General features: G+C 41.9%; 3 protein-coding genes across 5 annotated transcripts in view; 2 read left to right on the top strand and 1 right to left on the bottom strand.

The window, feature by feature from the left end:
* The window catches only part of LOC113036003 (beta,beta-carotene 9',10'-oxygenase-like), an 11,541-nt gene extending 11,345 nt beyond the window's left edge, over window positions 1–196 (bottom strand). For both annotated transcript variants that reach the window (XM_026191974.1, XM_026191973.1), the window contains exon 1: window positions 1–196. This exon is cut by the window's left edge and continues 135 nt beyond it. The gene's annotated coding sequence lies outside the window, so the exon portion shown is untranslated.
* Window positions 197–27,211: 27,015 nt separating this feature from the next.
* LOC113036004 (beta,beta-carotene 9',10'-oxygenase-like) lies at window positions 27,212–46,172 on the top strand. The gene is made up of 12 exons (XM_026191975.1): window positions 27,212–27,578; window positions 27,669–27,867; window positions 27,955–28,166; window positions 28,245–28,357; window positions 28,483–28,585; window positions 28,661–28,789; window positions 28,996–29,156; window positions 43,284–43,451; window positions 44,521–44,658; window positions 44,893–45,075; window positions 45,580–45,690; window positions 45,855–46,172. Exons 1-12 carry the CDS (start codon window positions 27,542–27,544, stop codon window positions 45,969–45,971), a joined length of 1,671 nt encoding a protein of 556 aa, XP_026047760.1. The 5' UTR covers window positions 27,212–27,541; the 3' UTR covers window positions 45,972–46,172.
* A 23,456-nt stretch (window positions 46,173–69,628) lies between these two features.
* sorl1 (sortilin-related receptor, L(DLR class) A repeats containing) overlaps window positions 69,629–72,089 on the top strand; it is a 90,242-nt gene continuing 87,781 nt past the window's right edge. For both annotated transcript variants that reach the window (XM_026193589.1, XM_026193590.1), the window contains exon 1: window positions 69,629–70,407. In XM_026193589.1, coding sequence (XP_026049374.1) covers window positions 70,087–70,407 — 321 coding nt within the window. In that variant the 5' untranslated portion in view covers window positions 69,629–70,086. The remainder of the gene's footprint in view (window positions 70,408–72,089) is intronic.

Below are 72,089 nucleotides of genomic sequence, written 5' to 3' on the forward strand. Positions count from 1 at the left end.
GAGAGAGTCGGCTTACCAGGGGTGTGCGCTGAGCGAGACCCTATATGAGGGCGGAGAGCTCTTTATTAATGTGGTGGAGCATCTTCTTGTGCTGCTCCAGCAGGGCTTCCTGAGTGAGGAGAGCCCGTTGAACAGGGTCAGAATCCGCTGAGTCCATAGTGGCTGGATCGTTCTGTCACAGATTATTAGGCAGAGGGCTCACTCGGAGGACTCTGAAGTTTAGAGAGAAGGTGAGGGTTTATTTACAATGTGGCACCAAGTGAGGATTTATACATATATACAGTGAGACAGATAACACGGGGCTCCAGGGAGTGGAGGGGGGTCAAAAGGGGAGGGAAGGTCCAAGGCAGGTGCACACACGCTCCTCTTCAACTCAATCCACTCCAAAATGCTCATGCTCACTCGCACACAATCACAGGAATCCAGACGGCAGGGAAGATGGGCAGAGAATCTAGGCCTGTACACAGAGGAAAATAATGTTAGGAGGATGCTCTATTTCAAAAGGCTCTAGCCTCAAAAGGCTAGGCTACACTGACGGTAGGTAGTGTGACGATCCAGCGAGGAAGCAGCCTCTCTTGCCATCTTAAGTAGTCTGCCAGCATTAGTGTAAATGAGCCACAGGTGTGTGTTCAGGGCGGGTTCATAGGCGGGGAATCAAGGTCCAGTTCTGCCCTGTTGGGAGAGGCGAAGACAAAAAACACACACCACGACCTCTCCAGATCTTGAGAACCATGACATCAGGGGCTTGTTGTTGGGGGACTTTTGCCCCCTGGTAGGGTCTCCGATGGGAACTTGGTCCTAGGTGAGGGACCAGACAAAGAGTGATTCAAAAGACCCCTATATGAGTATACAATCAAGGGAACAGTTCACTCTGTCACCCAGGATAGGGTTACTGAGGCCCCGTTCTGGACCCAGGCATGGGAAGGGTGTCTGAGGGCGAGAGTCTGGGAGGAAGAAGTTTATATTCATATACTGAATATAAACTTCAGTATATGAATATAAACTCATATACTGAATATAAACTTCTTCCTGGGGCCAGGCCCCATGGACTATATTTACTCTGCGGTGGTTGGATGCATCAGCAGGGATGATGAGACAGAGTACCGGGCTGTGGTCGACTCCTTTGTCACGTGGTGTGAGCAGAATCATCTGCAGCTCAACGTGGCAAAGACCAAGGAACTGATCGTGGACTTCAGGAAGACCAGGAAACACTTGACCCCTGTTTCAATCCAGGGGGTCAGTGTTGACATTGTGGAGGACTATAAATACCTTGGAGTACACATTGACAATAAACTGGACTGGGCTAAAAACACCACAGCACTTTACAGGAAGGGCCAGAGTCGTCTCTATTTTTTGAGGCGACTGAGGTCCTTCAACATCTGCCAGAAAATGCTGAGGATTTTCTATGAGTCTGTTGTGGCCAGTGCGATCCTCTATGCTGTTGCATGCTGGGGGAGCAGGCTGAGGGTCGCAGATGCCAACAGACTTAATAAACTGATCCGTAAGGCCAGCAATGTTGTGGGGATGGAGCTGGACTCCCTCAAGGTGGTGTCGGAGAGGCGGATGCTGTCCAAGATAAAGACAATGTTGGATAACACCTCCCACCCACTCCATGACATGTTGGTCAGCCACAGGAGCTCGTTCAGTGAGAGACTGAGATTACCGAAAAGCACCACTGAACGACACAGGCCTGTGGCCATCTCCCTGTACAACGCATCCAGTTAACACACTGTTTGCTGCTACAGCTACACGTTTCTTTTCCAAATATTTATTTATAAGTGACGTATGTATGTATGTATGTATGTATATATATATGTATATATTGTACTATTCTTAGTTAGCGTATTGTCTGTCTTGTCTTAATGTTGGTTTAAAATGGAGCACTGTAACAAAAAATAATTTCCCCCAGGGATCAATAAAGTATTCTGATTCTGATTTATGTTGGTTTAAAATGGAGCACTGTAACAAAAAATAATTTCCCCCAGGGATCAATAAAGTATTCTGATTCTGATTCTGATTCTGATTAGTCCATGAGGCCTGGCTGGGCCCACCCTAGATTGCAGGTTGATGATCGATTTTGTAATCGTATCACCAGACCTGCGGCCATATGTTCTGGACACTAGCGTAAAGAGAGGGGCCGAGCTGTCAACGTATCACCACTTGGCGGTGAGTTGGATCAGGTGGCGGGGGGAGGATTCAGGACAGCACCTAAATGTATAGTGTGGGTGCGCTGGGAACGCCTGGCAGAGGCCCCGGTCTCTAAGATCTTGAATGCACACCACCGGCAAAGCTTCAATAGCATTCCAAGGGAGACTGGGGACATTGAGTCTGAATGGACCATGTTCGGCACCTCCATTGCCGAAGCTGCAGCATTGAGCTGCCGCCGCAAGGTGGTTTGTGCGTGTGGTGACTTCTGAACTAAATAGTGGACGCCAGAAGTAAAGGGAGCCACCAGGCTGAAGAAGGAGTCCTATCAAGCTTGGTTAGCCTGTGGAACTTCGGAGGCAGCTGATAGCTACCGACAGCCCAAGCGGAATGGGGGTTGGGGAGTGGCTGAAGCAAAAACATGAAAAAAGACTATCGGACTGCCTCAAAGAAATTCATGCAAACCATCAGGCGATTTGAAGACTGGTTTCTGCGGAGGGTGTCTTCCAACTACAGGAGGATCACACTCCTCAGCCCTCCTGGGAAAGTTTATACCAGGGTGCTGGAAAGGACAGCCCATCCATTAGTCAAACCTCGGATAAAGGAGGAACAATGCAGTTTTTGATCTGGTCATTGAACACTGGACAAGCTCTTTACCCTCTCGAAGATACTTGAGGGTGCATGGGAGTTTGCCTAACCAGTCTACACATGTTTTGTGGACCTGGAGAAGCCATTCAACTGTGTTGGAGGTGCTTCGGCAGCGAAGCTCTCAAATGACCGATCGATGTATGTCTCTGCCCTCACCTATGGTCAAAAGCTGTGGGTAGTGACAGAAGGAACAAGATATCGGATACAAGCGGCAGAAATGAGCTTCCTCCAAATGGTGGCTGGTCTCTCCCTTACAGATACAGGGAGTGCAGAATTATTAGGCAAGTTGTATTTTTGAGGAATAATTTTATTATTGAACAACAACCATGTTCTCAATGAACCCAAAAAACTCATTAATATCAAAGCTGAATGTTTTTGGAAGTAGTTTTTAGTTTGTTTTTAGTTTTAGCTATTTTAGGGGGATATCTGTGTGTGCAGGTGACTATTATTGTGCATAATTATTAGGCAACTTAACAAAAAACAAATATATACCCATTTCAATTATTTATTTTTACCAGTGAAACCAATATAACATCTCCACATTCACAAATATACATTTCTGACATTCAAAAACAAAACAAAAACAAATCAGCGACCAATATAGCCACCTTTCTTTGCAAGGACACTCAAAAGCCTGCCATCCATGGATTCTGTCAGTGTTTTGATCTGTTCACCATCAACATTGCGTGCAGCAGCAACCACAGCCTCCCAGACACTGTTCAGAGAGGTGTACTGTTTTCCCTCCTTGTAAATCTCACATTTGATGATGGACCACAGGTTCTCAATGGGGTTCAGATCAGGTGAACAAGGTGGCCATATCATTAGTTTTTCTTCTTTTATACCCTTTCTTGCCAGCCACGCTGTGGAGTACTTGGACGCGTGTGATGGAGCATTGTCCTGCATGAAAATCATGTTTGTCTTGAAGGATGCAGACTTCTTCCTGTACCACTGCTTGAAGAAGGTGTCTTCCAGAAACTGGCAGTAGGACTGGGAGTTGAGCTTGACTCCATCCTCAACCCACAAAGGCCCCACAAACTCATCTTTGATGATACCAGCCCAAACCAGTACTCCACCTCCACCTTGCTGGCGTCTGAGTCGGACTGGAGCTCTCTGCCCTTTACCAATCCAGCCACGGGCCCATCCATCTGGCCCATCAAGACTCACTCTCATTTCATCAGTCCATAAAACCTTAGAAAAACCAGTCTTGAGATATTTCTTGGCCCAGTCTTGACGTTTCAGCTTGTGTGTCTTGTTCAGTGGTGGTCGTCTTTCAGCCTTTCTTACCTTGGCCAAGTCTCTGAGTATTGCACACCTTGTGCTTTTGGGCACTCCAGTGATGTTGCAGCTCTGAAATATGGCCAAACTGGTGGCAAGTGGCATCTTGGCAGCTGCACGCTTGACTTTTCTCAGTTCATGGGCAGTTATTTTGCGCCTTGGTTTTTCCACACGCTTCTTGCAACCCTGTTGACTATTTTGAATGAAACGCTTGATTGTTTGATGATCACGCTTCAGAAGCTTTGCAATTTTGAGACTGCTGCATCCCTCTGCAAGATATCTCACTATTTTTGACTTTTCTGAGCCCGTCAAGTCCTTCTTTTGACCCATTTTGCCAAAGGAAAGGAAGTTGCCTAATAATTATGCACACCTGATATAGGGTGTTGATGTCATTAGACCACACCCCTTCTTATTACAGGGATGCACATCACCTAATATGCTTAATTGGTAGTAGGCTTTCGAGCCTATACAGCTTGGAGTAAGACAACATGCATGAAGAGGATGATGTGGACAAAATACTCATTTGCCTAATAATTCTGCACTCCCTGTAGGGTGAGAGATACGGCCATCCGGGAGATACCTCAGCTGGCCTAGGAACCCCTTGTTGTTTCCTGGAGGGGAGCTGGAGGAGGTGCCCAGGAGAGAGAAGTCTGGGCTTCTCTGTTTAGGTTGCTGCCCCCATGAACTGGCCCTAGATAAGCAGAAGAAGATGGATGGAGGATCTTAAATTGTATCTTGTAACTGTATCTAGCCTGTTGCAAAAAATAATTTCAAGAGGAAAGTACAACAGCAGGTTTCTACAATGATCTGCAAACTTTCCTGTAGGCTTTTTCATGTTTTGGGGCTGCATTTAAGCCAGTGATATTGCCAAGAGTCCCACCTCAACATTTCCTTTAAAAAAAATAAAATAAAAAATAAAAAATTGTCTGCTGCCCCTCACGCAAAACTGAGTCTGCTGGGTCCATGTTGTTGGGACGATTAAGAATTCAGGGCTGTGCAGGTTCCACTGGATTCTCATACTGAACATTGCTCACAACCTGCTCAAGTTGCTCCGGCTGTGGTTGTGCAGGGCTTGCTGACTGCTCTGGTGACTGGGGCTGAGGACTTTCTCTCATTCTGGGGACAGGAACGGGAGCAGAAATTGCCTAGACCTCAGCCACCTTCACCCTGGGAAGTTGAATAAGTGCAGGAACTGGTTGGGTCCTGGTGACACTGCACTCTTAGAACTGGGTTGGATGCAAAAATAGGCTGGACCTCAGCCACACTCACTCTGCGGATTGGCACAGGTGAAGAACCAGCCTCAGACTCTTAGGGGGAACACCAATCTCTAGGGGAGCAGCCTGTGGAACATTACCAACAGTCTTATTTATCTTATATATTTCTCAATTTACAGGCTGAGAAAAAAAGACTGTAAATTAGCTAGCTGAGAAATATAAATAGTCACCTAGTTCAGTTCTTCAGTTTAGTGGCTCAAAACCTCAACAAGAAACTTTATTATTCTCTGTCCCAGAAACAAAACAAAAGAAAAAAATAATGCCTCTAACAGGCCCAGACACAGAACCTCAGATGAGCTAGACAGTAAGCCCTCCAGTGAGCAGCAGGGAAGTGCTGGGCACCATCGAGGTGGAAGTGCTGGACACTGCAGCGTTGGAAAGTCACAAAACTGGAAAAAAGATTGTTTGAGGCTGCAGCACACGGCTTCGTAATTATTCCTCTGCTTCTGAGAATCCTTTTTCCTCAAGCAGGATGTGAGGGATGGAGGTGAGCTGGAAATTTTTTGTGGAATCGCCCCTCAACTCGGATACTGCCATTGTTGTTTTTGACTCACTACATTAGCCATATACAGAGCACTGATCAGGCTCTGTCCATCAATGTGTTTGCTAAGCACATAAAAATAATTATTATGCTGCATTGCTTGAAATCAAAATAAAACGATCTCTCACTTGTCATCTCAGTCAACAATGTCATAAAGTTTCTCACCAGGTGGATTACTCTCCTCGCTCCACACACACACACACACACACACACACACACACACACACACACACACACACACATATAAAAACAAAACCCAGCATTCCCCTGTGGGCAGTTTATCCTTCAAGCTCGGGTCCTCTACCAGAGGCCTGGGAGCTTGAGGGTCCTGCGCAGTATCTTAGCTGTTCCCAGGACTGCGCTCTTCTGGACAGAGATCTCCGATGTTGTTCCCGGGATCTGCTGGAGCCACTCACCAAATTGACCATGGTGGAGAATGACCGAGCTAAGATCCTGTGGGACTTACAGACGGACAAAATGGTGGTGGCTAACCAAGTGGACATAGTGGTGGTAGACAAACAGAAGAAGACGGCCGTAGTGATCGATGTAGCGGTTCCGAATGACAGCAATATCAGAAAGAAGGAACACGAGAAGCTGGAGAAATACCAAGGGCTCAGAGAAGAGCTCGAGAGGATGTGGAGGGTGAAGGTAACGGTGGTCCCCGTGGTAATCGGAGCACTAGGTGCGGTGACTCCCAAGCTAGGCGAGTGGCTCCAGCAGATCCCGGGAACAACATCGGAGATCTCTGTCCAGAAGAGCGCAGTCCTGGGAACAGCTAAGATACTGCGCAGGACCCTCAAGCTCCCAGGCCTCTGGTAGAGAACCCGAGCTTGAAGGATAAACCGCCCGCAGGGGCGTGCTGGGTGTTTATTAGGGGTGCAACGATACACAAAATTCACGGTTCGGTTCGATACTTTGGTGTCACGGTTCGATATTTTTTCGATACAAAAAAAATGTTCATGCCTTTTTAATTTGTCATTTATTAAAATTATAAATATATATTTTAACTCAAAAGTACAGTTTTTAAATTTAACCCTAACCCTTGTGCGTGTTTTTTATTTTGACAGCGAATGCGCACCTGCGGACCACTTATGTGCACACTGCAAAAACTCAAAATCTTACCAAGTATATTTGTCTTATTTCTAGTCAAAATTATCTCATTACACTTAAAATAAGACACAATCAGCTACAGGGCAACATTTCAGTAAGCTAAAGGAACTTGTTTCAAGACAGTGAATCTTGAAACTAGAGAAAAACTAGAGATTTTTCACTTGTTCCATTGGCAGATTTTTTCACTTATTTTAAGCTAAAATATCTTGTATTAAGTGAAAAAATCTGCCAATGGAACAAGTGAAAAATCTCTAGTTTTTCTCTAGTTTCAAGATTCACTGTCTTGAAACAAGTTCCTTTAGCTTACTGAAATGTTGCCCTGTAGCTGATTGTGTCTTATTTTAAGTGTAATGAGATAATTTTGACTAGAAATAAGACAAATATACTTGGTAAGATTTTGAGTTTTTGCAGTGCAGCCCTGGTTATTTAGCTCATCATATTGCAGCCACAGAAATTATTTTGTCCATGAAACCATAAAGCTGCACTTTCTTTTTGCCTTATAGTCTGATTTGTCATAACTTCTCCGTTTTGTGGTAAGCTTTTCTTTGGCTGTCACTTCTTCACCCTGACCTGTCTTATTTGGCTCAGCAGAACTAAAATATATATCCTGCTGCTTTTACACACGCACTCACATAAGCTCAGCGATTCTCTGCGCGATCAACCTCTCACATGTTTAAGTTTGCTGCGGGAGATTTCACTTGTCATGTTTGCATAGTAAGCTAACGATTAATAAGACGATGTCAGAGGAATTGGTGCACAAATTATCATCACTCACAGATCAGTGCTGTCGCTCTCTATACACAGTTCGCACGATTGCAAAGTGAAAGCAAAAAACAAGCGCAAATTCAAATGCGATTTCAATATGTCACATATTGACAGTGGCTCACCGATGCCAATGACATAATTACCCAGCTACATTTCTGAAAGAATGTAAAAGCATTGACATATATTTTTCCTTCCTACAATAGCCCGACGGGCAGGGCAGAGATAGATTTTGGTAGCCCGACTGAAAAAAATCGCTAGCTCCAGGACGTCGGGCTAGCGATATTGCGAGCCCTGTATCTGATTGAGGAATCACTCATCTTTGATAAAGAGAGTTTATTACAGAGAAATGTCTCTTTCCAAAATAAAAGCAATACTATACGCTTCTTCTGGGCTATATTCTCAGCAGCATAAGGAGAATTATGTGCTAACAGCTGTCTAAATGACTCGGCTAAAGTTAGTAGCATGCTTGTTGTTTTGGTCTTTGCACTAGGATGATGTCGGCGTAAATGTGCAGTCATATTCGTTGTGTTCCCACTAGTGCTTTCAGGTTAATCTCGTTGAAATGACCTTAACGCCACAACACGGCAAATCTCCGTTAACGAGCTACCCCTGATAGCCCCGTGCGTGGGGCTAGACGGCCAACACATTAACGAGCTAACTGCGCTAACACACTAGTTCCCACCCATGTAATTGAGCATTGCGTGGCACATCCAACATACTGTTTTACTTTAGTCCATGACTCGCTTACCTTCAGGGTCATACGTCACATGAAAACCAAAATAATTCCAAACGCCAGATCTGAATGAGGGTGGGGGAGGTCCATGTTGCAAGGAGAGCCTAACTTCTGTCTTGCTAGCTTGCCCTGCGCTCTTCCTTCTGACTATGCTGTCTGTGTTGAGCGCTCAGTGGATCTGCGCTCGACAGTGCAGCCTAGGCGGAGTAGTCGAACGCAGATTCACTGAGCGCTCAACACAGACAGCATCGTCAGAAGGAAAGTTGATAAAATAAATTACAAATGTTGTATTGTTCGATACATATGCGTACCGAACCGAAAGCACTGTATCGAACGGTTCAATATCCATACGAATATCGTTGCACCCCTAATATATATAAAATAAAATAAAAAACACCCAGCACGCCCCTGCGGGCGGTTTATCCTTCAAGCTCGGGTCCTCTACCAGAGGCCTGGGAGCTTGAGGGTCCTGCACAGTATCTTAGCTGTTCCCAGGACTGCGCTCTTCTGGACAGAGATCTCCGATGTTATTCCCGGGATCTGCTGGAGCCACTCGCTTAGCTTGGGAGTCACCGCACCTAGTGCTCCGATTACCACGGGGACCACCATTACCTTCACCCTCCACATCCTCTCGAGCTCTTCTCTGAGCCCTTGGTATTTCTCCAGCTTCTCGTGTTCCTTCTTCCTGATATTGCTGTCATTCGGAACCGCTACATCGATCACTACGGCCGTCTTCTTCTGTTTGTCTACCACCACTATGTCCGGTTGGTTAGCCACCACCATTTTGGGTAACACCACCTGGGTCTGGGTGCAGTTTCCCCCTCCAGGGGCAAGGGTACCTAGACCCGGGGCTTAGAATAGGCTTGGGGAGTGTGATTGTGTGTACAGTGTCTCTTTATGTCTGTCTCCACGTTGGGTGAGTGTTGAGTAAGTGCATATGAGAGCATGAGGGTGGGAATGGATGTTTGTATCTGTGTGTGCCTGTATGTCTGTGTCCATATGTCAGGTCGGGTATCAGACGCCACCTCTCTGGGGACATCTCAGGCCCTCCACGTTATAGAGGCCTATCTTCCCCCACCATTTCCCCCTGCAAGTGGCAGATGCCCTGAGACATCGGTGCATTGGTGGGTCTTTGTGTCCGGGGATGGGCATCCAGGTACATCCAGGTCACTCCTTGGTGGATGCTTATCGGGGCCTGGAGCCTGGGGCTCGCTCGGGCCACTTCAGGAGTGGGGTACCCTTGGCACTCTGGCACAGCTGGCTGCCGGCGGAGCTCCCGGGCACGTTACTGCAACCCCCCCTGGCTTATGCCCCGCCGCTGCTGAGTGAGCCCTCATCTGGGACTCTCCTCAGCTCTTTCTGGGATAGTGGCGCGGCTGCCCCTCTGTTGGTCTTCCTTGGTCTCTTGTGTTCTGAGGGCCTCCTCCATACCTGCTTCATGCCCTGGTGAATGGGGCTGTGGCCCCCCCACACCCTCTAACAGATCATTACATGTAGGAACTTTTTAAAAACAAGCACGCTCATGCTCACAGGTGTACACACGGGTGCTCACACACACAAACTACACCCTTTTTGGCTCCTACCTTAAAGCACACTGTGTGCTGTCGATCTTACGTGCTGCACAATAATGTTTAACATTTAGTATTTACTGTTATATTCCCATAGATCATCATGATGTTCTTTATTGCATTGCTCTCATTTTCTTCTGCTTGTTTTCTTTTTTCTTTCTCAACAGGTGATCCAGGTGATTGATGTTTGTATTTTTTGTCTGCTTATTTTCTTGGCTTTTGTTTGTTGCCCTTTATCCCTGTCACTCTTCTCTGCTGTTTTTTTCCCCCTCTTCCTTTCTCCCTTTTCTTTTCCTCATTCAAGTCTGTCCCATATCTAGCAAGTGAACTAAAATAAACTCCAAAATAAACAATAAAAGGTGAATCAAATGGACCATTACGGCAAGGCTGGGATGGTCCATTTGGTAAAGTAAATCCGTTGGGCATCTTTCTTCGCCTTTAGACAATAATTCTGATGGCAAAAGAACCAAACGGGACAGGCAAAAAAACCAAACAAAAAACCAAACAAAACAAAACAAAATATGCCAACTTCCTCAATGCTACCCGAACTTGAACCTCCCCCACCCTCATTCAGATCTGGCGTTTGGAACTATTTTGGTTTTCATGTGAAGTATGACCCTGATGGTAAGCGCGTCATGGACAAAAGTAAAACAGTATGTCGTATGTGCCACGCATGCTCAACTAGTGTGTTAGCGCAGCTAGCTTGTTAACGTGTTGACGCCGTCCAGCCCCACGTACGGGGCGAGCCGCGGTAACTCGTTAACGGAGATTTGCCGCGTTATGGCGTTAATGTCATTTTAACGAGATTAACGCTGACAGCACTAGTGGGAACACAACAAATATGACTGCACATTTATGCCGACATCATCCTAGTGCAAAGACAAGTGGAAGCAGACAAAAACAACAAGCACGCATGCTACAAACTTCACTCGAGTCATTTAGACAGCCGTTAGCACATGATTCTCCTTATGGGATATGATATGTTTAATATGCTGCTGAGAATATACCCCAAAAGAAGGGTATAGTATAGCTTTTATTTTGGAAAGAGCCATTTCTCTGTAATAAACAGAGATGGACAGAGCATCTCCTTGGTAGATTCCGCACTTGATGGTGACTTGTGCTATGGGCTTGAAGTTGGGCTTGGAGTTGGCCCTTAGTGTTGTTCGCCACATCCCCACTGAGTTCCTCATGAAGGCTCTTAGGGTCCCGTTGATCTTGTACAGTTCTAGGCATTCCAGGATCCAGGTGTGGGGTATCTAGTCATAGGCCTTTTTGTAATCAATCCAGGCGGTGGACAAGTTGGTCGCCCTATTCTTCTCATGCCATTGGGAGTACACCTTGGATGGTTTTGTAGAGAACAACTGGTTTATTCTCCTGCCTTCTCTCTCTTTGGTATGCCTCTTCAAGCCAAGGCTGTGAGTCATTGCTTGGCAGTTTCCAAAGCCTTCACCTTTCTGCAGCTCAATCAATCAATCAATCAATCAAGGCTTTATTCGCCACGTGCAGGTTGCCCTGCAGTGCAATAGGACCCCCCCCCCTCCCGACCTTACACACACAACACAGACATCACATGGGGATACAGGTCGGAGATCGGTAGCGTTACAGAAAAAAACCACTGAAATATACACTACAATGGGAAAGTACAAGAGGAAAAAAAGAGACCTCTACTCATGCTGGGCTCCTGGGAGGACAGCATGAGAACAGGAAACAAAAAAAAACTCCTCTGTACAAAAAAGCACATAAATGTCCACAGCACAACATTATGGTACATGTGACAAGCCACGGGGTCGGGTGGGGGGTGAGGAGTAATCCGAAGCAAACACAGCAGCCATCCTGCCCAGCGCTACCATTCCAGCGCGGGCTCAGACCCGCCGTGTTCCCAGGAGGGAACAAGCATTGAAGGCGTTTGGAAAGGGAGGGGGGATGAGTATGTGCATATCAGTGTATATGTATGTGTGTCCAGGGTTCAGCTGAGACAGTGTCGTTCGCCCTGCTAGGCTAAGTAAACAGTCTTCTAGCCAACCCAGGTGGCCTTGCATGGAATGGGAAGGAACAGTTTAAACACAGTCGTTATCAGGGTGTTTTTGTTCGGCTCCAGCCTTGCGACCGCAGCTGGCGCTGAAAGGGTATCCGCATGAAGTGATGGTTATTTTTTACTTCAGTGCGAACAGCTCATATGAATTTCAAAGCAGTTCTACAGTCCAACACTGGTCTCTCAATCTCCCGTTGGAGAGCCGTGAGCTTCTCCATGATGTTATCAAACTTGCGCTCTGTGATGTTGTCATTCTTGTGCTCAAAGAGCCGATACTGAGAACTCACCACCACAGGGAGCCTCCCCAAGATGTAATCCAATTTGCACTCAGAGATGTTATTCCGAACGAGCCCCTCCAAGATGTAATCCGGTCTGCACTCAGAGGTCTTATTCTGAGTATTCACGGCAGCCGTAAGCCTCTGCAAGATCTTATCCGTGCTGCACTCAATGAGCCCATTTTGAGAAACTCACGCCTCTTCCCATCGTTCCAATCCCAGCGGGCAGCCTTGTGGGGGTTTGAACAGCTGGTTCCGCTTCCTTAATTCTTCGATAAGTCAGGGCCAAGCCAGCTCCAATCAGCAAGAACCCTGTTACCATGGTTCCGAATAGGTAGATATCTTCAGCACTCAGGCTCACCTAAGCCAAAACTTCTCGTTGAGAAAGGGGTGTCAACTGCATTTAGGGACTAGTTGATCAAATCCATAATTCCTCTTTTAGGTTTTAGAGAACAGACTGTGAGAGAGAATGTTCCAGAGAAAAGTAATACAAAAAACACGAGACTAGACAAGGACATAAGAGGCTAAGCAGGGAAGCTAAGGAAGAGGAGGAGAGGACAAAAGTGCGACCGCCTTCGTCAAGAGCAAGAAGAGAATAGTTGGCTAACTTCTCTTTGTGATACCTTGATTTTGGCCTCTAGTCTCCTTCTCCATGGAGGGTATTGCTCCTTGTAGCTGTTTATCTTGTAGCTAAGAATCTCTGCACTGCTGCCATAGTGCAGATCAGCTGGTTACTCTGGGTAATGGTCACAGTAGGTATTTTCTGTAGTCCTGCATTCACATTATCTAGCAGACCTTCAGAGGGTACTTCACGTAATGTTGGTAACTGGCTGCGGAGTTTCCAGGCTTCAAGCTTGCTATGATCCTATTTTTCCATGTATGTATGTATGTGCGAGAATGTTCTCTGTGTGTTTGTATGTATGTGAGTGTGTGTGTTTGTGTTTGGGGGTGCGTTTGTGTGACTTCCTGCTCACCAAAAGGGTCATAAAAGCAGGAAGCTTACTAACCAAGAAAACAGAACCCTCACATAGATGTCCCTACAATAAAACACTATAGCCTCCCCCACCAACAAACTGGTTGGAGAGGTGGTCAGAGACAAAGGAAGGTCTTTGATCCTGCTCTTTGAACTAAGACTTACAAATTTAAGTAACACAATGACAACATTTAACAATTTGACTCCAACACGTGGACATTGTTAATCCGGGTGAGGTTCGAGCCGGTATGGCTTCAGTTCTCTGTCTCTCGCACATATTCGATATAGGCTTGGTTAGCACGGGGGGTCTAGCCTAGGGACCCACTGGATACAGATGCCCTTGTTAGAAGTCCGGGGTTAGACTCCCGAACAGAGCGTCTGTTCCAAAGGCGTGTAGTCTTACCACTATGCTACCATCTACTGTATATGCTTTTTATGTGAAAGGACCTTTAAATTTTCCATTCTGTTTCTTTACTTCGGGCAAGAGGAATGGGTCGCATGTTCCAAAATGCAGAAGCAGTGTGTGACAAATGAAGTACACCCTTACTGTTTACAGCCAGATGCTGATAATCAAATGTACTTAATTACCTGATTGCCAACAAGTGTGAGATAAAGAATCAATTGGGGACAGAGGATTAGAAAAATCATAGAATAGAAAATGTGCTGTTTCATGGGCAGTTGACTCAACTTTACACATAAACAAGTTTTTTTGCGGTGAAGACAAGGGAAGCATAAAATTGTGGGAAAGGCCCAGCACCATTCTTTAGTCACCCACAGCACATTAGATTAGGACATTAAATAGATATGGTGTTTCTGTTTTGGGCAACGCTTAGAGTAATGTGCTTCACAAAGACTCACTCATGCAGACATTAAGCGGAAATTAGGTTAACCAAGATACATCTATGTAACTCATGAATTAACTTTTTTTTTTAATGAATCTTGATTAAATTATTACTGTAACAGTAAAGTTCACTTTAAGAAACATCAGTTTATTCTTTAGAAGGTTTTGTTGAGCTGTTGCAATATTGTGTGTCATAGAAGTGTTAGATCTCCTACAGTACTAAGAAATACCTCAGTAATTGTTAAATATCTTAAATGTGATAAATATGTTCTTACTAGAGCTGAGTAATGGGTGGGGGTAATTGGTCCGTAATAATAACATTATCCAGCCTGAGAAAACCAGCACCAATTCCACTTGTTCCGCATTTGTTTCAGCAAGTTAATGTTGACATGAAATAACCTGACCAAACAAATCATTTTTGTTTTGAATCATAAAATAGAATCATACAAACTACTATACTACTTAATACCAAATAAATAAGCATATACGTGCTATATACTACAGTACTTTAGTGGTAGATAGGGCTACTAATTTTCTTTGGGCCATCCAACATCTATTAAGGGACTTAAACCTTGGAAAAATGCAGCTTTTGTTTAGTCAGTCAACAGAATAGTTCATCAAGATGTCTTTTGGCAAATATGAGACTAACCTTTGTATTCTTTTTTGTCAGTACTGGTTTTCTCTTTGGAGCTTTAGTGTGGATGCCATTTTTGTTTAGTCTCTTTCTTATTGTTGAATCATGAACTTTGATGTTTACTGAGGCAAGTGAGACCTCCAGTTCTTTAAATGTTGTTCTGGGTTCTTTTGTGGCCTCCTGGGAGAGTTGATGATGTGCTTCTGGAGTGATTTTGGTTAGCTGGCTATTCCTGGGATGATTTACTACTGTTCAAAGTTTTTTTCCCCCCATTGGTCGATACTGGCTGTAGGGTAATTTCCAATAAACCAAGTTCAAAAAAGAAGAGTCTATGGCTGACGCGTGTTCCTGGTTTCCAAAAGAAATGCTTCCAGTTGCATTATGATTTGAAGACTGTTTATTTATTACAAACTGAAGATGTAACAATGAACTCCTTCCTAAATAAGCATGAAAGTTCCAAAAAATAGCAGTTATCCAGAACTACCTGTGCACACGGTCAGAAAACCGTGAGACTCCTAACCCCTCTGTCCATGCTCCTCCCCTTCCCTCTCACACAGGGTTTCATGCTACTATTGCACTTACATACTTAAAGTGAGAGGTACCCCCTTTTAGGTTCCAATCCCAAAACAGTGACTTAAAATTACTTTATGTAAACACATATATTTTCACATTTATTAATCCTGAAAAGATGACTTATGTAATGAATCTATGAATTATAAAACAAACATGAACTCAATCGTAAATAAAAATATAAAGCAGACGTCTGGCGCTTACACTGGCTCTGTCATGATTCAATTGGCTGACACACAAGATACATCTACACCTGACACTAATCAGCAGACCCTCTGGACTGCCTGGATGACAGGATGACTGGGGCTGAGACTGTGGACAAGCTGCCCTCACAATACGAACAGGGACAGGAACTATTGTACTGCATGTTGGTTCCACCGGTGCACCTGAAGAAGATGCACGCCCATGTTGATGTAGGAGCATGGCATTTGAAGCAGGAGACACCAATTTAATTCAGAGGAAGTTTTTTCTTTACAGTATCTGCAAAGTGCACATTTCTCCCTCAAAGTATGGGTCAGCCAGCGAGGTATGTTTTGTATGTTATATAGATAATTTTCTGTCTTTATTTCACCCGTCTTACTATTTCATTGAAATTTATGTTATGTTTTAGTTCGACGGTGGCGTAGTTTGTGATCAAGGTGAAGCTGTAACAACCCGAAGACCTCACAACTCACATTAAACAGAACTCCATGCCATCAGTATAAAGAACTCTTTATTGACTTTAAGAAGAGGTAGAAGTGATAGAGACCCTTACCAGCAATCATTCATTTATTTATTTGATATATCCTGTGGCTTTTTTTTCATAGTTTGTTGACATGCAGTGTTAGTGTGTACTTGACTGTGCTAGCTAATTTCGACATAACAGGGGAAACATCTGGCTTTGACTAATGTTTACCTGTAAGTTTGAATGCCGAACACTTGCCCAGCAGCAAACCAGCCTATGAAATGGATGAAACACATCGTGACTGGGTTCCAGCGCTACACAAGGGACCTGCTTCAAACATACCACGATGCCAATCAGATTACTTCTTCCATGTGAGGGTGCAGAGGTGACCCTTCAGGATAAGATGGTGAAGGTTTGCTGCGTTTGGTGAACAGTGTGATAATAAAACCAGGGAAAAATGAAACCTGCTCCTGTTAAATATTCTTAAGTCTTGTGCTGTATAAATAGCTGTATTTTTTCAAAAGATACAGTAAATAAAGTAATGTTAGTAGTGGGTGATATCATGTAAACACTGTCATGATTTTATGTAAACATTTTGTCATTTGTAAACTATAAATGATGGATTCTACACTGTTACTGATGTGATGTTCTATAAAGTGGTTTTAATAAATAAAAAAAAAGAGGCAAAAATTAGTTTGTTTCTTTATTAAACTTTTGAACAGCGGGACTCAGTCAGTACATATTCAGTAAATGCAAATTATTTACACGGCAGTGCACTACAGGCATAAATCTAGACCCCCAGATAAAACATCATGGCATTATAGCAGTGACGACTCCTCCACAGTAGCAGGTGGGATTTTTCTTTTCTGAGGACGGCTCCTTTTACCTGTCACTACAGATGGTCTGTTTATGTTTTAATCAAGAGCCTTTTTTGGGCAGCTGAAGAGGAGAAGTCTATCTTATGGCCAACCTCTGACTGTATCTTGGTCATATTACCCAGCAAAACCCAGTGTGCAGGTTCATCTGTAACAGTCCTTGTGCCACGATCAACACTGTTGCTTCTACTTTAAACAGAAGAGCAGTGACGTGGGTGCAGGTCTCCGCGACTCGGCTTCAACCTTCCCTGTGATGCTCACAGTGACCCATGGCTGCAATGCTGGTTCATTCAGTCTTTGAGAGTGCAGGACCTGAAACACACACAGACAAAGTTCATTTAAAGACAAGAACTATGAGCCAAGGCCGACACAAATGTGTTTTATCTACTTTATCATAAATGTAACAAAGTGTTTAGAAAGTTAGCACATACATGTGATTTTTCATTTCTTTATGTGTCCATCTATAGAACGCTGCAGGTTATATTCTAAATCTGCCTGCTCTCTGTCAGAAACCTGCCTGCAGAAAATGAACCTAAAGTATGTAATGCAAGGATGTCATCACTTTAGAGATGGAGAAAGCATAAAGTGACAATTATGAATCACTTAATATGATAATGAGATTCTGCAGGTCATTAATCAATGTATAAAACTAAAATAAAATGTATTTTTAGTGACACAAGATACAAATATGGAAGCAAGATGTTTAATTAGGATTATTTACAATAAATATGAATAAATTAGTGCAATTTCTTTAACCATAAAGAATAACTAAATCCATCAGAACAATGTCACATCAATGCACTGAACTCAGTATGTTATCCTTCTAACAGCCTCCACATGTTCTCACTGTAATTTCCCCTCATGAATGAATTTATGCTGCACTAATCTGAATGTTTGCAGGGAAATAAAACGCATTTCACTCGCAGTACTCGAGCTGACTTACCTTTGCTTGAATGACGACTTGTACGGCGCTGATTCCACAGATAAGGTACGAAATATATCAGGCTACGTCAATAGCGGTTGGTCTTCAGGGTTTCTACTCCACGGCCGTATTTCATACGGGTCCACATTTCCAATGCAGGCTATTTTCTGCAAGTACCGCTGCTTCGCCTCTGAATGAAATCGGTCTCTATACAGTTCATTCTCTTTTGAGCTGCTTTTAAGCATCTTGTAATTGTCGTTCCAACACAGTGTGTTTGTTTTGATTCGTAGACCCTGAAAATGGTGCCGCACTCCCACAATGCATTGCGGCGTGACATCAACTCCAAAGCCCTATGCGCAGTGTTGGGGAGTAACGGAATACATGTACCGTCGTTACGTATTTAAAATACAAAATATGAGTAACTGTATTCCATTACAGTTACCGTTTAAAAAGGTGGTATTCAGGATACAGTTACTTTGTTGAAATAAATGGATTACACGGCGGTCTTTTCCTGTTCCATATGTTAGGCTATGACCTCTCTATTTTTGGTTATTCCACGCCGGTGGAAACCCAAACAAAAAACGCGAGGCTCTAATGCCTGTGTCTCAATCTCGCAGCCCATGTCACCTCTACTTGTGGCCCGCTTAATGGCGTGAAGAAATTATTTTTTTTAATTATTATTCAAAAATGATTTAATATGAAGGCAATAGGTGTTACAGGCATAGCCCTAAAGAATGTAGCTTCATGGGCAGTGTAGTCCGTGCTGCAGGGAGAATGGACTGCCAAACCTGCCAAACCCATTATGTGTGAAAAAGGAGAGTGGAAAATTACGAGCTGTCACCGAGCAGCAACGGGAGATGGAAGCATGTAAATATAATTGGGGTACACAGCTGAACCTAATTAGACACGACCAGACACAAACCTTCAAAGTAAAACATGAAACTCACAGACTGTTTTACAACACAAACTCGGGGACACGAACAGAGCACAAGGGGAAGACACAGGTAGGAATGATAAAACACTGAACACCAGAATCAAACCCTAAGAACTAATACAAAATCAGAAGAAACTAAAGAATAATAACAATAAACTCAAAACAATGGGTCACCGCTCCAGGACCATGATGATAATAATAACCACTGCAGCCAAAAAGAGAGCCTGATGAGCCCAATTGTAAGTAAGCTATTAAGACTCGACTGTACGCTGTGTTCGTGTTTTCCTCTGAAACAACAAGTTCTGTTGGAGCAGCCTTTCAACGCCTCTCTCTGTCTCTCACTAGCAAAGTTGACCCAGACAACAAAGTAAAGCTAGTTTTCCACTACGAGCCCGACACGAACCCGACGTATCAGCCAGAGGTCCCTTTACTACGGTTCAGAGCCGCAGATCTGTTTTATATACGCGAGGAATAGTTTTCTATACGAGATCACTGCAAAAAGTGCAGCCTTACCTAATGTCCACCTACTGTTACTCATTTATATTAAGATTTAAAAATATAGTTGGTATTGGTATGAAGAGTAACCTTCAGTAACAATTGGAGAATTGTGGAAGTAGAGAAACAGGCTTGTAATATGTGAAGTGGTGCCTATCCCCAAATTTATGGATTGGAGACCAACTTTGAGTTAGTGTCTTGCCTAAGGGATTGAACCACCAACCTTTAATGTATCCCATATAACATCCCTTAATATATTAGTGTTTAGTGTTTATTATTTTACTATACTACTTTAATATACTATACTAGTACTTTCTTCATACCCGTATAATATAGATCAATTTATTTGTTTTTTGTCATTATTTTCTACTTCTTTTGTTCTTTGTTTTATGAATTCCTTATACAATGTATTTTTCTTTTCACATGCATTTTGTAAACCCTCAGTGATCTATGGTCAATCTGAATATTTTTACTTTCTGCTGTATTGTGTTGTTGAACAGTTTTTATTATATAATGTTACGTTGTGGAAGTACGTAAGAACGACACAAGAGCTCATCACATTTTTCTCCAGCTTTAATCTCGGCATCCCACATCTGAACTCACAACCTCCTCCTACATCCTCCTACAACCAAAGTAGTGGGCAGATCGATCCAAAAATCGATCGTATCGATACCAAGTCGGAGCAGTAAGCGTCACGTGATAGAGCGGTTGTGGCGTGCCAGACCTGTCGGCGGTCTGGTTGAATATTTGGAGCCTCGCTACCAACCCTGCATTTCATCTCCGAGAAAGTTATCCCAGAGAAAGCAAGTGTGTAAGTTCATCTCTGAATGTTTGTAAAGCGTTCCCACGTTAACCGATATCTGGAGCGACTGCCTCTTCTCTCTCCCTCCCTCTCCTGCTGCTACTTCAATCATGAAACTGATCAATGATCAGCTGATCGGCTTTTCTGTTGCGAGAATTACATAGTTAATTCTTCAAAAAAGTTACTGAGGTTTGCAAACAAAGTTTTTTGCAGCTGTTTACCTAAAAATGCAGCCGAGGCGTTTTTTAAACAAACATTTCAAAATATTTATAGAACAATCAGCTGTTTTGCATCAAATCTGATGCCACACAAATTATTTGTGCCACTCCAAAAAATAATTTCTGTCCACTATGAGATGAAGGAGAACAACAGCCTGATACCTGCAGGCCTGACAACAGCAGATGTATCACTGCTGTAACACCTGTAACATTCAGCAGTCGCCTCATTGTTCTGACACACACAACAAAACTATTGACTACACTAAACACTAACTACACAAGATTTGCGCTAAACGTCGCAAATCTCTCACATCTCAAAACCGCCGTCACTCCTAATACTTCCTTCCGTTTCTTAACAACTAAATGCCATGTTTTGATTGGTCGACATGGTACATTTTTCAAACAATGGGAAAGGGTGGGGGGTGTTTTGGTTTCATCTTTGTTCACAGGCTTTCGAGTGTTTTCCTTATAAAACACAGTTTTTACCGTTTCTTCCCGCAGTAAATATAAACAACGATAGTATTCAGGAAGAAAAACAAACACTGCATTTTTTTTTTTTTTTAAATCACAACTCTGGTTTTACATGGCCGATCAACACAATTTAAAAACGGGTATAAAGTCCACACCTTTTCCGTCGGTTGTTCCGTCTGTCCTGCTCACATTTCCAATGGTTATACATAGGGCTGCTCGATTATGGCAAAAATGATAATCACGATTATTTTCACTGAAATTGAGATCTCGATTATTTGACGATATTTATTTAACCCTTTAAGACCTACTATAGAACCAAGTCCGCCAGAGCTTATATTATTTTTTTTACATGTTGTAGTGCCATTTTTGGGAGCATTTCAAGTTGCTATAAAACTGTTATAGCCCATATTTTAATAATATGTATGCATTAAGTCCATAGTAACTACATTAATTGCAAAAAAGTGCAATAAACTACAAAAAAATAGAAAATCGTTTTTGTTTTTTTTACATATATTTCTACTTGGAGAAATTTAAGAGGTTTATCCCTCAAAACTTTAAATACAAAAAAGTTGCAAAAAAATAGTTTACAACAACAGGAAATTTATTTTGAGTGTCTTCATAGTTTTATTTTGGAGATACACCAGTTTTTATATACTGCAGGAAAAACGAAAAAACAATCCTATGATGCAAATTTGCAAAGAAAACAGCATGTGCATCAAAATAAAATATTTCCAGCAGTGCAATTCGAGTTCTAAGCATCCCAGAAACTATTCAGAAAGGTCAAACATGACCAGTATAGGCTTTTAAGGCGTACAAGTAAAAAAAAAAAAATTTTCCGCGAAAATGACATCACTTCCGGTTTCGGGCAGGAAATGACGGACATGCGATAGTTCGCGCTGACGTCTGTTTCACTGTGGGAAGTGTTACGAACAGCTGATCGGATCGGCAAAGCGTGTTTCTGGAGTATTATGTTTTTGTTCCTGCAAGAGCTTTTAATGCAGTTTTTGCAAAGCTTTATGTGGAAGGAAACCGTGACCGAGGACAAGCTGATGGCATAAGTTGTAAGTACAACTCCTCCGGTTTCATATGCAAAACAAATTATTGCGCTAGCTTACACAGTTCAGGTTCTACAGGGATTTAAAAATAGTTACACAAAACGGAGCGTGCTGCTCTGACCGGCTTTAAAGGGTTAACAATAACAATGTATTGAATAATGACTTTAAAAAATAATATAAAATAGTGTGCAACACCACTGAAGTTTTTTTTACCTCTCTTTTCAACCAACAGCAGTCACTCTCCTCTCCAAATAACTTCTGCTTAGCTTTCCGAGCTTCCCTCGGGTCCTCTTAATCAGCGGTCTCCAACCTTTTTTGCGCCACGGACGGTTTATGCCCGACAATATTTTCACGGACCGGCCTTTAAGGTGTCGCGGATAAATGAGGGAGGGGCTAATAATCGACTCAGTCATTTTTAATGATCGTTGAAATTCCAGATCGTAATCGTGATTAAAATTCGATTAATTGAGCAGCCCTAGTTATACACGTTGTCATTAACGTGGCTTGACTCCACATCAGCCACGCCGCTTTGCTAGCTAAAACACCGGTGTTGGCACATAAGGACGCTGTCATAGCCTGTCAACGACGTTGATTAGCTGCGCATGTACGTGAATGTGAATCGCGTGATTGGCTGGACTATGGGATAAGGTTATATACATACATAATACATAATAAATGTTTTAGTGTGTTAGTACAGGTGGCTACGGAACTGGATCAACGTCCTCCACAAGCACAGCGGCTGGAGCAAAATGATAGATTAACATAATTGGAACCAACTCCATGTACAGTGGGGCAAAAAAGTATTTAGTCAGCCACCGATTGTGCAAGTTCCCCCACCTAAAATGATGACAGAGGTCAGTAATTTGCACCAGAGGTACACTTCAACTGTGAGAGACAGAATGTGAAAAAAAATCCATGAATTCACATGGTAGGATTTGTAAAGAATTTATTCGTAAATTAGGGTGGAAAATAAGTATTTGGTCACCTCAAACAAGGAAAATCTCTGGCTCTCACAGACCTGTAACGTCTTCTGTAAGAAGCTTTTCTGTCCCCCACTCGTTACCTGTATGAATGGCACCTGTTTGAACTCATCATCTGTATAAAAGACACCTGTCCACAGCCTCAAACAGTCAGACTCCAAACTCCGCCATGGCCAAGACCAAAGAGCTTTCGAAGGACACCAGGAAAAGTATTGTAGACCTGCACCAGACTGGGAAGAGTGAATCTACAATAGGCAAGCAGCTTGGTGTGAAAAAATCAACTGTGGGAGCAATCATCAGAAAATGGAAGACATACAAGACCACTGATAATCTCCCTCCATCTGGGGCTCCACGCAAGATCTCATCCCGTGGGGTCAAAATGATCATGAGAACGGTGAGCAAAGATCCCAGAACCACACGGGGGGACCTGGTGAATGACCTGCAGAGAGCTGGGACCAAAGTAACAAAGGTCACCATCAGTAACACACTACAACGGCAGGGAATCAAATCCCGCAGTGCCAGACGTGTTCCGCTGCTGAAGCCAGTGCATGTCCAGGCCCGTCTGAAGTTTGCCAGAGAGCACATGGATGATACAGCAGAGGATTGGGAGAATGTCATGTGGTCAGATGAAACCAAAGTAGAACTTTTTGGTATAAACTCAACTCGTCGTGTTTGGAGGAAGAAGAATACTGAGTTGCATCCCAAGAACACCATACCTACTGTGAAGCATGGGGGTGGAAACATCATGCTATGGGGCTGTTTTTCTGCCAAGGGGACAGGACGACTGATCCGTGTTAAGGACAGAATGAATGGGGCCATGTATCGTGAGATTTTGAGCCAAAACCTCCTTCCATCAGTGAGAACTTTGAAGATGAAACGAGGCTGGGTCTTCCAACATGACAATGATCCAAAACACACCGCCCGGGCACCAAAGGAGTGGCTCCGTAAGAAGCATTTGAAAGTCCTGGAGTGGCCTAGCCAGTCTCCAGACCTCAACCCCATAGAAAATCTGTGGCGGGAGTTGAAAGTCCGTGTTGCTCGGCGACAGCCCCAAAACATCACTGCTCTCGAGAAGATCTGCATGGAGGAATGGGCCAAAATACCAGCTACTGTGTGTGCAAACCTGGTAAAGACCTATAGTAAACGTTTGACCTCTGTTATTGCCAACAAAGGTTATGTTACAAAGTATTGAGTTGTATTTTTGTTATTGACCAAATACTTATTTTCCACCCTAATTTACGAATAAATTCTTTACAAATCCTACCATGTGGATTCATGGATTTTTTTTTTTCACATTCTGTCTCTCACAGTTGAAGTGTACCTCTGGTGCAAATTACTGACCTCTGTCATCATTTTAGGTGGGGGAACTTGCACAATCGGTAGCTGACTAAATACTTTTTTGCCCCACTGTACATCTTAACCTGAAGAACAAGCTTTGAGGACAATCAATCTCCCTGAAGACAAAAGGCAGTACGAGAGGAACTGCGTTGACTTCAAGAGTCAACAAGGTGAACAGACAGCAACACTGCCCTAAACCTTAAAGGGTTCAGCAGCATGTACAAATACCATCGTGGATGGAAGCATGCACTCCCAATCACAAGCTGGGAGGTTCACCAGCCACATCACTGTGTGTGAATGGAATTGAGAAGACTGTCTGAGTTTCACATTTGCCATACTGGGAGTTGAAATGGCAAAGGAAGAGACTGAAAAGAGTGAAAGACAAAAGGCAAAGCTGAAGAAGAACGGCCCACTGGGCCTCTGACACGCCACAACCGTGAACTGCTGCAGATGCAGGAGAGAGACAGAAGCTGTGAGAAGTGGGAAGAGAGCATAGAGAAAAAATGAAGTCTGTTGTTGTTAATGTGAGAACACATGGTAATTGGGTTGGAAAACTGTCTTGTCGAGGCAGATTAAAAGGATCGCAACAAAGGTAAAAATAAAATGCACACAAACACACATAAACAGAGAAATGTGAAGGAAAGGCAGCTTTAAGTACATGCTCTGCTGAATCTGCAGCTCCACTGCACACACATCCATTAAACCTGCCTACTAACACACACACATGCAATGAAGATCAGCTTGTTGTCTCTCATCAGTGTTAAAATAGTGTAAATTTAACAGACACTTGTTATCAAATGCTGAGTGTATCCACTGCTCTTCAGGTTGCAGGACAACCGTTTAACTTTTGTGAAAGGAAAAAAAAAAAAGACAATACAAGACAATACATTTAGTTTTTAATATGGTAAATTGTGATATGCTTTCTGATTGATTGGAGCAACACAAGTAATTTACTGTATGAAGTAAATTCTCTTTTGTGATAATATTTTGAACTTGCATTCCTGTTGTCCTGTCAACTTAGTGGGTTATAAGCTGATATGCAAATTAGTTGATTGTTACAGGGAAAGATGACTCTATTATGAAACAAGTGAATAAGATGTAGCAGAGGGTTGAAATGAGTTCTGTGTTTCTGATGTATGGGTGAAGCTTGCACCCAGATACACACCTCTGAATACACAAGAACAAACTTGTTTTGTGAAATACATGACGACATGTTAATGAACAGAGGTAGTGACTCTTAAGTCTGATTTCAGACCATGTAAGCATCAGTTATTAATTAAAGCCAGAAGCAGTGACTGCGGCACTTCATGGCAGGTTCTAACCCCTACAGCATGTTGTTTCACCTCAAAGTAAGACATTTCCTGTGATTTTTCAGGCAGATTTTGGGGTTTTGTTTTAGTACCAGGCTGATTCTGCCAGTTAGGTTTGAGTTGTTTTCTTTTTGTAAGAGAAATACAGGTTTATATATATTTAGACATGTCCTGAACAAGGCCTAATATGTTTGTTTTTGTAACAGTGCACTTAGGAAAAAACCTGCCAGGTATCATCCCTCTGGGGTGATATTTTGTGTGTTGATGATTTAAAAGCAGGCCTGCAAGATTGGAAGTAAAAGTGCTATAAAATACTTTACTGAGAGCAAATACAAGGTGAGCTTCTTTAGATTACAACGGGCTTCTGAGGAAATTCACCTACCTAGGACACTGACCATATTAGATGGTAAGTCCTGTGTTTAAAAGGATTGTAGCAATTCAATCCATTTCAAAAGCAATAAGAATTGTTTTTATCTGCAGCTCCACTGCTAATGTTTTTTTCTCTGAGGGTCTTTGTGGAGGATTCGGCACAGACATGAGCGAAGATGAAGCAGGATGTGCAGTGAACACAGAACATCTTAGTGTTGGGCCCATTATCATATCACAGTTGAACTCACAGTGTGAAAAACAAGTGAGTGACATTACCTATGAAAAGTCACTGGTTACAGTAGTTTTAAATAAAAACATGGGATGATCCATGATTTGGGCAAATTATGGCAACAGTAGTGTTTCTAATGATTTTGGGAAATAAACTGCACATGGCACACGTGTGCCTGTGGTGTTGGATGCCTTATTACTCCTATGACCCTACAGTTGTTTGCAAGTGTGAAGTTTGTATTTACTCACTGATTTTGGTTTCTAGGTAATTGTGGTGTGGATGCAGGCTCCAGGCGGAGCGAAGAGTTAGACCCACTAAACATGACATTAATACTAATTTTATTCTCTAACACAGGGTTTACTGGGCTGGAGTGAAGTTACTCCGGAGGAGAAGCCCTGATGTTATCTGAGAAATGATCTAACTAACCTTTTCCTTTTTGTTATTCTCCTAGTTCTGATGAGTTGACTCATGGGAGAGACCATGTGTCAAAAGGAGGGATTCCAGGTTTAACATGAAACCTGGAATCCCTGGTTTCACGTTAAACCATGATTTTTCCATGATAATTTTTCCATGGCTTTTTACTGTGATTTGTGGGATTAACGGTTCATGTACAGGTATTAAACCTCTACAAGGGGTACAGACATCTTCAGATAAGGTTTTGATGACCTATAAGTGAAGTTCACTGAACTGAAAGGAAAATGTGGATTGATGTTGGTTAATATGTTTTCCTCCTAGTAAGGAGCTACAGGTGCAGTACCTACTGCAGTACAGTAGGTTTTCTACATTGAAACTTTAAAAACATCATCTTCAAATGTAAAACTTAAAGCTGATTAACAGCAAATTTAAGAAAAGAGAATGCATTTAATATCAGGTGTCAGAATACAGGAAACCTACAAGTCTGCTAGCTTTGTGAGGAACTAAATGAACTTCCATCAGTGACACTCACAGTGTCCTTACTGAAACCAGAAAAAGCAGAGTCATCCTGTTCATGGCTGATTCTTTTGAGTACATTAGTGAAACATGATACGTGACAAGAACACAACAGACACTTTTTTTTTGTGCTTAAGAAAAACCCAAATGTAAAAGACCCCTTTTAGAAAGAAAATATTTTTATATGCAGATTGATTATGTGCATCAGTTTAAAAAAAATCATCCCTCTAAGCCACTCATCCAAGTTCATCTGGTTTCACCATGCTATATATAACCATGCATATTAAGCTTAACTAAAAGAGTCAAAGGAATGATTTGAAAGACTGGACACGGTTATTTGCTGTTTTTTCCAGTCAGATAAAGTGATCATCTGTTACTGCTTACATTTTTGATTGCCATTTGCTTCTGTTTTGCACAGAGTTAAACAAGCATGAAATGTCTGACTGCATCCTCTTTTGCTGTTTCTATGGTACGTGTCAGAAGGACAGTATAAAATCAGGAGTCAGCGTACGAACCAGCAGCATCTCAGAAGAGAGACTAAGCTACAGAAGGCTTAACCACAGCCATGGATACTGTCAAACATCAGAAAAAGAATACTTCAGGTAAACATTAAATGCTACTAGCTGCACACACTAACATTATTTTACTTAAATTATAACAATGTCCTTTCTGATTATGTTTTTTTCCAACAGCACTCAAAAAATCTAAGTCTGTGAAGAACATCAATCATTACACAAATGTACGCGGTCTGCCTTCTATCGAGAAGATTGTGAGCTCAGTGGAGGACACCCCCAGGCCCATCAGCACCCAGATCGTTGGTACAATCCCAGAATGGATCAAAGGAAACTTCCTGAGAAATGGGCCCGGAAAGTTTGAGATCGGAAACCACAAGTGAGTGCTGCGTCTTTGTGTGTTTATCCATTCGCTTCAGACATCATGAAGCTCACTCCCCTCTGCATTGCATCTATTTCTCTCCAGATTTAACCACTGGGTTGATGGCATGGCTCTCATGCACCAGTTCAAAATATCAAATGGGCAAGTGACTTACAAAAGCCGCTTCCTATCCAGCGACAGCTACCAGACCAACAAGGAGCACAATCGCATTGCTATATCTGAGTTTGGGACTGTAACCATGCCGGACCCCTGTAAAAATGTCTTCCAGCGCTTCCTGTCAAGATTTGAATCACACAGTGAGTATCTTGAAGACAAAGCAGCCTGTTGATGCACTTGCTATAGAATAAGTAATTCAAAGCTTTCTTTCCCTCTAGAGCCCACAGACAATGCCAACATGAGTTTTGTGACCTACAAAGGTGACTATTATGTCAGTACAGAAACCAACATCATGCACAAGGTGGACCCTGACACACTGGAGACTGAAAAGGTACCATGAGTGTAATGATATACGTGCAGCTTAAGTTTTAGTGGCACATGTATCAAACTGTAAAAGTAGGTATAGAAGCAATAAAAACTGCAAACCTTTTGTGCCATTGCATTTGTTTCTATTAGGTGGACTGGAGCAAATTCATTGCTGTGAATGGAGCCACAGCACACCCTCATACTGAGCCTGATGGTACGACATACAACATGGGAAATTCCTACACCTCGAAAGGTATTTAAGAAACATCAGATCCATTTCCACACTACAGGTTACGGATCAAAGATCTAACAGTATCTGGCATGACAGGATCATACTACAACATTATCCAAGTGCCACCAACCAAGAAAACAGAAGATGAAACCCTGGAGGGAGCCACAGTGCTGTGCTCGATTCCTTCAGTGGACAAGACCAAACCTTCATACTATCACAGCTTTGGTGAGCAAAAATTCTCATGCAGTAAAGCATGCACATCTTGAATTTGGGAATAAAAAAAGCACAGGTATCACAATGGAGTGGTACTCTGAGTTGATGCATGGAATGAAAATGATTTAAATCATTGGTTTTCTTATAGTCCTATAGTCTTACTGGAGCTGAGTCCCGCTGCAAAGAATCATAAATAGAAACTTCTCATTTCGTTATAGCAATGTCTGAGAACTACGTGGTGTTCATTGAACAGCCCATCAAGCTGGACCTGCTGAAGATTATGACAGGCAAGCTACGAAGAAAAAGTATCAGTGATGGCTTATTCTGGGACCCCAAACTCAACACAATCTTCCATCTGATCCACAAACACACTGGGAAGGTAGGACTAACTCTAACAGAGTTTCTTTACTGCTTTTTGCCATTCTGTAACCAACTCTGTAAACCCATGTATTCACATACATCATAATCCCATGCACTGATCAGAAGTTGCCCTTGAATTTGCCCCACTCAGAGTATGGCTTAAATGTTCCACAAAGCACTTGGTCAATAGACTACAGCTCTGTGTGAACGTACAGTGGGGCAAAAAAGTATTTAGTCAGCCACAGATTGTGCAAGTTCCCCCACCTAAAATGATGACAGAGGTCAGTAATTTGCACCAGAGGTACACTTCAACTGTGAGAGACAGAATGTGAAAAAAAAAAAATCCATGAATCCACATGGTAGGATTCGTAAAGAATTTATTCGTAAATCAGGGTGGAAAATAAGTATTTGGTCAATAACAAAAATACAACTCAATACTTTGTAACATAACCTTTGTTGGCAATAACAGAGGTCAAACGTTTACTATAGGTCTTTACCAGGTTTGCACACACAGTAGCTGGTATTTTGGCCCATTCCTCCATGCAGATCTTCTCGAGAGCAGTGATGTTTTGGGGCTGTCGCCGAGCAACACGGACTTTCAACTCCCGCCACAGATTTTCTATGGGGTTGAGGTCTGGAGACTGGCTAGGCCACTCCAGGACTTTCAAATGCTTCTTACGGAGCCACTCCTTTGTTGCCCGGGCGGTGTGTTTTGGATCATTGTCATGTTGGAAGACCCAGCCTCGTTTCATCTTCAAAGTTCTCACTGATGGAAGGAGGTTTTGGCTCAAAATCTCACGATACATGGCCCCATTCATTCTGTCCTTAACACGGATCGGTCGTCCTGTCCCCTTGGCAGAAAAACAGCCCCATAGCATGATGTTTCCACCCCCATGCTTCACAGTAGGTATGGTGTTCTTGGGATGCAACTCAGTATTCTTCTTCCTCCAAACACGACGAGTTGAGTTTATACCAAAAAGTTCTACTTTGGTTTCATCTGACCACATGACATTCTCCCAATCCTCTGCTGTATCATCCATGTGCTCTCTGGCAAACTTCAGACGGGCCTGGACATGCACTGGCTTCAGCAGCGGAACACGTCTGGCACTGCGGGATTTGATTCCCTGCCGTTGTAGTGTGTTACTGATGGTGACCTTTGTTACTTTGGTCCCAGCTCTCTGCAGGTCATTCACCAGGTCCCCCCGTGTGGTTCTGGGATCTTTGCTCACCGTTCTCATGATCATTTTGACCCCACGGGATGAGATCTTGCGTGGAGCCCCAGATGGAGGGAGATTATCAGTGGTCTTGTATGTCTTCCATTTTCTGATGATTGCTCCCACAGTTGATTTTTTCACACCAAGCTGCTTGCCTATTGTAGATTCACTCTTCCCAGTCTGGTGCAGGTCTACAATACTTTTCCTGGTGTCCTTCGAAAGCTCTTTGGTCTTGGCCATGGCGGAGTTTGGAGTCTGACTGTTTGAGGCTGTGGACAGGTGTCTTTTATACAGATGATGAGTTCAAACAGGTGCCATTCATACAGGTCACGAGTGGAGGACAGAAAAGCTTCTTACAGAAGACGTTACAGGTCTGTGAGAGCCAGAGATTTTCCTTGTTTGAGGTGACCAAATACTTATTTTCCACCCTAATTTACAAATAAATTCTTTACAAATCCTACCATGTGGATTCATGGATTTTTTTTTCACATTCTGTCTCTCACAGTTGAAGTGTACCTCTGGTGCAAATTACTGACCTCTGTCATCATTTTAAGTGGGGGAACTTGCACAATTGGTGGCTGACTAAATACTTTTTTGCCCCACTGTACATAAAAAGTATTTTGAGTGCTCAAATTGAATAAATACCAATATAGATTCCATATTTAGCAAGAAGATGGAGTATAAAATTTTCAAACAAGGCGGGGATCACGTGATGCGTCGAGCTGAGCAGACGTGAGTTTATGAGCTCTGCACTGGACAGCTGTAAAATATTGGTATTTTAGCTCATTTTTGCCAACAAGTTGCCTCAAATATCTATATAATGTCTCTAGACGAGTTTTTCGCACACCCTGGATCAAGCAAAAAGAGAGAAATGAGCAAACGTGGAGTCAAAGCAAAAGCTAGCAGTGACCTGGTAGCTAGCAATTGCCCCGAAAAGAAGACCATGTGCGACGCTGAGGATGCACTAAGTACACTGCGGGATGACGTGATTGTGGACAAGGTGACTTCTAACATATCTAAGTATATGGATATCAAGATATCCGAAGTCATAAAGCCAATAAACGAGCTCACTGAGAAATTTGACAATCTGATAGAAAGAATGGAAACAGTGGAGCAGCGGGTCTCGGACTTGGAAGATGTCACGGCTACAAATGAGCCACGTATTGCCGCTCTCGAGACCCAGCTTAAGAAGGCCATAGAGCGTCTGGAAAGCTTTGAGAATCAGAGCCGGCGGCAGAACGTGAGGATTGTCGGGTTAAAGGAAGGCGCGGAGGGTAGAGCACCAGTGGAGTTTTTTAAAAAATGGATACCAGAAGTCCTGGGCCTTCAACAGGGTGCCATTACAGTCGACAGAGCCCATCGCACTGGACCACCTATGAGGCTTACCGGCACGGAGGGACCGCGTGCAGTACTGGTCCGGCTTCATTACTACACCGATACACAGAGGATTCTCCAGGCTGCCAGGGCTAAAGGTACCGTAAACACAGAGGCAGGAAAAGTATCCTTCTATCAGGATTTCTCCGCCGAGGTGGCTCGAAAGAGAAAGGAGTCGGCGAATGCGCGTAAAGCTCTCCGAGAGGCGGGGATCAAATATTCCTTCCTTTATCCAGCCATCATTAAAATATTTAACCCCGATGGCACCAGCATCTCCCTCGCGACCACCCAGGACGTCAAGGACTATGTGAGCAAATTGCCAAGACCTAAATAAACTGTTGGTGCACGACAGCGTCATTGTAACGTAAGTTACAAATTCGAGGCTTACAGCATTATAGTATTGATAATGAGCTAAGGTATAGAGACTTTGATTTTTGACATAGACTCCAGTGCAGGGATGTTACGCGTTTGTGGCCCCCCACAGCTGTACTTTAGAGTAGGGTACATCTAGATGTGTAATTTATTTTTTGTTATTTTGTGTTATTTGTGTTGGGGAGGGTTGAGGCTTCCAGGCTTTGTGTTCAGGTTTTGCTGGGAACCAGTGTTCTTGTTTTATGCTCAATTATTTTGGTTAATAGGCTCAGACTGGTTAAATGTAGATTTGGTTAAATATGTAAACAGCACAATATATACATTACTTTTCCTATATGTCAGTTAAGATAAGTACTTGGAATGTTAAAGGGTCCAACAATGTGGTGAAAAAAAGTCCATTTTAAATTCTCTGAAGAAAGATTTGACTCACATTGCTTTTTTGCAAGAAACCCATTTGACAGATGATGAACACAGAAAATACTGTAGAGAATGGGTTGGTCAAATTTTTTTCTCATCCTACTCCACAAATAAAAGGGGGGTTATTACCCTTATACACAAAAATCTTCCCTTCAACGTTATAGCCACTCACAAGGACAATGAAGGAAGATATATATTGGTTAAAGGGATGTTGCATGGGGAAACTGTTCTCCTAGGTAATATATATGCGCCGAATGCACAGGATGGCGAATTTTATACGGTATTATTTAGTCAATTAGTGGACATGGACTGTGCTAATATAATATTAGCGGGTGACTTTAACTGTGTTTTATGCCCTAAAATGGATACATTTCCCCCACAATCTATCTTGACCAAAAATTCCAAAGCCCTTTGGCAAATTATAAATGAGCTTGACCTTATAGATGTCTGGCGACACTATAATCCACTATCTAAGGAGTACACTTTCCATTCTAACCCTCACTTGTCAGCATCTCGTATAGATTATATTTTTATGTCCAAGTGTATCAGTCAGTTAGTTCAGCAGGTAAATATTGGTCATATAGGTCTCTCTGACCATGCTCCTGTTGTCTTAACCATTCAACCCATGAGACATATTGAGCGCTCTAGGTCTTGGAAGATGAGCACACTGTCTCTTTTGGATGAGAAATTTATACATTTCATAACAGAGCAAACAACAGTATTCTTAGAAATAAATGATAAAGAGGAGATAGACACGAGAACTTTATGGGATAGCTATAAGGCTTACATGAGAGGGATGATTATTTCATACACAAGTCATAAAAGGAAGCAACGATTAATAAGGCAGTTAGAGATCGAGAATAATATCAAAAAGCTGGAGAAACAATACTATGTAACAAAATCAGCTGAAACATTAAGTGAGCTTAATATTGCCAGGACATCTTTGCGTAATTTGATAATGCGAAAGGCTGAAAGAGATGTCCTTCTTGCCAGACAACGGCTTTTTGAATCAGCTAGTAAGCCTAACTGCTTTCTGGCTCGTCTTGCAAGGAATACTCCATCAAGTTCCTTTATCACAGCTATTGTGGATGTGAATTGTGAAAGACAAGTAGGAAACCGTCAGATTAATGAGTGCTTCAGAGAATTCTATACAAACCTATATCAATCTGAGATGGACATAACAAGGCTTAACTCAGGCTTCTTCCTAAACGACTTAGTATTCCCTCAGCTTTCTGAAGATCAGGTAAGCCTGCTGGAGTCACCCATAACAATGATAGAGGTGGATAAAGCTATATCTGCACTCCAGTCAGGGAAATGTCCTGGGGCAGATGGTTTCCCAGTAGAATTTTTTAAGGTAATGAAAATGAAGTTAAATAGTTTATTATTAAGGGTTTTTAATAAAGCATTTGAAGAATCGAAACTCCCAGAATCTATGTACCAGGCTAATATAACATTGATAGCTAAAAAAGATAAAAATCCAGAGTCATGCTCATCTTACAGGCCTATTAGCCTTCTTGGTGCTGATAATAAGATACTTTCAAAGATACTGGCTCTTAGGCTAGAAAAAGTAATGTGCTCTATCGTGCATGCTGATCAGACAGGTTTTATTAAGGGGAGGAATTCTTATAATAATACTCGATGCCTATTTAATATTATTCATTTTTTAAATTTTCATCAGATCCCTGGGGTTGTTGTTTCTATGGATGCCGAAAAGGCATTCGATAGAATTGAATGGGAATATATGTTTGAAATAATGAGAAGATTTGGGTTTGGAAAAAACTTTCTGGGGTGGATCAAAATTATATACAAATCGCCAATAGCATCTGTGTTAACTAACGGCTTGTTATCTTCCCCATTTTCACTGAGCAGAGGTACAGCACAAGGTAGCCCATTGTCACCACTATTATTTGCTTTGGCCATCGAGCCCTTGGCCATGGCCATTAGACAAAATCCAAGTGTTCTTGGAGTTAAAATTGGGGATAGACAACATAAAATTCTGCTTTATGCAGACGATATTCTTCTGACACTGACTGACCCGGTTAACTCTTTACCCGTTCTTATTAGGTGCATCAAGGATTTTGGTCTTATATCTGGATACAAAGTAAATTTTGATAAATCTGTTATAATGACTTTGTGTAGTGGAGGGGATAATGAACCTTTATATGTTAAACCCTTTCATTGGGCACCATCAGGTTTTGTATATTTGGGAGTTAAAGTTACACCAAATGTTGGACACTTGTATAGAGAAAATATTAATGGAATGGTTCAAGATCTTCGGGAGATGCTGACAAGATGGAGATCACTTCCGATATCATTTTTGGGAAGAATAAATCTCATTAAAATGGTAATCCTACCGAAAATATTATATCCCACAGGCATGTTGTTTGCAATCTTGAAATCAGAAGATATTAAAGTAATTAACAAGGCTATGGTGGATTTCATTTGGGCAGGAAGAAAACCCAAAATTAAATTGGAGACACTACAGTTACTGAAAGATCTGGGCGGGTGGGGAGTGCCAAACATAGAAAATTATGTCCTCTCAATACAAGCGAGGATTCTTTCTTCCTGGATACATGAACATTCTGATCTGCCATGGCTAAATATTGAGGAAGTATTATGTAAACCATCCTCACCTGTTAACTTCTTAGGGAAACGTCTAAATGACTTGCCTCACGTAATAAAGCATAACCCACTGATATATAATGCTATGTGGACGTGGGGAAAACGGAGAAAAATTTTTAACAGTAGTCTTCCGTTTAATATCTTGTCAACGTTTATAAATAATCCAGACCTTCTGCCACAAAACATAGGGTCAAGCTTTGTGGGATGGCATAAAGTAGGTGTAAAGAGGTTTTATGACCTCTTTAAACATGGTGAGTTTAAATCATTTGAATCCTTGAAGTCCCAGTATTCTATGTCAAAGACTGAGTTTTATAAGTATTTGCAATTGAGAAATTATGTGTTAAAAAATGCTAAAACATTACGAATCTCAACTGCCTCTTTTCGGTTGGAGAAATTTTTTCTGGATAATAGGGAGCATAAACATTTTGTATCAAAGTTTTATTCCGAGATTTATGCCCTAATCGTGGATAAACTGGCATGGTTGAGAAAATCTTGGGGGATGCTGCTTAAATGTCAAATAGATATACAGGCATGGGACAAAATCTTGCTCCTTCCATCCAAAATCTCTGTTTGTAACCGATTTAAAGAACTGCAGTACAAAATTTTGCACAATGTGTATATTTCTCCATATATTTATAGTAAGTATAATATGGGAATATCTCCAAACTGTCTCAAGTGTAAGGTCAGAGTGGGCACTAGATTCCACTGCTTGTGGGAATGTGCTATTATTCAGTCATTTTGGAAAGAGGTCTGCGCCAATATTAGTACAGCCATTGGTCATCGGGTGACAGAAAACCCATTAATGTGTATATTGGGATATATTCCTGTCTCACTGGTACAACATGAGCATGTAATTCAGTCACTGTTAATGTTGGCCAGGAAAAGCATTATGTTGAGATGGGTGGGGGCTGAGCCTCCCTCAATTTCTCTATGGAAGTCGCTCATCATTGAAGTTATGACTCTGATCAGGCTGGGACATTATATTGATGGGAGCTCCCGAATTTTTGTGGACAAATGGAAGAGACCACTGGAAGCACTGGGAGTAACCTATAAACTGGATCCTAGAGGACAACAGTTATAGACATAATGTTGTAATATTCTAGTGCTGTGTAGTGTTATTATTTTGGATGTGAACCAGTCTTATATTTGTTGGGGAAAAAAAGTTAAATAAAAGTTTAAAAAATGTCAAAAAAATAAATAAAAAATAAATTTTTTTTTCAAACAACATTAAGCTGCACCTATAAATTGCATGGGTGTAATTCATAAAGACACTCAAGTGCTTTTAAGTGGTGAGTAACACCAAAGAAATATAATTTCCCCCACCAAACAGAAGCCTAAAGTTTTTCTGAATACGTTATTCTAGGCTATATTATTTATTTAAGAAATGCTCCATATGTATTCGGGCACTTGTTAGTCAGTGCAAACAAATCTTTAACTCCAGTGCCCATATGGTGTCACAGAGCCCCAACAGCAGAATTTAAGTGGAAACTAAAACCTAAAAGACCGAAACTCTTAAAATATAACAGTGAATTAATTTACAGTGAAAATATTACAACTAAAGTTTTACAAATTTACGGCGATGATACTGGTTCCCAATGGACGGGTGTGGACAGGTTTGATATGGGAAACATGAACATCAATTCAAGTCAAAGTTTATTTATATACCACATTTTGAAACAACCTCTATTGACCAAAGTGCTGTGCAAGTTATATAAAATATACACTGTATAAAAACACTTGCTAAATTAACAATAAATATAAACAAAAAATCTAAAGTTTTATTTACTTGTTTTATTAATCAATCAAAGCTTTATTCGCCACATGCAGGTTGCCCTCCAGTGAAATGGGACACCCCCCCGAGCTTACGCACACACACAACACAGACATTACATGGGGATACAGGTCAGAGATCGGTAGCGTTACAGAAAAACACTGAAATGTACACTACAGTGGGAAACTACAAGAGGAAAAAAAAGAGACCTCTACTCATGCTGTGCTTCCATGGTAGGACAGCATGAGAACAGGAAACAAAAAAAACTCCTCTGCACAAAAAAAGCACATATATGTCCACAGCACAACTTTGTGAAAGACATGACAAGCCATAGGATCGGGTGGGGGGTGAGGAGTAATCCGAAGCGAACACAGCAGTCGCCCTGCACAGCGCTACCATTCCAGCGCGGCACATAGACCCACCGTGTTCCCCCGCAGGAAACAAGCATCGAAGGCGTTTGGAAAGAGAGGGGGATGAGTGTGTGCTTATCAGTGTAAGTGTATGTGTGTGCGTGTTCATAGTTCAGCTGAGACAGTGTCCTTCGCCCTGCTAGGCTAAGTAAACAGTCTACCAGCCAACCCAGGTGGCCTTGCATGGAATGGGAAGGAACAGACTCAACACAGTTGTTATCAGGGAGTGGTGTGACAGTCGTGCTTTAGCAGCGTTCAGGTCCCCAGGGCAAGCTCCAGCCTTGTGCATTCTTTTCTCACAGACTCTGTCCTGCTGAGAGAAACTGATGTTGATGACCGGGAATCTCTGGCTGTTAAGTTAGCCTTGGAGGAATAGCGACACTTGCTAGAGGGGGCAGAGCACTATTCATGAACTGGGCTTATCATAAGAATTTAAGATATCTCAGAACAGATAAAAAGGTTAAACGTCCAGCAGGCCTGCTGAGATTTATTCTTTGCATGCTTTACCTTCTCCATCTCCTACCACCCAGGGCCAAGTAACATCAAGCCTAATGCTCTCTCTCTCACCAGTTTGCCACCAGCATCAATTCCCCAGAGCGTGCCAGTATCCAGCTTGGTTCCTGTAAGGTTGGTGGCCTGGGGAATCAAAGACACCATCCGACACGGGGCAAGACCTCCCAGGAGGCAGTTCGTCCCTGCCTCCCCCTGCACCACGGTGCTCCATTGGAGTCACACGTCCAAGTTCTCATGTTATCCCGGCTTGAGTAGAACGATTTCCTTACTCAGTTCTCACTTTTGGTGGGATTCATTAGAAAGAGAAATGAAGGATTTTGTAGCTACTGGTTTAACAGAAAACGTTAAAATGCATGAAGTGATGGTGCTTTTTACTTCAGTGCGAACAGCTCATGAATTTCAAAGCAGTTCTACAGTCCAACACTGGTCTCTCAATCTCCCGTTGGAGAGCTGTGAGCTTCGCCATATTGCGTTCTGTGATGTTGTCATTTCTTGTGCTCAAGGAGCCGATTTCTGAGAACTCACGGCAGTGTGCCTCCCCAAGATGTCATCCAATTTGTGCCCAGAGATCTTATTCCGAGCGAGCCCTTCCGAGATGTATCCAGTCTGCAGTCAGAGATCTTATTCTGAGTATTCACAGCAGCCGTAGCCTCTCCAAGATCTTATCCGTGCTGACTCAATGAGCCCATTTTGAGAAACTCACGCCTCTCCCATCGTTCCAATCCCAGCGGGCAGCCTCGTGGGGGTTTGAACAGCCGGTTCTGCTTTCTTAATTCTTCGATAAGTCAGGGCCAAGCCAGCTCCGATCCGCCAGAACCCTGTTACCATGGTTCCGAATAGGTAGATAGCTTCAGCACTCAGGCTCACCCAAGCCCAGACTTCTCGTTGAGAAAGGGGTGTCAATTGCATTTAGGGACCAGTTGATCCAATCCATAATTCTTTTAGGTTTTAGAGAACAGAGTGAGAGAGAGAATGTTCCAGGGAAAAGTAATAAAAAACACGAGACAAGACAAGGACATGAGGAGCTAAACAGGGAAGATAAGGGAGAGGAGAGGAGAAAAAGTGCGACCGCCTTCGCTGAGAGCCAAACGAAAAGAGAATTAATTGCATGAAAATCACAGTATTCTGTTCAACTAAACCTAAAAGCAAGCAAGAACAAATGGGTTTTCAAAGTGTTTTAAAATGATTGAGAGACTGGACAGCTCCAGTGTGAAAAGGTAAGTTATTGAAAGATTAGGAGCCACCACAGGCTCTATTGCCTCTGGTTATAAACCTGGATAACAGAATCTCCAGGAGCAGCTGGTTCGTGGACCTCAGACATTATGAATCTTCATATTTCTGGGAAAATTTAGGTAAACAGAAACAAGAGTGATCATGGGACAAATTAAATTTGGAGAGAACCTTTTTTGATTCAGTACATAATGGAATGCTGTTAGCGGACAACCACATCTTTTGACCTAGTTGGCAGGATGTATGTTTACAATTGGCCAGAGAAGCTTGGGCGGACTTTCAAAGGTGGCGGCAATGGCAAATATGGTGGAGGTCAGAAGGAACAGAGAGCTCACTTCCAGTTGTGTTTAAGACTGGTGGTTAATAGCCAGGGGAGGCCTCGAATGATGACAGCCTGGTGGCAGATGAAGTCATATTGTGAGGATACGCTATCTAGTATAGCTGAGAACTGTCTAGGATAGCTGAGTGGTTGGCGGAAGTGACACATCTGAGTGCAGTTCTTGATTTGCTAGCTCAGTTTGGCCGGTCTGCGGGTGGAAACCTTATGACAGTGACCTGGGGCTGCTTCACAGCATCTTCTGGGATGTGGTGAAGCCGGAAAAGCAGGGTCTGTGAGGACTGGCTGGACTCAAAAGCAGCGGTCTGAGTGGTCCTGCATTTGATTTAAAGCTGATCTGCAGCAATGGAGGTTGATCAAGCCTTGAAAGCTGGTGCTAATAATTCCCACAGGTGTTCCAACTTTTCTGGATTACTTACAGCCCCATCTGTCTGCATAAAACCAATGTTGGAACTAGGGGTAGGTTTTGATTATCGATTTTCCGATTTTAATTGATTCTAGCTTTAACCTCCTAAGACCCAAACTCTTCCACGGCATGCATTTTTAATTTCTCTTTGATAATTGGGCATATTGGAGCCCGATGAATGTAAAAACAAAGAATCACCAGATTTTTTTTTTTACCCGATTTTTGTTCCTAAGAAAAATGAGAGCCACGTATGAGGATATTCGTTTTAAATTTTGATGGAACAGTGGCAGTATAATGTCCTTGTAAGTGGATATCAGGCCCTTGTAGAGCAAAATTCAGTATTTTGGTCTAGACAACCCAAAATGCGATGTCCACATATGTGGACGCCAGGTCCTAGGAGGTTAATAATGTGATATCGATTCATTAAAATCATAAATCGATTTTTAAATATAAATTTATTTTACCCGAAATGCCAGAATCTCAGGTTGAACCTTACAAAATTTCGACAACCACCAAACAGCTTAAACAGTAAATGAGAGCAGGTACACTGATTCTGCACAAAGACGTAAACACAAAGCGTGGACCCGCGGATCAGAATCAGTGAGCTGTCGGCTTTCAGCCCTGACGGCGTGTCCGTGTACGAGCACTCGGGTGAAAAAGCCAACAGCTCACAGATTCTGATTCATTGGCAGGTCCACGCTTTGTGTTTACATCTTTTTTTGCGCTCGATTCTGCTTGAAGCTGTAGGCTTTGTCTCTCTCCAAACAAATTTGACTGAACCAGTAGCAAAAGAAGAGCCAAACTAAGCCTCACATTTCGCTTCACATAAACATCGTCATGAATTCTCTCTGACTTTTGCTGTTTTGCTTCCACCACAGTAAAATCACTTCCTGCAGAGCTCTCTGTCTCTCTCTGTACTTCGAGAATAGTTTCCCATCTAAAAACCCTCTTTTCTGCATTATTCGCTTGCTTTACCACACACCAATCTACCGTTATGTACAGCGCTGTTGGCCGCTGTGTCTTTGTTTTTGTTTTTAATTTAACTGACTTCCGAGAACAAAGTCTAATTTCTGCTGTTCAATACTGAAGAAATTTTAACTTTTTTAAATTATGCAAAACTGCAAAACACTTGGCTGTGTCTCTAATAAAACCTCTAACTTTGCTCTGCTTCACTTCAGCAGCATCAGCTAATGTTTATATGTTGATTCATGGTTTTCTTCTGTTTTCGTTCTACTGCAGAAATTTTTTAAGGTGGTTATCTGCTATAAAAACACAGGCCAGGAAAATCTCCTTTGTGTTTTTCCTGTGTTTTATGCTCTGTTATGCTCTGTTACCAAAATGCTCCGGTACCTCTTGCCAGAGGTGAAGAGTGTGTGAGAGGGTTGTGTGGGGTCATCCACAATGCTGGTGGGTGCAACAAGTGTCTGTGATGGAGGGAAGAGGAGGCTTCGATGATCTTCTTAGCTGTTCTCACTATCCGTTGTAAGGTACTGTGATCCATAGGGTGCAGTTACCATACCAGACAGTGATGCAGCTCCTCAGGATGCTCCCAATAGTCCTCCTGTAGGTGGTGGTGAGAATGGCTGGTGGGAGATGGGCTTTTCTCAACTTCCGGAGGAAGTAGAGAGGCTGTTGGGCCTTCTTAGTTATGGAGCTGGTGTTGAGGGACCAAGAGAGGCTCTCTGCCAGGTGGACACCAAGGAATTTGGTGCTCTTGATGACCTCCACAGAGGATCCATTGATGTTAAGTGGACAGTGATCTCCTGAAGTCAACAATCATATCCTTTGTTTTGTCTACGTTCAGAGACAAGTTGTTGACTCTACACCAGTCTGTTAGTTCTTGTACCACCTCTCTGTACATTGACTCGTCGTTCTTGCGCATGAAACCCACCATAGTCATGTCATCAGTGAACTTGATGATGTGGTTCAAACTGTGCATCGCTGCACAGTCATAAGTCAGCAGAGTGAACAGCAGTGGGCTGAGCACACAGCCCTGAGGGACTCCAGTGCTCAGTGTGGTTGTGTTAGAAGTGCTGTTACCGATCCGGACTGTCTGAGGTCTCTCCGTCAGAAAGTCCAGGATCCAGCCACGGAGGAAGGTGTTCTGGCCCAGCAGGCTCAGTTTAACAATCAGTTGCTAAGGAATGAGTGTGTTAAATGCTAGACTGAAATCTATGAACAGCATTCGTACATACATGTCTTTATTGTCCAGGTGGGTGAGGGCAAGACGTAGGGTGGTGGCGATGGCGTCATCTGTTGACCAGTTGGGGCGATAGGGGAACTGCTGTGGGTCCAGTGTGGGTAGCAGCCGGCTCTTAATGTGCCTCATGACGAGCCTCTCGAAGCACTTCTTCGCGATGGGTGTGAGTGCAATGGGATGGTGCAATTAATGCATTAACCCCAAGAAAGACAATGCAGTGGTTGCTAGTGTCAATCTTCCGAAATCATGCAAGCAGATTCATCCAGCTCACAAAGACGTACTGAAAACACCAAACAACACACTGGACAAAAAATGTCACCCCCTACCTACTACATATATTTTTCTGAAGTGAAAAAACTGCAACATATCGCAGGGAAAATGTCACAGCTGAGGAATTTAGTGAAAGACTTTATACTTAGCTTTTAGGAGACGCACTAAGGCCAAGTGAATAAACACATTTTTCCATAAAGGTTCATTCATAAAGAATAATTTGCAGTAATGTAGCACAATGTAAAGGTGATTAGTGTCATAATTTTTCTTCAAGAGATATACTAAAAATAAAGATATCTTTGGACACAAAGATTCGTAGAAATGTGAAGACGTAAAAACACAACTTTATTGTTTTTGTCATTAAAAATCAATGAATAATCGTAACTAATGACTGAGATCTGAATACTGATCATAATAATTGTGATACTAGTTTTGGCCATAGTTGTCCAGCCCTACATTGTAGTATGAGTGAAACTTGCAAAAGGAATGCCAATTTCCACCTGACACCTGGTGCTCTGCTCTAGCCTGTAATATTAGTTCCTGATTGACCTTTACAGTAGCTACGCTTGTGAATGTTAGATAAAATGTTAGCTATGTTGTTTTTTCCTGTGTTTCACTGTGTTTAGAGTTAAGTAGTTCAGCTTTGGTTAAGTGTATCCGTTGCTTTCTTTGGTTGTGAGAGCTGTGACACCATGGGTGTAGTGGGTTGGAAACTTGTGTGAAGACCTGTGATGTGAAACCTCTCGTTATGACTATTAGAGATGATATCTGCTTTCCATAAATGTTGCAAATGCTAAAGTTTCAAGTGACGATTTCCATTTGAACATTTAGTAACTTAAGATGGTTTGTTACTTTTTTTTTTTCCTATGCGAGTTTTGGAACCATTAGAAAGGTGAAAAAACTCAGATTAATTTAAATATTAAGTAAAATTATTTTAATATGAACTATTATGTAATCAATGAATGTAAACAGTGCCACAGTGCATTTCCATTGTTGTTTTTGTGTTTCAGGTAAGCTCCCTCAAGTATCTTGCAAAGCCACTATCAACCTTCCATCAGATCAATGCATATGAGGAGGATGGATTCTTGATCATAGATTTGTGTGCATCAGATGATGGCCAGGCAATCACAAGCTACAACATCCAGAACATGCGTAAGTCTGGAGAAGCTCTTGATGAGGTAAGTTAGTTAAGTAAAGCTCATTACTAACTTTCCTGTGCAGTTTATGGAAAATGATTATGCTGTTTTTGGTTTATCTGAAAAAAAAGATTGCTTGTTGATTAGGGCTGCCACGATTAGTCGGACTAGTCACGAATTAGTAGGATTTAAGAGTGTAATAACGGACTGAAACAGAAGATGGCAGCACTGCATGTACAAGGATGCCAGCTGCCGTAAAACCCCAAAGAAGAAGAAACTGTTCCAGAATTCATAGCGCGACCCATCGCGGCCCTGCTCAGTTTCCAATAATGGCGGCAGCTAGTTAGTTTTAATGTTTTATTCTTTCTGGGTCACAAAATAAACGTTTAACATATTTTCAGGCGAGAATGTAGCTGTGTAAACCTCAAATATCTGCTCAGTTTATCAAGACACCGCATATTTTCAAAAGCGCTCCGACGTTTTCGGAGACGTCTGTTACCCACTAGCTCGATAGCTAGCTGGGGGCAAGGCTCACTAGAGCCGTGAGAACACCGGACTCCCGGCAAATCATTTTCAAACCCACCGCGGTCTTTCGCTACTCAGGTTAAACAAACATAAGTCACTTAGATAACTTAAAAATGTTGTTGTTTGGCTTTTTTCAGTATTTTTCTTGTTGCTGAGTAAATCGGTTTGGCTGAGATTAAAGTTATAGTTTTTACACAGCTGAATAAACGTCAAGCAGACAGCTGATTATCAGAAGTGTGAGATGCTCCAGAATTTACTCCGGTGTCCTGTTATATTTTAGATAGCAAGGAGCAGACGGCTGAGTTTATTAAGCTTCACTGAAACAATCTGCAAATTTCATTAAAATTTAATAGACTATCATCTTGTCTTTATTTTTAGTTAGCACATACCTTAAACACTTCAAGCTGTAAGCTAATGATAGTTATAAGAGCAGATGCTGCTGGTGCAATAAGCTGTATGCTGTACATCCAATGGATGATGATCTGATTAGTCGACTAATCGCAAAAATAATCGGTGACTAGTCGACTATCAACATAATCGTTTGTGGCAGCCCTATTGTTGAAGTTAACAAGATCTTCCTCGTCAGGTGTACAACACCTTGAGTAGAGCCTTCCCCCGGCGATTTGTGCTGCCTCTCAATGTGGGCCCTGACACACCCTATAACCAGAACTTGATTACCCTGCCGAACAGCATAGCTACTTCTGTAAGAATTGCCAAGAACAAGGTAGGGCAAACAGCATGATTAACATACATGTATCAACATGTTACTACTCCCATTCTTATAGTTTCAGTTTTTTATTGTAAATATCCCGCAAAAACAGGATTTTACAGTCTACAGTCTCTTCTATATAAACGCTTAATTGGACTTTGCTATTAAAATGTCAACATGTAGCACTTTCACTACCTGAATCTCAGTGATTACCTGTGTTGCTTTTTTTGTTTTTTTAAACCTGTGCAGGTGTTCTGTACTCATGAGGACCTGCATGGGGAGGATCTCCATGAATACGGAGGTCTGGAGTTTCCTCAGATCAACTATCACAAATTCAACACCCATCCCTACCGCTACTTCTATGGCTGTGGCTTTAGACACCTTGTAGGGGACACGCTGATTAAGATGGATCTCCACGGAAAACGCATGAAGGCACGTTGTTTTATTGGAGCAAAGAAAAGAGCTCGCATTTCCAATCTGTGGAACAAATTAACCCCCACAACTGAAATCAACAGTTTCCAGATAGAACCAATTATATCTGTTTCTATTTTAGTTCATTCACAGAGAGCGCAACTCACCCCAAAGGGGAAAGGGTTATATTAAAGTGTTTTATGCTGATGTCAGCCTTGGTAATATAGAAATCTAGTGTAGTATATTACTGTATGTATATGTAGTAACTTTTTGTGTCATTGTGAAATTATATAATGTTGTATTGAAAAACAACAGGCCTTAGTTATATACCAGGCCTCAGGGGACCCCTGGTATATAACTAGTATAAGACTGAAGACAATCCATAAAAATTGTGGGTAATATGGAGTTAACAAACAGTAAACAAAGTTAGAGAGGACTGTCCCACAGGTATTGAGATAGCATTGTTATTGTGATTTTTCTTTTATCATCATGAATGTGATATTGTGTGTAAATGTTCCCTCACAGGTGTGGGAACATCCTGGTCAGTATCCATCTGAGCCGGTCTTTGTTCCCTCTCCTAATGCTACAGAGGAGGATGATGGTGTCATCATGTCTGTGGTCATCACTCCAGACGAGGTTAGTCAGGCTCAGCCATTTTGGACAGGGTACTCTTTATAGATACAGTTTCCTCATACAAATGTAAAACATGGCTGAGCACGAGCTTGGACATCGTGCCGTTGTGTTTTCTACACTGTCTTGTACACCAAGTATTTCTTTACCCATGTCTCTGTTCTCTCCAGGACAAGAGTACATTCTTTCTGGTGTTAGATGCCAAGACATTCGAGGAGCTGGGCAGGGCGGTGGTACCTGTCAACATCCCCTATGGCTTCCACGGGACATTCAATGCCACGGCTTAGACGTCTGATGGATGTACATGTGACTTCACAGGGACACACCTACACTGTGTACATGTTGACTTAAAAGCAAAGACCCTCATTTAAAGAATTCCTTTATTTTCATGTCATAGTGATATGTTAAAGCATACATGCCTTTTTTCAGACTTAATAAAACCTTAAGTGTCGATATAATCTGTGTTGAAATAAAATCCTTTGTTTCTATTGTTTTTCCACAGCTATCTGTAAATGAAGGTCGTGAGGGTTTTTTTTTTTTTAATATCTGCTATTTCATGCATTGCTATAAAAAAGTAAAACTGATTTTATGATACTGTTAAGGTAATGCACAAATTAACACAGAACACATTTGGAGAAACCTCTGTGACTTTAAAATGTACAATTTCAGATACATTCACGAGTCACTGAGCCTTCTGTCAATAAATAAAGCTGCATTTAAACACCTGGTAACAACATTTATTCTCATAAGAAATGCTTGGGGGCACCCTAAGATCAAAATGCAGAAAACAAAACTGCATTATTGCAGCATTTTGCTTCGAATGAGGATAAACCTTGCAAAGTTTTGTGTACAGGGTTTGTTTTTTTATAAAGAGTCATGAGGTTAAATTAAATTTCATTTATGCTTTTTTTTGTTTTTGTTTTTCGCTTTTATGCTGTGAAGAAAATTCTGAAATGGATATTTTATAATGATGCATTTGGTCAGATGAGTTTTACAACGAACTGAATTGTAAACCTTCAATAATCAAATTGTCACCATTATGTTGGACTAAGGACACATTTGACTCAAACCCAGAACAATAACATATTTCTTAAATGTACTATAACAGCTAACAGCAGCACAGAACACTGGGAGAGAACAAATCTTAGAATCCGGTTCTACTTTAGTAAATGAATAAGTGCACTACACAAACAAAGGTGTGCTCCCTCACACAGGTGACAGAGCAGGCAGCACACTAACCTTCCAGTTTATCAGAAATAAGAGCCAGTGTTTCCTTCAGCTGTTTCTTCTTCTCTTTGAGGTGACCTTCCAGGTCTCGTGCTTCAGCCAAAATGGCCTCCAGCTCCTTCATCTGTGAGGTGTCTGCAGCAGCTCTCTCCCTACAACAGTGGACAAACACTGACCATGAAGCTGTGCAACAACAAAAAGTAATCAGTTGTTTTAAGCCAGCAATAATTTTGGTTTAGACTGGAACAGAATGAAACGCTTCACTTCCCTGACATTTGTCATTTATGATCAATTTACTTGCTTCTGAGCTCTAAGCTAAGTTCCTCTTCCTCAGTCACATTTTTACCTTCAAATTAGACATTTTGTATCAGTCCGTGTCCCTAATTTCATTGTTAAGCGGGACCCATACGGCCCGCTTTGATCTTAAGTGGGCCGGACCAGTGAAACTCTGTCAGTGTCAAGTTACATGTTTAGCCATTTTTCTACATGATATTACAGAATTACTTTATTAACTCTAGTTATGAAAAACCGTGGTGGAAAGTTAAAAACAAACTTTTCTTTCATTTCACTGTTTAATGAATTTGTGTAGTATGAAGTGGAGGCTTTTATTAGTGGCAAAAGCCTTAAAACTTACAAAAATACAGTTAAAAGCCCAACATTGGTGTTTGTGGTGAGCAGCAGATCAAACAAGAATTATAAATGGCTTCACGTGCACATTCAGCCGCTGAGACTCATTTCGACACTGAGCCATGGCTCTGTGCTACATGCACACATTTCTGCATCTCTGTCATCAAAGACTTTGTATATAGTTGATGTCATTTTCAGTACTGAACTGTAACTTTAGTCTTTGTAAAGGAAGCCATTTTATTCAGTGTTTTCATAAAAGCCTTGTATGGATTTGCTACTGCTATGGAGAACATACATGAGCTTAAAACCTGGACGAGTTTGGATTCCAGTCAGTCTTTGCGTGTGGCCACATGGTGTGCCCATCAAAGTAAAGTCTCACCTCTGTCTGCATGGATTCTCAGCAGGGCTGAAGATTTGCTCCACATAATAACAGACATATGAAATTATCTCGCGGTATAACTGTATCACAGGTCAGATGTGACCTGCCAGCCGTAAGTTTGGCACCCCTGCGTTATACACTATGCTCTATTCTTGGTACAGCCAAACATTTCCTGGTTCATCAAAGTTTTTGTTACACCAGTTACTGCCAGTCAATTCAGGGAAGTCTGACTCAGTGAACTGGGTGGTGCAATTTCAGATCCCTGTTAAGCCCTTCTGTCAATTCCAGGTACAGGTTAACACAATTTAAAGTTTTGTATAGGTTTCATAACAGATTCCTGCCTCTGTCTCCTCCGTGTGTGGTAAATGTGGTATTGCACAGTCACACGTGTTGTGGTCTTGGCCAGGACATATTTGATTGTTTCCCCAAACAGTGCGACTCGCCCGTTCACCTGGACTGTAACCTGGCCAAAATTGACTGCTCGGACGAGACTGTCTTTCTCGTCCCTTCAGAGGCGAGCTCCAAGGTCGGGCACGATCGCTGCAAAAGCACTGATTCTATTCGAATGGAAATCAGCATCACATCCCCGTTTTAAAAGGTCACGTAATGAGCTGCTGCTTGTGGCTAAACTTGAACGGACTTGGTGCAGTAAAGGCACCAAAGGTACACTCAACAAAAATATAAACGCAACACTTTTGTTACTGCTCCCATTCCCCATGGGATGGACGTAGAGACCTAAAATTCATTCCAGATACACAATATAACCATCCCTCCCAAACAGTGGTCACAAATCAGTCCAAATGTGTGGTAGTGGGCACATCTGCTATATTGAGATAATCCATCCCACCTCACAGGTGTGCCACATCAGGATGCTGATCTGACATCATGAGTAGTGCACAGGTGTACCTCAGACTGCCCACAACAAAAGGCCACCCTGGAATGTGCAGTTTTGTCTCACAGCAAAATGCCACAGATGCCACAAGCAATGAGGGAGCGTGCAACTGGCATGCTGACAGCAGGAATGTCAACCAGATCTGTCGCCCGTGCATTGAATGTTCATTTCTCAACCATAAGCCGTCTCCACAGGCGTTTCAGAGAATATGGCAGCACATCCAACCGGCCTCACAACCGCAGACCTCGTGTAACCACACCAGCCCAGGACCTCCACATCCAGCAGGTTCACCTCCAAGATCGTCTGAGACCAGCCACCCAGACAGCTGCTGGAACAATTGGTTTGCACAACCAAACAATTTCTGCACAAACTGTCAGAAACCGTCTCAGGGACGCTCAACTGCATGCCCGTCGTCCTCATCGGGGTCTTGACCTGACTCCAGCTCGTCGCCGTAACAGACTTGTGTGGGCAAATGCTCACATTCGATGGCGTCTGGCACGTTGGAGAGGTGTGCGCTTCACGGATGAATCATGGTTCACATTGTTCAGGGCAGATGGCAGCTGAGAATGTCCCAGTTCTTGCATGGCCAGCATACTCACCGGACATGTCACCCATTGAGCATGTTCGGGATGTGCTTGACCGGCGTATACGACAGCGTGTACCAGTTCCCACGAATATCCAACAACCTCGCACAGCCATTGAAGTGGAGTGGACCAACATTCCACAGGCCACAATTGACAATCTGATAGACTCCATGTGACGATGTGTTGCACTGCATGAGGCAAATGGTGGTCACACCAGATACTGACCGGTTCTGGGTCCCCAGACCCCCAATAGCGCAGAAAACTGCACATTCCAGGGTGGCCTTTTGTTGTGGGCAGTCTGAGGTACACCTGTGCACTACTCATGATGTCAGATCAGCATCCTGATGTGGCACACCTGTGAGGTGGGATGGATTATCTCAATATAGCAGATGTGCCCACTACCACACATTTGGACTGATTTGTGACCACTGTTTGGGAGGGATGGTTATATTGTGTATCTGGAATGAATTTTAGGTCTCTACGTCCATCCCATGGGGAATGGGAGCAGTAACAAAGGTGTTGCGTTTATATTTTTGCTGAGTATATATTCTTTTATCTGGATCCTGCCAAACATCCAGTGCTGTTCTGCTACAGTAACAGTCAAAGGTTTGTGCACACCCATCAGGATAAAGCTGGTGCTGGTAGGGTACTACATTCCCCTTTTTCATGAGAAAATGTTGATCAGCCATGTTTAATTGGCATCATGGGAAAGAATCAGTCTTGACTTGTGTAAATACCTTAAAGTTTCAGCAAACTCAGAAACCAGCACGCTCAGCACCTTGCTCACACCTGTAACACAACAAGAAAGCAAGTCCATGTTAGGCGTGCTGCAGATGTCTTTGCTTAGCTGTCATTTCCCCATTTTTTCAGTATGTTTTTAATGTGGATACGTATATAAATACAAGCAGGTATCGTTGCAGAAATTTAAAATCAGGCTGCATGACTAATGGAACAATTGCACTAAGACACGTATCTGCTGACATCATTTCAGAGCAGCAAAAAGATGCGAGCTGTTCTCATTTAATATCGAGTCTTACCACTTCCACTGAAAGGTCAATAAATTATATCCTGTTTTTTAACACAATCACATCCTGTTTATGAAGCAGCCTCACTCTAATTTCCTGTGACGTCATGCTGCCAGCCAGAGGAAAGGAAAAGAAAAAGAAGAAAAAAAAAGTAGTGTGTTTGCTTTTGTTTCCACTAAAGTAACCAACCATACACAACACTACACCGTTCACACTTTTGCATAACTGGCATACCTGCAGCTATAGTCTCAAATGGATTGGCTGACTCCAAAGAGGGGGCCTTCTTTTTCTTTTTCTGTGGAGAGGTCTCTTCGCTTACATTTTCACATTCCATCTGTTGCAATGAGGAAAAAAACTGATGACACCAAAATGTTTTCATGCATTCAAACATCAACCTAGCAGAGTTTCTCCTGCTCTGGAGAGTGACTATGTACACAAGTAGGTCTGGGCCATATCATACCGTTCATGGTAATACTGGTATAATGTTAGGCAACGATAAGAAAATGAAATATTGCGATAGAATATGGGTAAATGCGCGTGCTCAGTGCCTTTGTTTTCATACGCACATGGCCGAAAATGCATGGCAGCGACGGAGCATTAGTAGGGGGAAAGCGGATCGTTGAATGAAACGGATGAACTGGAACTGGTTTGGCTTTCGTCCATCAGATGCACAACAAAGCACATTTTTGGTAGCGCATGCAAGCCAGCCGTCGTTATTACCGTGTTTTTCGGACTATAAGGCACTCTTAAAATCCTTTACTTTCCTCAAAAATCAACAGTGCGCCTTATGGTCCAAAAATATGTATTTGACTTTTTTTATTTGGCACACTGCAGTTTGATGTTGCAAAGCAGCTCTTTTTAACTTGTGTGGATATTATACATGGTTATGCTCAGGATATGTCAGCCCATTTCCACTGGAAATGCCTTTTGGTTAAACTGTCAGCGAGGAATTTGCATTTGCACTGTTACATCAGCTGCTTGTTTAAGTGAAAATACATTGATGGGGTGTTTGCACTAAGTTGTGAAATTGTAAAGTATTTTTTTTGCATTAATTATCTTGTCAGCTATATCGTTATTGCGAATTTTCAAATATATATCGTGATAAATATATTGTCCTGCCTTATACACAAGCACAATTTGTCCGCAGTGAAATGTTTTAAGGAAGAATAACACTCCCAATCTACAAATCATTTTTCACACATACACCTCAGCCCTGAACTTTTCTAGATCCACATCTCTCCATGTAATGGAGCATGATCCTGCCAGCAGAGGCTCCATGAGGTCCAACACCATGAATGTGAGAAATGTGCAGTGAATAGGTGATGATCATGTGACCTGCCTCCCTCACCAAAAGCAGAGTGTTTCCAGTCTCTAAGGCTACTCTGGACAATGACTCTCCTGCCACTGTAAGGAGTTCATGTGGGAAAACAGCCTGAGATGAACAATCTTACTGACACTACTGCATCAAAATTACACATACAGAATATTAAGAACGGCCTAATGAACGACTGTCTTCACACAGATCCCAGCACAGCTACTATTTTTAGACTGCTACCGTGAAGCTTGTTGATTTCACGACGGTCCTTCATTGTGCAACATCACCTCTGTTTTAAACTGGCCTGAACTTCACGTGAAGGGTTTGTTTCCCGGTTTGAGACAGTCATCGAGCCTCAAGGACCTGAGGGAGGAAATTCAAAGGCAACACCAGAACAGTAGCGCGTGCCACAGTGGCATCGTCGTGCAGGAAGACGGACCACACCTGAACAACCATCTCAACCACTCTTCAGATTTGCTTCCTTTTCACTCTGTCCATGTACCAGAAATGAGAGTCCTTTTAAAATGTCACTAACGTGACACACTCCGTGTGAATGAGGAAAAGACTGATCACACTGAAATATTTAATGCTTCCAAACATCAAAGCAGGCTTTCTCCAGGCTCAAATGGGCCTCTGGAGACTGACTGTATCCACGATCGGGCCGTACTGAAACCAAAACTATCTCCTAAAGGAGACACAGCATGCATTGTAGAGGCACAAGATAATACCTTCAAAGGAGTGGATCTAAAAACACACTGAAAGGAAGAGCAGCCAAATTGGATGTCAAACCTTCCACTAGAAAGAATTACATGCATATCAAGAGACAAAAACAAAGATTTCGGGACCCTTTTTGAAAGATGTGGCTCTAATAACGAGTCAGTCTAATAACTGATTCATGTTACTCATGCACCGGTGGGTCTGCTATCATTTTTGAATGGACACAAATATTAAAAATTCTCTGGATTTCCATTTTTTAAAGAAACAAGTTTTGGGTGCTATTGGACAGCCATCCTCACCTCCTGAGAGCTCGTCTGTCTCAGCCCGTTGTTGTTGTTCACCATCATGTTTAGTGCTGCTGGCATCAGTTTTCCTGCCGTTGCTCCTGCGTCCTCCATTGTGAGACAACAGAACTGCAAATGGAAAACCTGACTTTTAAAAAAAAAAAAAAAAAAAAAAAAAAAAAAACCACACTCAGCTTTGTCAGCATCAATGTTAGAGTGTAGTTTGAATTAATGTGGGTTTGTGTTTTAATACATAAAAATGATAAATCAGCTACACCATAATAGAATCAGCCAATTAAAATATTGTCCAATAAAATGAAATAAACTCCCAGCTTACTTATATATTAAGATTTATGCATTTCTTTTAATTGAAATTTACACAGAAAACTACTAATTAAACCCAGTTCAGCATGTTACTGATAACTGCATCCCACGATGAAAAACAATGGTATCTTTCTTAGAGTTAAAATACCACTGTCTGTTTAAAAGGTGACCTTTGCAAATGCTGCTTTTGGCTAACAATTCATGAGTCTGAGACCAACACAGCATGTCGAGCACAATGTAGTCCGTCTGTTTGATTCCTCTGTACTGTGACGAGGACATCCTGAACCTTCTGCTCATATTTGTGTTGGTTTAAATAACACATGAATTCAATTCAATTCAATTTTATTTATATAGCGCCAAATCACAACAAAAGTCGCCTCAAGGCGCTTCATAGATACAGAGAAAAACCCAACAATCATATGACCCCCTATGAGCAAGCACTTTGGCGACAGTGGGAAGGAAAAACTCCCTTTTAACAGGAAGAAACCTCCGGCAGAACCAGGCTCAGGGAGGGGCGGCCATCTGCTGCGACCGGTTGGGGTGAGAGAAGGAAGACAGGATAAAGACATGCTGTGGAAGAGAGACAGAGGTTAATAACAGATATGATTCAATGCAGAGAGGTCTATTAATACATAGTGAGTGAGAAAGGTGACTGGAAAGGAAAAACTCAATGCATCATGGGAATCCCCCGGCAGCCTACATCTATTGCAGCATAACAAAGGGAGGATTCAGGGTCACCTGGTCCAGCCCTAACTATATGCTTTAGCAAAAAGGAAAGTTTTAAGCCTAATCTTAAAAGTAGAGATAGTGTCTGTCTCCCGAATCCAAACTGGAAGCTGGTTCCACAGAAGAGGGGCCTGAAAACTGAAGGCTCTCCCTCCCATTCTACTTTTAAATACTCTAGGAACAACAAGTAGGCCTGCAGAGCGAGAGCGGAGCGCTCTAATAGGGTGATATGGTACTACAAGGTCATTAAGATAAGATGGGGCCTGATTATTTAAGACCTTGTATGTGAGGAGCAGGATTTTGAATTCAATTCTGGATTTAACAGGAAGCCAATGAAGGGAAGCCAAAACAGGAGAAATATGCTCTCTCTTTCTAGTCCCTGTCAGGACTCTTGCTGCAGCATTTTGGATTAGCTGAAGGCTTTTCAGTGAGTTTTTTGGACATCCTGATAATAATGAATTACAGTAGTCCAGCCTGGAAGTAATAAATGCATGAACTAGTTTTTCCGCGTCACTCTGAGACAGGATATTTCTAATTTTAGAGATGTTGCGCAAATGGAAGAAAGCAGTCTTACATATTTGTTTAATATGTGCGTTGAAGGACATGTCCTGGTCAAAAATGACTCCAAGGTTCCTCACAGCGTTACTGGAGGCCAAGGTAATGCCATCCAGAGTAAGAATCTGGTTAGATACCATATTTCTAAGCTTTTCAGGGCCGAGTACAATAACCTCAGTTTGATCTGAATTAAGAAGCAGAAAGTTAGCGGCCATCCAGGTCTTTATGTCTTTAAGACATTCCTGCAGTTTAACTAATTGGTGTGTGTTATCTGGCTTCATGGACAGATAGAGCTGGGTGTCATCTGCATAGCAGTGAAAATGTATGCTATGTCTTCTAATGATACTGCCTAAGGGAAGCATGTATAATGTAAACAGAATTGGTCCTAGCACTGAACCCTGTGGAACACCATAATTAACCTCAGTGTGTGAAGAGGACTCTCCATTTACATGCACAAATTGGAGTCTATTAGATAGATATGATACAAACCACTGCAGCACAGTACCTGTAATACCTACAGCATGTTCTAATCGCTCTAATAGGATATTATGATCAACAGTATCGAACGCTGCACTGAGGTCTAGCAGGACAAGCACAGAGATGAGTCCACTGTCAGAGGCCATAAGAAGATCATTTGTAACCTTCACTAAAGCTGTTTCTGTGCTGTGCTGAGCTCTGAAACCTGACTGAAACTCTTCAAATAAACCATTCCTCTGCAGATGATCTGTTAGCTGTTTGACAACTACTCTTTCAAGGATTTTTGATATGAAAGGAAGGTTGGAGATTGGCCTATAATTAGCTAAGACTGCTGGGTCTAGAGATGGCTTTTTGAGTAAAGGTTTAACTACAGCCAGCTTGAAGGCCTGTGGTACATAGCTGATTATTAGAGATAGGTTGATCATATTTAAGATCGAAGAATTAATTAATGGCAGGACTTCTTTGAGCAGTTTTGTAGGAATGGGGTCTAAAAGACACGTTGATGGTTTGGAGGAAGTAATTATTGAAGTTGTCTATAATATAGTATAGACACTATGTGTCTATACTATATTATGTCTGCACGGTTTTTAAAATATGAGATCGTTAGCTTCAGCTTAGTAAGATTCAGAAATGTACAATAATGTTAACCCTTTCTAATCAAAACTTTCATTCAGCATCCATTATGGTGGACGGCAGGACTTCCTAACTCCCGTTTCCAACCCATTTTCATGCTTGAGGAAGCAGACGGCTGAGAAACGCAGAGAGGATTTGACTCAGGGGGAGTCGGACTTATAGTGTGCAGGGAATGAGGTGGAGGCAGCCATGATTTTTTAAACTATTTACTCTGTTGATTTATAGAATTTATATTTGCTAGAAGTGCAATACTGTACCTTTCTTTACTTTAAAGAGTCAATTTCAACTCTGCTGAAATTGGGTTGAAAGACTTTCTAACACAAACAGGAAAACAGGAGAAACTGGCCACAGTAACCAACACTGGATTACATTTAAAGACTAATGAGGTAACCAGGTGTCTGAAAATGTCAGAGTGCACAAACCACAGGGAGGTGCTTCTCTGTAAAAACAGCTAAAAAAAAAAAAAACCTCTTAAGCATATTTAAGCTCGTATGTTCATGTCAATGGCCTGATTTGGAAGTGGCAGAGGCAGGAAGTAACAAAGTAAAAATACCCTGTTACTGTACTCAAAAACTTTCTGGTATCTGCACTTTGCTTTAAAAGAGGCATATGCAAACATATGTGCGCATCTTAAATGAAAGGAACAATGACACATAAAAAGACAATCCTACTGGTGTTTCCATCACCTGTGCTTATCACACAGAAAGGGATGAAAGAGGCACAAAGATAATTTATCCTTAATCGAAAGCGCTATACAGGGCTGAGGTGATAAAGTAGGCCAAAAGTAGTAAGGGTTTTAAAGTGGCAGGTAGGGCTGCCACGATTAGTCGACTAGTCACGATTACGTCGACTATCAAAATCGCCAACAACTAATTTAATAGGCGACGCGTCGTTTGTAAGATCCCAAAAGACGCAGGAATAAGTAGTAGGATTTGAGAGTGTAATAACGGCCTGAAACAGAAGATGGCAGCACTAAATGGTAAATGGCCTGCATTTGTATAGCGCTTTTCTAGTACCTAAGGACCCCAAAGCGCTTCACACTACATTCAATCACCCATTCACACACTGGCGATGGCAAGCTACATTGTAGCCACAGCTGCCCTGGGGCGCACTGACAGAGGCGACTGAGCACTGCATGTACAAGGATGCCAGCTGCCGTTAAACCCCGAAGAAGAAGAAGAAGAAGAAGAAGCTGTGTCCCAGAATTCATAGCGCAGCCCTGCTCAGTTTCCAACAATGGCGGCAGCTAGTTAGTTTTAACTTTACTCTTATTATTCTTTCTGGGTCACAAAATAAACGTTTAACATATTTTCAGGCGAGAATGTAGCTGTGTAAACCTCAAATATCTGCTCAGTTTATCAGGACACCGCATATTTTCAAAAGCGCTCCGACGTTTTCGGAGACGTCTGTTACCCACTAGCTCGATAGTTAGCCGGGGGCGAGGCTCACTAGAGCCGTGAGAACAGCGGACTCCCGGCTAATCGTTTTCAAACCCACCGCTGTCTTTCCTACTCAGGTTAAACATGATATATGAGTCACTTAGATAACTTAAAATGTTATTGTTTGGCTTTTTTCAGTGTTTTACTTGTTCCTGAGTAAATCGGTTTGGCTGAGATTAAAGTTTTTACACAGCTGAATAAACGTCAAGCAGACAGCTGATTATCAGAAGTGTGAGATGCTCCAGAATTTACTCCGGTGTCCTGTTATATTTTAGATAGCAAGGAGTTTATTAAACTTCACCGAAACAATCTGCAAACGTCATTAAAAATTAATAAACTATCATCTTGTCTTTATTTTTAGTTAGCACAGACCTTAAACACTTCAAGCTGTAAGCTAATGATAGTTATATAAGAGCAGATGCTGCTGGTGCAATAAGCTGTACGTTTTACGTCCAATGGATGATGATCTGATTAGTCGACTAATCGCAAAAATAATCGCAGACTAGTCGACTATCAAAATAATCGTTTGTGGCAGCTCTAGTGGCAGGTATTTAAAATGCAAAGTTTCTAACAACTCTAAAAATATCAGCAATTACACAAACTGTTTCTATGTACTCTGTCACACAGTGTGCATGTTAGCTAAAGGTACCGCCGCTGTATTTACAAGGAGATGAGAGCTAAATTTACTCAGAGATGGAGAAAGACAGGAGATGACAGGAAGAACAAAGTTCTATTTAAAGATATTTGATAAACAGGAAATGTAAAGCTTAGGTGTAATGTCATCAGCTTTAAATCAGATATTGGATCCGTATGGTTTGAAGTTGATTTTTTTTTTAATATTGTGAAACATCCTGAAGTGTATACTTTGTGTTATTCAGTGGTTGTATGAAAACACCCAGCAGTCTAGCGCAAGATAAACAGGTTAACTTGCTGTATTGTGGTAAATAAACAATAAAAACACAGTTTTACTGTCTATGTGTTGGACTGGTACACAGTGGCTGTATTGCTCATGGTCAGAGTTAGGTTAGACCAAGTGTAGCAGAGATGAATTTGAATTTAAGCTGATGATGTGTACATTTGCCTCATATGCAGACAGTATACTGTCAGTGTAGAGCAGGGCTGTCAAACTCCAGGCCTCGAGGGCCGGTGTCCTGCAGGTTTTAGATCTCACCCTGGGTCAACACACTTGAATCAAATGATTAGGTCATTACCAGGCCTCTGAAGAACTTCAAGACATGTTGAGGTCATTTATCCATTTAAATCAGCTGCGTTGGATCAAGGACATCTAAAACCTGCAGGACACCGGCCCTCGAGGCCTGGAGTTCAACATGTGTGGTGTAGAGGGTGAAATACTTGGTTAAATCTTGTTGAATTCAGTTGTGTAAATCCCCAAAAAGCAGTAAACCTGAGAGGAGCAGCAGCACGGGTTAGCTGATCTCAGCCTGTACAAAAATAACCTGTGTGAGTTCTCGATAGTAATGAATGCGAGTTGTGATCCTTTTCCCCAAACTGAGCCACTACACCTGATCTCTGGGTTCCCCCACCTGCTGAATCCCACTCAAACTCCTGATGACACTCATTTTTTTGTTTGGGTGTGGGGAAAAGTAAAAGAAATAATAATAATAATAATAATAATATATATTGACATTAATAAAGCACAAGGTTCAGTTACCTTTGTACAAAATTAGCTGGTAGAAACATCCTTCAAAGAGCTACTGATTACCTTCTTGAAAAAGTTGAATCAGTACTTCACTATTTACCAAAGTATTTTTAAGTATCTTCAGGTAAATAAAGAGTATCGGTACTTTTCATTAAATGGATACAGACCTTCAAGATTAATTAAATTAACAAATGCGACCTCTGATAAGGGGAAACGAATAATTCTCTTTGGAAAGTGAGGCCTTTCTTAAACGGACCAGCAAGGCTGCGTCTCTATTTGTCAGGAGATCATGGAAGGCCATGGCCTGTATATCCCGTCCCCACAGCCGCAGAGCCCTGTCTTACATAATGCTTAGTTTCCATTACAGGCTGGTGTCACTTTGCTCCAGCTCAGGCTCTTTGAAAGCTGGGACCTTCTTCTCTCAGCTCTCACCTTCCTCATTAATCACAAATTCAACTGTGAGAAGTTATTAGTTAAAACTCTGTTTAGCAAAACCTTGTTTTTTCTGGTTTACCGAGTTAGCCTAGCTGCTAATAGCTACTTAACAGCTACTTTTGCTAAGATTTAAAAAATAAAATAAAGGTAACAGGCACTTACAAGATGTTCAGGATCTATGTTGAAGAGTTAAATAGCCTCATGTAGTCGTTGAAAAGATGTCAGAAGAACTGCAAAGTAAGTTACTCCACTGCTAATTTCTTCATAGTCCAATTAGAAGTTGCTGTCAATTTAAACGTAAAAGTCAAAGCTGTACCGCGCGCGTCTGATGAACATTCGCTGCTCCTGGGAAATGTAGTCCAAAATGTAGCAGAAACAATAAATAGCAGACTAAGAGTGTGAAGGAGGTGAAATTTCATTAAGAAATCCTGAAAAACACATTCATTTAACATCCTTTGCTTATTTTGCTTATAATTGAATATAAAGTTGTAGCCCTTAATCTTTTCTGCCTGTTCCATAAATATACTGCTGACATCACACATTCAATCAGTCAATTAAAGAACTTTCATCACATCAAAGACATTAAGAGGGAGAGATGACACTCAAAGAATCATGAACGTTTTGAAGTTTTCATGTCCTGTTGAACCCTAAAGTTAAAGTTTATTTTTATGATGTTTCAAATTAATGACCCAAAATACTGCAAGTGCTTAAGGACCCATGAGCAACTCTAAGTGGGAAAAGGCGCCAAACCAGTATATATTTCAGTGTAGCTGTGTAAGTAATTACAGTCACATTCTTCTTAATCATTGTTTAGTGATTCCTCATAACATACTGTAACGTCCCAATATGGCGATAACGCATCAAAGCTCTAATTCAAAGCTAACAACCATTAATTTAAGCTAAAAAAGACAAACTGTCTGCTAACTGCTTGTCATGAGGGGTACCTTCAAATCTCTTCATTTTTCCTGGGTGAATCAAATCAATGGAATTATACAGAAAAAGATTAGAGCTGCCTGTGAGTGAAGTGTGCATGGGATGAAGCTGCTGAGGTGGTGGATTTCAGTGCAGATCAATGCTGCTGCCTTGTGGCAAGAGAGTAGATTATGACATTGTACAGATGAACCAAAGAAGAAAGTACAGTTAGAGATGTGCTTTAAAATGGCTAGGCTGTGGTAATGATGCTCAACTGCTTCTTTCCATCTTCAAACAAAACTCACCAGTAAACATGACTTAGACTTAGAGGGAACTCTTGGTCTCTGTCTCTTCAATGTCTGATGTAATATTTCATGTAATTATCCTTTTATTGTTGTTATTATTAGTAGTATTTTGGCCTTTCTTTATTGACTGGGATCAATATCATGTCACTCTCAAGTTCTTGAGGGGGTGGGGGGTCAGATACAGGACTTCCACCCAAGACTCTGCATGTTTTATATTTTAATTCTTCAGTGTAGACCCACAATGACAATGTGTCCAAAGCAAAAAAGGAATGGTTGTCACAGTTATGTTACACAGTAGTTTTGTTACTCACTTTACTGCGAAATTGGGCAGGAATGAAGTACATTTCAAGTACAAATGAACCCCCCACCACCACCACCACCAAAGAAAGCCCAGCATCTGTAATATTTCATTTTCATAGAAATAAAGTAACTTTTTTTAATGAAGCCTGTAAAAACCTTGAGTTACCGTGTACCTCAAAAGGACATGTAGATCATTTCCACAGTAGCAGCTGTTGTCTGGCCAGCTTCATTAGCAGATGGTGTCTTGTGTTTCCAGCTGTAATGGCCACCTGTTCTCACTCGCAGGTGTGAAATTGCTGAAATCTGCACCTTCTCACTCTCACAAGAGCCACGACCGCCGTTGTCTCTATTTCACATCCCTTTTTTGTAACGTAAAGTTGGGTGCAGCGGCTGAATACAATTAGGTCGTTGTCCACTTTATATTTATTCATATTTATATATGTAAGACAAAGTGCTATTATGTCACCACTTAGTATTTTCTGTAGTCAAGTATTCCAGCGATTCATGCATGTAATTTCAGCTTGTCTCATATTTGTGTAGATGTTTATTCGACGTGTTTAGAGACTTTTGACCTGTTTGGGGACTTTTTGCTTCCCCTGTGTTTGTTTTCTGCCTCCATGTTTGCTTACTTTGGATCTTTGGCTTTCTCTGTAACTGCTACCTGATTACTCGTATTAACAACATGGCTGCTGTTGCCAGGCAGCTGAGGAGAAAGTTAAATGCTGCCTTGTTACAGTGGATGGATGCAGCTGCTGATTCGGCTAAACTTTCTATTATGTTGTAGCTGGAACTGTAAAAGCAAATTCAGACCAAACAAACAAACAAAAAACAACAACAGCAAAAACACGCTATAAATGTTATTTAAAATGATCAGGTGGAAATAATCAATAATCAGAGAAACTAAAAAAAAAAAGTAATACCTTCCATCAGTTCAAAGATTTTATATCAGAGCATAATGAAAACATATTCTAGTCATTACCAGGTTTTAAAATGAGATCAATATTAACACATTATATATTACATCCTGTCTCTTCCTGCCACAGCACTGCAGTCAGGTTTGAAGTCTGGACTTTGTTTGCACAACTCTGATTCTAGTGTCATGTAATTAATATATCCTCAGTATCCTTATTTTCTTATTATATTGTTTTATGTACTTTAATCATGAAGGTTTGTAGAGCAAGGCCACTTTTGACTCACAAACTAAGCGCTCACCCAGACTGAAAACAGGAAGTGTGGAGCTGTACAGCATATTAATAAATACAGAAAGCCAGACAGAAAAGAGGAACTTTGCCTTATAAGCAATGTTTGCATTGAAACTGTGACGTGTAAAGTACCAAAATAAAACCTTTATGAGACACACTTTATGATTCTAATGTTAGAGATCCTGCAACTGGCGTTTGGGCTCTGCAGGGGTCTCTCTTCCGGGAGATGATTGAATAAAAAGAAATATAAATGTTTTAACCACTATGAGTCGGTTTTCTCTGTTCTATCATGGGGACAAAAGAATCGGGTTAATACTAGTCTTTTTCAGCCGTTCTCCTATTGATTTGCTGCTGTGCTTGGGATCGTTGTCGTGTTGCATGAGCCACTTTTAGCCAAGCTTTAGTTCTCAGACAGACGGCCCCACATTTGACTCTAGAACACTTTGGTATACAGAGGAGTTCATGGTTTATTCAGCCACTACGAGGCGCCCGGGTGCTGAGCTGCAAAGCAAGACCCAGACTCAGTTAGCTGTTTGTAAATGGACTGGTTCTTATGTAGCGCTGTTTCCATCATGCACACAAGCACTTTTCTTCTCATCTCTTATTTCCTCTGTTTGTCCAAAGCACAGTCAGTCACTCATTAATATTTGAGTGGTAACATTTTTACCTTGTTCAAAACACAAGTGTGCACAAAAGATGAGACCGACATGTTTCTCTACCAGCACGCGGCAGGAGTGTGTGCCTAAGAGGAAAGAAGTGGTTCGTCAGGGCCAAGGTGATCTTGTAAATTTTGCAATGAAATTTGTTTCCTGAGCAGATGACTCCGAGGAGACAGGCAGAGGGGTCTCCAGAAAGGTGAAGTGGAAAGGTCACGAACGAATGCAGAACAGGTGTCAAGCCGAGAGGCTCCACCTGCAGCGCCCACAACTCCCTCGGAGTAAATATAAAATGGACCGTATTCTCTACTCTTTATAACAACACTTTATACAACATGTTTCATACACACATTCATACTCAGATCAGCATATTGATGTTCAGTATTTGTGCCAAGGTACTGATTCAAGCACACTGGAGCATCCAGGGATCAAAGCGCTAACCTTCCGATTATCAGAAGAGAGAAGGAGGAGAACTTTCAAATAAACAAACATTCCTGACACGAAGAATAAAGAAGTGGTGGTGTTTGCAGCAGCAAACAAACTTGAGCAGACTGGTGGCACAGACCACGTCAATGCCTTTGTATAAATGTTCAGATTTCCTTCAGTTCTGTTCTTCCAGTGTTCAGCTGACACTCGGGTGGGTTTGATGGAGAAACAAACATGGCTGTGTCTCACATTGTAGCTGTTTACACGTGCACTGCAGCCCTGAGCCTTTGGAGAAATAACACTGAGGAGGTTGAAGTGAGAAGGCAAACATCACAGCCAGATCAGGCATTAAACAATCTGTAGCCCGTCATCTCCTTAATGTTCTACTTCCTGCATGCTCTACAAAGGAGGCTCCAGGAGTGGTAATACATCTAGAGCTGATAGTTTGCTGTACGAAAAGAAGAAAAGAAATGTGATGATTCAACACAGATATGGTAAACACTGGTCTAATAGAATTAACTGGAATGATCTGAAAAATAAAAGGGTTTCCTCAGCTTTAGCCTACACTGTTTAGTACTGTGCACTTATCCATCTCACAGTTACTAAATATGGCCAAATGTGGTAACGTCTCAACATTAGAATAAACTTGGAATGAGTGGAAACACATGCAAACAGCAACATTAGTTCAAAAGACTTATTTGCAGAGGCTGATTGGATTTATTTGATTTGATTTAGTTAGTTTGTATATTGTTTAGCTGGGGTGTGTTTGTAATCAGACACACGTGAGGTGTGTTAGAATACCTGCAGTGTTTCACTGTTTAGGTTTTTAGGGGAAATCTTTTACGTTTTATTGGTGGCGGTATGACCAGCATCTATTCAAGGCGGGTTTTTTGAGAGGCTGGGTTGTTCATTTTTAGATGTGTCGCTGGTGAACATGTTAAACCTCTGCACGTGGAAAAAAGAATATATTCAAAGCTTTGAAAAACGACGGAAGGCTCGTGTGGCTTTTTCCCATCTGGTCCCCTTCACATCACCTTGCGACCGTTATAATTTCAACACATGAAACAACAGTATAGCTAACATTAGCACTGCAGCAGCTGAGCAGTCTGAAGGTGGATGGGAGAAGCCGCTCTTGTAATGAGGAATTACAATAGATAACGGAAGTTAGCTGCTTCATAATGACAGCAACTTAGAATAGAATAGCCTTTATTGTCATTGTACAGAGTACAATGAAATTGGAGTGCCACTCCCTTGGTGCAAGTTTCAATAATAAATGTAAAATATAAAAAGTACAAAAAACAATCGTAAGTACTCAAACAATAGTATGTACAATGTATACAGGATAGCAGCATTAATATGATGACAGTATGAATAGCAGCATAATATAATGACAGTGACGGTATGGAATAGGTTCAATTGTTTTTGTGCTTATTTACTACGGTGATAGCTCTGGGAAAGAAGCTATCCCTGAATCTGTTTGTCCTGGTTTTATGTGACCTGTACCATCGGCCTGACGGTAATAGTTCAAACAGTTGGTTGCTGGGGTGAGAGTGGTCCTTGATGATATTGCCAGCTCTGCTGAGGTACCGAGAGTTTGCAGTGACCTCCAGGCTGGGCAGAGAGCAGCCAGTGATCTTCTGGGCTGTGTTGATGACCCTCTGCAGTACTTTCCTGTCCTCAGCTGAGCACCCTGCATACCATGTTGACTTGACACACACACAAAACCCAAAAGCACAGTTAACCTCTTAACATCCACCAAGACACCAAAGACAATCTAGGGTCCAGACTTGGTTTATTTTAAGCCACATGCTAAACAAGCCATTCTTCAGAAAATAGAAGATGAGATATTTGAAATGAATCCTCGTACTTTTTTAAATTACACTTTTCTTTTGCTGGCATTTCCAAACAGGTGAAAGGTTTGTTAATTTGGTGGAAGTTAAGACATTTACACCTGATTCAAACTAAACCAAACCAAAAACAATAGGCCTGTCTCTAATCTGCATTTTATACCATGATTAAACCCTGCTCCTGGCTGCATATTATACCTGTGATATTGTTATAACAAAGACTAATTCTTTTGTCCAGTGGGAATCCAGTCGATATCCAAATAATTCAAAGATTGTGCAGAAAAAAGGAGAATCTTGGAGGATGTTTCTGAAAGTAATCTCTGAAGAAAGAAATCAATGAAAGTAAAGTGGAGGAAATCGACCACCAACTGGAGATATTGTGGAGAAATATGGTAATATTGCAGAGCTGTATAAACAATTTGCACTTTGACTGCACACATAGCATACAGTAATACTTTAAAGAGGATGGGGAAGCACAGATTTATCCCGTCACAATCCAGACTGAGCGGTAGTAAAGAATACCAGAGAGAGAACAGAGCCACGTTATATTCAGTAAGGATTTGACTCACGAGAGTCTGTGTACTGCTCAGGGTTGGCCGTCTCAGAGACTTTCTGTTGGTAACATCTACACGTCTACATGTAAAGTGATTTGCTCATTGTGCATTCTTTTTATAGGAAGCAACACAATGTCTCTGGCCATACATAAACCTGAATTCTTCTAGTGAAAATGACAACTTAACATGCATATACACTAAACGATGGCACAGCAAATGTATTGTAGGCTTTCCCTAAAAAATCTGTACTACTGTTAGCTAATATTGGCAATATTATTGGTGTTGGGAACAATCCCAAATTCAGGTAAATTATATGCTGATAGTAAGGATGGTCTGCTCATTTTAGAATATGAAGGTACAGCTGAGAGCTAAAGCAGCTTAACCACAACTGCACATCTAAAAGTAAGTTACTAACATGCTTTACAGGGAAACAATCAACTGTTTACTTACAAAGAAATGAACAGTATTATTATTAGAATATTATATATTTATGGTACTTTGATTTTAATGAGGAGAGATGGAATATCACCCAAATATTACATAAAAGTTATAAATGGATTTGAATGCCATTGAGATAAATAAGTATTTGATTGCAAAGCAAAACATGACTTAATACTTGAGAAACGCTTAAAACATTTCTTGTGCTCGGTCACCAGGTTTGCACCCATCTCAGGAGGGATTCTGGTCCACCCCTCTTTCCAGGAACTCTTTGAATCTTTTATGTTCTTGGCTGACCCCCGGCAACTTCATCTTCTTTCCATAGGACTGAGGTCTTTAGCCACTCCATTGTTGCCTTGGTGGTATGCTTTGAGTTCCTGTCATCGTGAAGTGCAGTCCACAACCCATCTTCAGTGTTCTGGACAACACTCGTCTCCACCCACTCTGTGCTACCTGCACTACCTGTCTTCAACTCTTTAGTGTCCTGTCCATAGCTTGGGATGGATGACCCAGGGAAGTGTCCTCTATACTGTTCGGTGCAGTGACACACTGGATTGTAAATCAATCACTATGTGATTCAACTTTTAGCTTTAACTCTACAGTGAACTGTTTTTCATAAACTGTTTAAGGCAGACTTTTTTATAAATTGTCCTCCATTTTTAGAAGATCAAAATTAACGAGACAGACTAAACATAATTTTAAATATAAAAACTCTTTTTAATATGTGGATGACAAAACTTTGCAGTCAATGACTGCCTAAAGCCTCGAACCCATGGTCAGCACCAAATGTTGCTTCCTCCCTGGAGTTGCTCTGCCAGGCTTTACTGCAGTCGGCCTGAGCTGCTCCTTGTTTGTGGTTCTCTCTGCACTCAGTTTCAGCTTTGCAGCATTTGGCTGAACCTGAGCCTGGAGTTTACCTCTGTACACGTCAGACTTCATCCTTTTACTTATCAGCAGTCACATCATCAATAAACACTGGTGACCTGGTTACACTGGCAGCATGACGTGCCCATACATGCAACAATGCTGCTGCGTTACACAGATAATGTGGTCTGCTTTGAACCATGAGCCGTTTCACTCCTCCAGATTTTTCTCTTCTCATTGCTCTTCTACAAGTCGACGTTTGTTTCAGTTTGTTTCATCTGTCCAAAGATTTCTTTTACAGAACGGTGCAGATGTGCACTGCAAAGTCTGATCTGACCTTCCTGGTCTTAATCACCGGTTTGTACCTTCCTAAAAATCCTCTGCTTTCCAGTCGTGAAGGTGTCTCTTGATTGTGTAGACTTTGACAGGCATACACTCCTCTGCTAAAGGGTGTTCTTGATTTGGTTAGATGTTTTGTTTTTTACTGTAATTCTGTCATCATGTCCTTTAGTTGTCTTTTGTGGTCTTTCATTCCTTCTTGGCATTGCTGAGCTGGTCACTGTTTTCATTCTTTCTAATAAGCTAAAGCTTTTGCTGTCTCTCTGACAGGTTTATTTGGGTTTTTAAAAATTCTGATATTATGTCTGCTTCATTTGTCATGAGAAACGAGAGGGCAGGCCATCAAACAGCTTGTCACTGAATTGGGGCACTGTGTATGAGCATTCTTGTTATTCTCTAACAGGTTCTGCAAAATATTTGCAAAATGAATTAAATTCAAGCTGAAAGTCTGCACTTTACTCACATGTTGATTATTTGACTTGCGGCGTGCAGCTCGGATCTCAGCTGACCCTTCTCACCCTGGACACAGTCTGTTTGACCTGCTCCCCTCAGGCAGGAGGCTCCGGTCCATTCGCACCAGAACCTCTTGCCATAAGAACAGTTTCTTCCCCTCTGCTGTTGGACTCATGAACAATAACCGTATGACTGTCCCCACCACTAACACATGACCCTACGCTGTGTTCACTGCATCATTCCATGTTTGCACTGATCACCACCTGCACTCATGTATATATCTTTCCACGTAGCACTCTTAATTCTTACTCTCATGTGTATATCTCATGCACATATCTTTCCACGTAGCACTCTTAATTCTTATCCCCACTTTTATTTTTTCCATGTCTATTTAAGTGTTATTTATGACACCATGTTTGCACTGAAGCACCGCAGCAATTTCCTAATGTTGTAAACCTGCTCAACATTTGGCAATAAACCCCATTCTGATTCTGATTCTGACTTAAAATCCACAGTAGATGTTTACAAAAGCAGAAGAACAAGAATAACGTCTTTGTTCCAAACTTTATTCAGACCTTCAGTATTTATCCTTGCATGTTCACCTTTCACCTCTCTCCCCGATACTCACACACATCCATTCTGTCTTGCTCGTGCTGACTGTCCTTCCTCTTCTTCCCAGAGCATACCTCCACCACTCCAGACTCTCTTCCAGCCTCTCCTTAGGCTCATTACAGATCTCAGTGTCATCTTCATATATCCTCCTCCACAGAGACGCCTGCCTGACCTCAGCCATCCTTCTCTTTCTCTCATTTTCTATATTGATCAGCTCCTCGAACTATTCACTTGTTAGCACATTTCCATCTTCATCATTAATCTAAGCTGCTTAATCTCTCTGTCTAGCCAATGATTCCTATTCTCCTTCTTTAGTGTCAGTCTAACATACCTCTCACTATAAGCCTCTGCTTTTGTCACCGTTCTCTTTGTTGTACACCTAGCTTCCCAGTACTCACGTCTACTCATCTCTTTGATTGTCACACTTTTTCTTCCCACCCAGAGCTTTTCAGCTCCTCCCTGAACTCTGTGTAATATTCGTCTTTCTTCAGCTTTCACCATTTAATCCTTTCCTCTGCTTTCATTCACTTTCACTTCTTGAATTGAAAGCCATCCTACAGACTACCAACCAAGCGAGCTCTCCCCTGATACCATCTTGTGGTCTCCTGTCTATTTTAGATTTTATCTTCTGCATAAAAATGTAGTCCACCTGTGTGCAGCCTCCTCCACTCTCATGTTATCCTGTCTCTGCCTCTTCTTAAGGTCAGTGTTCACAGCAACCATTTCCACCCATTTTGTAAAATCCACAACCATCTGTCCCTCTGTATTACTCTCCTTAACACCGTACCTATCCAACACTTCCTCATCGCCTCTGTTCACTTTATCCGATTTCTCCAGAATTCCTGTTTCATCAAACATCCAACCTGCGGGGCACGGATGCTGACATCATTCAACATCACCCTTTCAATTTCCAGCTTCAAACTCGTGATCCTTTCCGACACTCTCTTCACCTCCATAGTACCGTTCACATTTTCTTCCTTCAAGATTACCCCCACTCAGTTTCACTTCTTAACCATACTGTGCTCATTTACTGAGAGTGGCAGAACTGGAACTCCTGCATAAAATGAAAGCTAAGGGAGAACATCCAAGTCTACACAAAAGGGCCCTCCCTGTCTGTGTGAGTTCAATACCAGGACCTTCTTACTGTGTGGCAACAATAGCTGCTTAGCGTGAGGACAATGGTCATCAGTGCTGGGTGCCCATGGAGCTTTATATGTAAATGTGAGAGTAGCAATGATCCCTACAGCTAACTCAGAGCAATAAGACAAAAGATAAAGGCCTGCCGTGTGGTATCGTGGAACGTAAGTCTGCATCTCTTTCTTCTCTTCTTTCCCCCCTCACCCCCAAACCAGTGGCAGCAGATAGCTGCCCCTCCCTGAGCCTGGATCTGCCTGAGATTTCTTCCTTTTCTTCCCACCATTGCAAGAAGCCTGCTTATGAGCTCATTTGAGTGTTGTGGGATTTCTCCAGAATACTGTTGTCTTCACCTTACAGTATAAACCACCTTGACGTGTCTGTTGTTGTGATTTGGTGCTATACAAATAAACCTGAATGAAATTACACTGAATGTCTTTGGGTGCTGTGAGTGTGTTTGACTGTTTGGCAAAGCCCTCAGCCATGAATAAAAGCACAATGTGAATGTGAGACTGTGTCACTAATGAGAGCTCAACTAGTCACAGATTAATTTACCACCAGAACGTTTAATGTGCTACAGCTACAATATATTTATTGTTGAGGTGTAAGTGGTACCTTTACGGTCTGGTTGTATTTCTGTAATGTTTTGTGCGCTACAGCGTCATAAATGTCCCCTTTGTAAAACACCGTTTTCACTAATAAAAACGATGCTGATGTGTTTGTGCGAAGTAAAGAATTTACACGATAGTACTGCTTGCTGATACGTGTTACATAGCAGTTCATGTACCAGGCAGGCTATAACGTTTGCTGTTGCGTTGTTTTTTATTTGCATTTGTCAGAGTTGTCGTTGTGTAATTCGTGTGCCTCCTTAAACAAATGGCGTGGACACCGGGAGGCTTGTTCACAGCCTTTGCGTGTGATACCGATCCAGCAAAAGCATATTTGAAGCTGAGAAATGTGGTACTTCCTGAAATTTCCCATGGCTTGCGAATGTAGCAGTGGCTGCCAGTAGAAGGAGCTCTTCGGTCTTACCTAATCCAAAAGGCAAAACATACACAAACATGGCGTTATCACGAGCGGGCGAGATGCTGTCCTCTCTTCGCTGTTTGTTGTATTTATTGGTCCTCAGCGTGGCAGGAATAAACTCGTCGACTCTTCGTCTTCATCCTGAGCAGCGTTACATGCTGCCGCAAAACAGAGGATTTTTCACAATAGAAGCAAGTGAGGCTTCACTGCACGGAGATGGAGGTGGCTCCGCGGCTCGAGCGCTGCATCTGCCCGCTCGCAGTGGAATCGAAGGCGGGTCGGTCTCCAGCGTCTACCCGCAGCATCGAAGTCGCCGGAGCGCTGGTAAACCGGCGATGCCAAAGGTGTACGGCCAGGTAATATAACGCATTAACTGCGTGATACCGCTCACTTTGACGCGCACATCGAGCTTCACCTCAGCCTGACCTTACTGGTATGGGTGGCGTAAAGAAATTACGCACTGTTGTTTCCGAAGTAGCATCAATTCCTGCACCTTATGCTTGAAGCAGGCTCCTGTTGTGTGGGGGTCGGTTTACCTGATGCCTTTAAACGTCACACCGGCAGTGTAACATTACAATTCACTAAACGTTCATTCAAATGAATGTAATTGGTCAGCGGCAACCTGTCCGCGACACTTTCGACTGTCGCTGAAGAAACGAGACAAAAGTAAGACACTGCGTATGTTCAACGGAGTTCCCGAAACATCTCCTTTGTCGTGCCAGGGAACGGAAGCGTAACAAGACCAGAAAAGTGAATTAGGCAGAGGGTTTGGTGTCAGTGTAAGGGGACTGGTGCTAACGCTAGGTGCGAAACAAATGTCCGTGTCTTTACCTGCCGTCTCCGGGGGGTGGGCTGAAGTGAAATCACCAAACGTGGATCCCATACAAAGAGCCCACGGAGGCAGACAGAGCAAGAAATTCCAAATTTTAAGTGGAATTATGCGTGGAGCTCTCCACACCCCAGGTCACTGACCTCAGTTTGGCTAAATGTAAAAGCAAATGTTTTCCTGGTGATTTGCACCTTTGGGCCACTTCCACAGCTGCTGCATTGGTTTGTCCACTTATCTGTGTCCTTGCCCCCCTCGCCCATAGTATTCTTTGCTAAGGAGAAGGTGGAGCCCAGTAATGGTTAACTACAGTGCTCTTAAGTGCTATTATAGCATTGGTATTCATTACAATGCATTGTAATAAATATAATGCTATTGCACTCTTTGTTGTCTTGTGGGATTATACAGTTATTGAGCATGCACAGACGACAGCATGATGAAGGTTGTTTAATGAAGCATTACAGCTTCAGTTGTGCTAAGGGAACACAACTGACAGGAAAAAACAGCTCACTTCCACTAAAGAAAAAGGAATTCATCACCGTGGTTCTCTATTTCAAGTATGATGAACTTTGCTGGAAACCTTTTCAAGTCAACTGGCTTTTATTGTCATTTCAACCATGTACAGTGGTACAGTACAGCTTGAGATGATACAGCGTTCCTCCGAGACCGCGGCGCTACATATTACATACAACAGACGAACACAGGACTATGTAAAGTGCAATGTGCAAAAATTGCAAAAAAAACCCAAGACAAGAGCCTGCAATGGAAATGTGCTAAATACTGAGTATTGTGCAAAAAGTAACTTGGTGCCTGAAGGTGTGTGTGTGTGATCCCAGTCACTGAGTGTTCAGGAGTCTGAACACCTGCAGGTAAGAATCTGTAGACTGTCGTCCTGCAGTATGATAGTAAACAGGAAAACTTTGGGTTCAGTTCTGAAAGATGAACAACATAACATCATTGTTTAAAGAAAACTTTTTATTATATTCCATATTTTCACCAACCTGCCACATCATTCTTTGTGAGGGGCAGCCAATCAGAGCAAAGGGAGGGGAAGAGAGCTAAAACACCTTTGGTCAGACAGTGGATCAACTGAGGGGCTCTGCTAAGGCTCACTATAAGATGCATAAGGATCATTTTCCAATGAGGCATACAGATAAATGTAAAAGATCCAGAGAATCAAATGGCTGTAAATTTAGGAAACAAGTCAAGTTA

The sequence above is a fragment of the Astatotilapia calliptera genome, chromosome 14 (assembly GCF_900246225.1).
Source record: "Astatotilapia calliptera chromosome 14, fAstCal1.2, whole genome shotgun sequence".
NCBI lineage: Eukaryota > Metazoa > Chordata > Actinopteri > Cichliformes > Cichlidae > Astatotilapia > Astatotilapia calliptera.

What these genes read in the sequence shown, in the direction of transcription:
- LOC113036004 (XM_026191975.1), top strand. Translation starts at nt 27,542, where the DNA reads ATGGATACTGTCAAACATCAGAAAAAGAATACTTCAG. An exon ending in AAATTCCTACACCTCGAAAG is followed by an intron (nt 28,586 to 28,660) that starts GTATTTAAGAAA and finishes CTGGCATGACAG; the next exon opens with GATCATACTACAACATTATC. An exon ending in TGGTCATCACTCCAGACGAG is followed by an intron (nt 45,691 to 45,854) that starts GTTAGTCAGGCT and finishes TGTTCTCTCCAG; the next exon opens with GACAAGAGTACATTCTTTCT.